Genomic DNA, 72,089 nt, shown 5'->3' with positions numbered 1-72,089 from the left:
GGTATGTTAATGGTCTATCTCTCGGTTCCATTTTGTGCCAATGAAGTGCTTTCCTTCAAATTAGGTCCCTTCAAGTCAAAACACATTACTGCAAACTGTGTAGTAACCCAAGGTGATACAGCAACCTTTTCAAAAATTGCAACTTCCACCGACTGCAACTATTCATGTAGCAGCAAATTACGGGGAGAAAATTATTTGGGGATTGATAGCTTAAGTGGCTATGTACTGTAGCTTGTGAAATGGTGCTCTAGGATGTAAAGTGAAGGGCTTCGAAGCATTCCGAGGTAACCTAAATAATTACATGGTTTCTACTCCCACAGTGATTAATTATATCTGTAGAAGGGGGATTTCTTATTTTTAGTCCTCCACAGACAAGGGCTGGGTGAAAAACACAGAACACAAGCACCAACTTTTCTTGACAGAATCGGGCTATACCGACCAATAAGGATATGCCAGGGATGGGCAGTATCCTATCATGTACCATTGATAAAAAAATATTAAAAAATACAGTCTAAAATAAATACAAATACTGAGATATATTTTATGCTCCCCAAAAATATAAAATTATTATTTTATACTAATACAATTTCTCAGAGAGATTATGTTTAACAAGTAATAATAAACATATATAAAAAACATAGGGTAAAAATGATTAGAGCCCCTATTTCAATACCTCACCTTGCAAAGATAACGACACTAAGCCTTTTTAAAAATGTTTTATGAGTTTGGAGAACACATTGGGGGGGATACAATTGAAGTCAAGTGGAAGCAAAATAGCCCCATAACATCAATGATCCACCACCATATTTTACAGTATATGAGGTTCCTCATTGCATATGCATCTTTCTTTTACTACGCAAAACCCACCATTTGTGTGCTTGGCCAAAGAGCTTGGCGCTCCGGTACCGTTCTCACAAGCGGTACTGGAGCGCCAAGTCTAGGTCCAAAAGGCTTCTTAACATCTTCTACCCCCAAGCCATAAGTCTCCTGAAAAGTTAAACAAATAGCTACCCAGACTATTTGCATTGTCCCCATCCCACCCCCAATTTTTAAGCTGCTGCTACTCTCTTTTTACTATCCATGCGTATTCCCTTTACCTCTACCTACATGTACTACCCCTTACCTTGACTAACCGGTGCCCCCGCTCATTGACTCTGTCCCAGATGCTAATATATGCATATTATTATTAGTGTTGGATAGAAAAAACTCTGAAGTTTCTAAAACTGTTTGAATGATGTCTGTGAGTATAACAGAACTCATATGGCAGGCGAAAACCTGAGAAAAATCCAACCAGGAAGTAGGAAATCTGAGGTTTGTAGTTTTTCAAAGCTTGGCCTACCTACACAGTGTCTATGGAGTCAAGTTGCACTTCCTATGGCTTCTACTAGATGTCAACCGTCTTTAGAAAGTTGTTTGAGGATTCTACTATAAAGGAGGGGCTCATGAGACCTGTTTGAGTCATTGGTCTGGCAGAATGCCTTGGTCTCATGATGCGGGGTCACGAGAGAGTTAGCTCTCGTTCCAGTGCTTTTCTTCAGACATAGGAATTCTCCAGTTGGAACCTTAGTAATGTGTTTTGGAAAAATGGCTGTGTATTTTTTTGACTTGGTGGCGATCTAACATAAATCATATGTTGTGCTTTTGCTGTAAAGCATTTTTTAAATTGGACACGATGGGTAGATTAACAATAATTTTATATTTCATTTGCTGTATTGAACTTGTTAATGTGTGAAAGTTACATTTTTCCCAAAAATATTTTTGAATTTCGCGTGCTGCCTTTTCAGCAGAATGTTGTCGAGGGGTTCCGCTAGCGGAACGCCTGCCCTAGAAAGGATAATAAAAAATGTGTATTTGATTTTTTTAAATTTAAATGTTTTATTTCTTTATTACTTCTTTTTGTTTTAGGAAATACTTTAACACTTTTTTTCTTAAAACTGCATTGTAGGTTAATGGCTTGTAAGCAAGCATTTCACTGTAAGGTCTACACACCTGTGGTATTGGTGCATGTGACAAATACAATTTGATTTGATAGAAGATGTGATTTTATTCATGACAGACAAGGCAACCACCATCACCCTCACCGTTAGCTGTTGGGCAGGTGAACAGTGAGCGGAACACTTGTCTGAAACGTCATTACCAATTAATACCTATTACCCTGACTTTTACACATCTTGGACATTTACTTTTGCTTTGTGGACGAAGTGGGAATAGGGCTTTTTCTGGCACTCAATGTGGGCATGAGCCTTGGCTTCTACAAGATGGATGCGACTAACTACACTACAACCATTTTACATGCGTGACTGCATGGCGGCGCACTCCTACGGGAGGATTCTGCTCTCCAACTGGCTGGATCCCCTAATGGATGGAGCTGCATGTGTGCTGCATGGGAGAACTGTGCTACCAGCTGCTGTTTGTTTGTGTATGTGTGACCTTTTGTGTCAGTGTGAAAATGGAATCGAAGGAGGTTTTGGGGATACGTCTTCCACACGACTGTGGGCCTGCTGTGTGCATGAAGAATAAAATAATGGGCATTGGGTTCTTCTGTGACTTTTAAAACTCTGTTCACCCTGAAGGACTATCTGACTTAATTTATAACACATAAAGTTAGGCCTAAATGCATTTTCCTTTTCAATTTTCTGGTTAACATCTCTTTGAATGCATTTGATTTATCAAGCTAGAATGATGTTTTTATGAGACACTTTTTTGACGTTTGGAACTGTTTTTTTCAGTAATTTCGATTGTTTATGTACATTTCATTAGAAACATATTTATTCTATACTTGTGTGTAATAATATTTTACATAATAACATTATTATGTGTGTGGGGGGGTGATTGTGAGCGCCACACATGGTTTCATTGGAATAATTGTAAATCCACTGTGAAAGGCTATAGTTTGCGTTGCGAATCATTCGGATTAAATGTGTCTATACATTGGGTTTTAGTGCCAACTATCAATTGTTACTGTGGATGCTACATCGGTCTATGGCGGACCTGATTTGAGCAGTGTGTAATTTTGTTGAATAATATGAAATATGCCTCCATCGGAGGCTATTGCTTGTGTTGGTATTTACATTTGGTGAAAAATATTTGTCTATTTTGGTTAATAGCCTATGTCACTCTGGTTGCTTGAGCTACTGTATCTGTTGTATTGTGAACTTGTGCTTCATCAAGGTTTATTTGTGAGTAAATCTGGCGTTGATAATAGCCAGTGCCTACCCAGCCACCCATCTCACCGCACATCACTGAAATGCATCAGTATAAAACAATATAAATTCCCAAAAAATGTAAGCATGCAATATAGCTCAGTATTTCTATCATTTATTTTATACAGTCTTTTTTGCTAATATTTACCAAGGGTATCTGACTGTACGTCTCGAAAGCCCTAATAATGATAGGTAGTTTGAGCTATGATAGTACTGCACACAATATGAGCCCATGAGGCCTGTTGTTCCCATGATACAAACAGGCATATGGACCTGATGAGTAATCAAGACAGGCATAAACATCCCATATAGGTAATTAATGGCAATACTGTATGTAATTTCCAAAAGCAGAGTAAATGTCTAAGCCTTTGTTGAGCCACAATGTCCAGCAAGACTCAAATGATGTAGTGGCGTACTCCAAAATCTGCACAAGGGTTTTATCCCATAAAGTCCATTAAGTCTGATTGTCCACAGAGGCTAAATATTGTATCTTTTTTTATCTGTGGTTACAGTTACTGTATATCAGTAAACCCAGCTAAACCCTAGCTAAATCTAATGTTATGCAGTACTGCACTTGCACTGAACTTGGGGAGGGAATTAAGGCGTGACCCTCATTCACCAAATAGGGTGATCAGAGGTTATGCCAATGAATATATTCTGTAGAGCATCCCATAAATCTCCGGGTAAACACAATTTGCGACCAGCCACATCAACTTTTGCATAGCACATAATCTCAGCAATGCTTTTTACTTAATCTCTTCATGGTCTGGGAGACATCAGTGACATACATCAATCAACTCCCTGCTGGTGCAGTAGATCTGTCAGGGCCTAAAGTGACTATTCATCCTTTACCACTGTGTTGTGGGATAACTAAGCGAGTTAGAGACACAGCATGCTGTGTATGCTGGATATCGAAACACAAAACCCAACGTAAGCTTTCAAACATTAAAGCATTAAAAAGGCATAAAGTGTAGGGATCACGTATGTGTGTGTGTTGGTGTTGGGTTATTTCGGTTCAGGAAATAAGCTGTATTTTGCCCCGTAAGCCTAAAATACCTACAGTATGTACAAAAGAACGGCTTACTAATATTTATTTGCGACCGCATCCCACGCCCCCGTTTTCCCTCCGAACAGCCTCAATTTGTCGGGGAAGGGTCTCTACAAGGTGTTGAAAACGTTCCACAGGGATGTTGGCCCATGTTGACTCCAATGCTTCACACATTTGTGTCAAGTTGGCTGGATGTCCATGTCCTTGTCCTTGGTGGACCATTCCTGATACACACAAGAAACTGTTGAGCATGAAAACCCCAGCAGCCTTGCAGTTCTTGACACAAACCGGTGTGCCTGGCACCTACTACAATGGAGACACTGGGAGACAAATTCACCTTTCAGCAGGAAAGTTATCTAAAACACAAGGCCAAATCTACATTGAAGTTTCTTACCAAGGTGGCCTAGTTACAGTTTTGACTTAAATTAGCTTGAGAATCTATCTAAATGACTGTCTAGCAATGATCAAGAATCAACTTGACAGATCTTGAATAATTTTTTAAAAGAATAATGGGCAAATGTTGTGCAACACAGGTGTACAAAGCTCTTAGAGACTTACTCAGAAAGACTCACAGCTGTAATCGCTTTGTAGAAGCAAAGGTGCTTCTACAAAGTATTGACTTAGGGGTGTAAATACTTAGGTAAATTAGATATTTCATTTCCATTATTGGGTATTGTGTGTACATGGGTGAGAGATTTTTTTTAAAATTCAGGCTGTAACACGTGGAATAAGTCAAGGGGTGTGAATTCTTTCTGAAGGCAATGTATGCATGATGCATGCATTAACAGGTACAGTATTGTCTGTTTTATACTTATATTAAGAACATGAATCTTTAGTGTTGGTGAGTGAAACATCTGTTAATTTTTGTTAAGAAGCATTCTATGGGGTTTTAATATGGACAGTGTGAACACTCTAGTCAGACATGGACAGGCTATGCTGTAACGGGATTATACAACTCGACAGTTTCCCCTCTCCCCCATCCAAGACTAACAGACCACATGATTTGACCAATTACGTATAGAGCTGGACTGTATAAGCCAGTGAGCCTAACATTTGACAATATTGAGTAAAGTCATCCATTTATCATTGGGGTTGGTCAATGTATTATTCCGGGGGCCCTTACTGCATAAGATTGAATGTTCTTGCAGTATGCATAATTAAAGATCTCCGGAGTATAGTGCACAATATCAGATTGATGCATTTTGACGGAGAAGTGCTAGTTATCCATCTGATTTGCTCCATAAGTCCTGAATATGATCAGCACGAAAGACTAACCACAAATATTTTTAAATAGATATTCAATCCCGTGGAAGAGACAGAGGAGGCTGAGTAGTTGGTTTGGGATAGGAGGAAACTAGGAATTATATATCACCTGAAGGAAATATAAGACACAAAACAAGTACAGTACGTACTGTATATAGTATGGGTGTAGCAAAATTAGAAAAATTCATAGTGACTTTACACTTTTAAAACATTCTGCAGTCTGCAAGGTCACACAGATATAGTGAAGAAAAATATAAATCCAACATGTAAAGTGTTGGTCCCATGATTCATGAGCTGAAATAAAAGATCGCAGAATGTTCTAAATGTAGAAAAACGTATTTCTCTCAAATGGTGTGCACAAATTTGTTTAGATCCCTGTTAGTGAGCATTTCTCCTTTGCCAAGATAATCCATCCACCTGACAGGTGTGGCATTTCAAGAAGCTGATTAAACAGCATGATCATTAGACAGGTGCACTTTGTGCTGAGGACAATAAAAGGCCACTCTAAAATGTGCATTTTTGTCACACAACACAATGCCACAGATGTCTTAAGTTTTGAGGGAGCGTGCAATTGGCATGCTGACTGCAGGAATGTCCACCAGAGCTGTTGCCAGAGTATTGAATGTTAATTTCTCTACCATAAACTGCCTCCAACGTCATTTTAGAGAATTTGGCTGTACTTTCAACCTGTCTAACAACCGCAGACCACGTGTAACCATACAAGACCAGGACCTCCACATCCGGCTTCTTCACCTGTGGGATTGTCTGAGACCAGCCAGCCGGACAGCTAATGAAACTGTTGGTTTGCACAACCAAATAATTTTTTAACAAACTGTCAGAAGACATCTCAGGGAAGCTTATCTGCATGCTCGTCTTCCTCCCCAGGGTCTTGACCTGCCTGCAGTTCGGCGTCGTAACCGACTTCAGTGGACAAATGTTCACCTTCGATGGCCACTGGCATGCAGGAGAAGTGTTCTCTTCGCGGATGAATCCCAGGTTCAGCTGTACCAAGCAGATGGCAGACAGTGTGTACGGCGCTGTGTGGACGAGTGGTTTGCTAATGTCAACGTTGTGAACATAGTGCCCCTTGGTGGGGGTGGGGTTATGGTATAGGTAGGCATAAGCTACGAACAACGAACACAATTGCATTTTATCGATGGCAGTTTGAATGCACGGAGATACGTTGACGAGAACATGAGGCCCATTGTCGTGCCATTCATCCACCGCCATCACCTCATGTTTCAGCTTGATAATGCATGGCCCCGTGTCATAAGGATCTGTACACAATTCCATTAATGTCCCAGTTATTCCATGGCCTTCATACTCACCAGACATGTCACCCATTGAGCATGTTTCGGATGCTCTGGATAGACATGTTTGACAGCGTGCTCCAGATCCCACCAATATCCAGCAACTTTGCACAGCCATTGAAGAGGGACAACATTCCACTAGCCACAATCAATAGCCTGATCAACTCTATGTGAAGGGGATGTGTCACGCTGCATGAGGCAAATGGTGGGGACACCAGATATATACTTTTTTAAATGATCCTACCTTTTTTAAGGTGTCTGTGACCAACAGACTCATATCTGTATTCCCAGTCATGTGAAATCCATAGATTAGAGCCTAATTTATTTATTTCTAGTGACTGTTTTTCTAATGAACTCTAACTCAGTAAAATCTTTGAAATTGTTGGATGTTGTACTGTATTTATATTTTTGTTCAGTGACAAGTCAGTTAAAATTACACATAACCGAGACAATCATATCAGCTTCGACTCAGACCTGTGACATTATTTAGAATTCTGTATTCAAACCTGCTCGGGTCTCGGACATTCGGGTACAGGTGGATCCGAAAAGACCTTTAGGGGGGCCCCCTGACCAAATCTTGCTTATAGCCCACAAAATGCTCTGATTGTGAGAATTACACTTCAGTGGAAGTGAATGATATAAAGGTAGGTATTAAAGGACATTTTGGCATATTTGTGGGGGTGCTACACTGATTGGCTCAAATGCATTAACTTTTAACTAGGCACACCTGTTATTTGAAATGCATTCCAGGTGATTACCTCATGAAGCTAGTTGAGAGAATGCCAAGAGTGTGCAAAGCTGTCATCAAGGCAAAGGGTGGCTACTTTAAAGAATCTCAAATATGTTTTGATTTGTTTAACACTTTTTTTTGGTCACAACATGATTTCATACCTGTTATGACATAGTTTTGATGTCTTCACTATTATTCTGCATTGTAGAAAATTATTAAAAAAATAGAAAAACCCTTAAATGAGTAGGTGTGTCCAAACTTTTGACTAATACTGTGTATATATATATGTTTTTTTAATTCTCTTATCACAAGGCACAAGTAGGTACGAATGCCTTGAAACTGACGCGTTACCATTCAAAGTGCACGCACACTTTGACACTTTGGAGATGTTATTTTTTTGTAAGCGGTTGCTAACACCATTTCCCTAATCTAACACCATATTGCTGTTTAAAACTGACACTTTGAGACGTGTCACATTTGAATGTTTAAAGTGCATCAAACGTGGCCTTCCTCTGGAATAACAATAACCCTCGGTCCCGAACAAGCATTAAGTTCCCTCACTCTCATTCCCTCCGTTCTTCAAAAGAAACTCACAGGAATCTTGACAACTGCCCCAAACACACGTCATCACATCTCTGGAGGAGAGAGCACATATTTCTTTGCTTGGCTATATGGTTCTCTTTCTCCTCCGCCTTTGAATAGTTTGCCAGGGCCTCTGAATGGAAAATGAACACTTCTAATTCCTCAGTGGTGATGCTGTAGGCTCTTCTTCTCATAGAGAATAAAGAAGTCTGAAAAGCAGCAGCATTGCACATGGACCTTGATTGAATGATCTTGTACTTGTTAAAGTCCATAACTAGAGAAAGCTCTCAAAGGAGGGCAATCTAGAGTAAATGCTCACACTTAAATTGATGCTCCAGAACTTTTGTATCATTTCAGGGGGAAGTTTTGAAAGGGGTGCTCACGAGCCAAGACGGGTCCCCCGTTTAATCAAAAGATAAACTGAATGGGATGTCACAATTCATATCTTCAATGGCCTGCGTCAAAATCGAATTAATTTAAGACCGAGTAACAAGATCTTTGATTGTCTTCCACTTGGCATTTCATGATTTCATTAGGGTTTGTTCAATGATAAAGGATGAAAATCCTTCAATAGCCTTCTAACATAACATTTATAGATCAATCTTTATATTTTAATAACGCGATTTAGTCATGACACTAAATATGATGCTTGATAATTTAGGAGCTTTTTTGAGGTGGCTATCATGTCACACAAGGGAAACATACTGTTTCGGAACAGTGCATCTTACCACCCTGCAACATAAGCTGTTCAGCTGTTTAGACCAAAACCTGTCTCTTCCACCATTTCACTGGGGTAAACCACCATATTAGCCCCATATTCTCTAATCCTGGACTCGCACTCCACTCTTTCACTGCCCTCAGTGGGTTTTCCATCCCATGCAATCCTACTCTGGCTCACATAAGCCTCCGCAAACACTGAAGCGACTCGAAGCGGCCATCGTCAGGAGAATACCAACGCTGCTTAGAAGTGGAATTTGCGTGATCCTTTTTCCCAACATTGTTCCGGGGGTCAATTTGTGTCTGAACACACACTGTGTGACGGTAAATAATCAAACCGTGCTGCTCTTGGCATCCCAGAGTAGCGCTGCCCGGCGCCTCGCTTCCAGAATAAACAGCTGCTTTCTGCTGATTGTGCCTTGTCAAAGGGACTCAAAGCTTCATATATTGTCTATGGTGTGTCCAAACTGACAATATCCCCAGTTGACTTACTGTGCTTTGTTTTTTTGCTTCTCTGGAGCAGAGAAGAGCATATTTTCAATCAATTCATAATGTGAGGATTGAGTGAACATCCCCAAATGAGTGATGGGTGAACGGTGTTTATTGATGGTATCTGAAATTGTCATTCAATAGTGAACTCAAAATGTTGTCACTCGAAAGGGGAGTTGAAATGCATATGTGCTCATGCGGTTATGACATAATGGTATTATTGCAAATGTAATAAGATTAAATAAAAATTGTTACGCCAACAATGAAGTTGCATACACCACATTCTAGCAAACAGTCCATTGGACCGTTTTGCAGATGGAAACATTTTCATCAGGCTTGTGTTCATAACGACTACGGTTACAATAGTATTTTTCACAAAGAAAAGATGACATTCGTCAGCATCGTTTGAGATATTTACCAAGGGGTCCCCGAAATGTTCTTCTATTTTTCTTCCTTTCCACCTGCCAAACCGCCTGACACTCAAAGGCAAAACATGAATAGAAATCTCTTCTTCAGATTGCTGTCTGAACGGATTTACTTGTCAGAAGACCTATGAAACAGATGACTCTTCGTTTTCATGAATCGCACTTGGAAAGTGAGCTGAGGAGAAGAGTAATGTTATGCTAATAGAGTCCCCTGAGACACGGATCATGAGGGCCCCACAATCAATGTAAAGAACAATACAGGAGTGACTCATCACTAAACCCCACTCTTCCACCATTTTTTAAAGATGGGCTAAATATAATTGGCTGTCTATTCTATTCGGTTTCTGTGAAGCGCCGTGACACGTTTTGACAAAACTGTATTTATAATCAATCAGATCTGTCAAGTAAACATGTCAAGCAATGTTCCTTTAAAAAAATTATCCCACACTGAGCAAATTGAAGGTCTGCTGAGCTCAAACCTAAACATTGTGAAAATTCTGTCCAACTTCCAGCGAGGATGTACCCGCTTTAAGTTACAGTTTCAGACAGTGGTCAAGTAGGCTACTGTGGATATTTGATCCTAACGTAGACCAACCACTCACTGCCAAACAATGGTGAAAATGCATCCCATAACATTTGAACATGGAAATAGAAGCCATGTGTGGTGTTCAATGTAGACTTTTGAAAAACAAAACATGCAGGGCTTGACATTAACCTGTTTATCCACTTGTACTTCAGACAAGGTGACTGACAATGTTGTTGTTTGATGCAAGAATCCACTTTAAAAAATAAATTGCATTATTATTCCCATGCCATTATTACAGAGAATCAGACAAATATGCTACCCTCTGCCTATTGGCTACTTAGCTTATTCAAGCCTGTCTCAAAATACACCACTGCCCCTTTAAGACAAAGAAAATAACTCTTTACCCGACTTGCTTTTCAAAGACGTCTAGAAATGTACAAATGTTGTGCTCTTGTCAGAAACAATCACTCCCCCATTGCTGACTACAAATTATCTATAACTGGGCTAACAACTCACTAACTAGCCAAGGATATTAACAAATGTGTACTCGTGGCTACAAGCAGCTCTCGCTTTGATCTCTAAACAAGCTCATCTACTCACACCTGCTCATGCTGTAAACACAGTCCAGTTCAAAAGTGAATGGCACAGATCCGTACATGGCAATGGTCTATTTGCATACTGTATTTGCCTACTGCAGCTCTGATTGGTTATGCCGCATTGGTTTGTGTAGAGTACGGGCTGAAAGCCAATTTATGCTCAACCTGAAAATGTAGTCAGAGGCTCCATATGGAGGGAGTGATGCAATTGAGGAGCCTCCAGAGGCATGCATAGGCCAAATTGAGCTCCATACCGCATCGCAGTGCGCCTCCCATATTTTGTAACAATGCAGAGTGATCCTTATAGCTCCGCATTGACATGATTGTTTGATGGTAGGTAAGGGCAAGAGGTCCTCTATGAACTCAAACTCACTTCCTTGACAACTTCCTTCACAACAGCTCTACTCAACAGCTCTGCGCTACTCCGCGAAGTGCAAGAAGCATGAATGCAGAGGCCGTATCTCTGTAAATGATGCATGGCCAATACAGAATCCTGATTGACCATGCCCTTTAAGTGGTGCATAGTTCCTTTTGTTTCCATATGTTGCATTGAAAGTGGCTTACATTGTGTTGATTCGATCACAATATCCACAGTAAAGGGAAACGTTGATAGTGTTAACTCAGGGGAGAAACTCTAGAAAGTGATGTTCTTTGCGTGTGCTGACATTAGTTCTGCGCTGCAGTCCCAGTGGACTGCTCAGGCGCACAGCTTAGAGGGAACATTGGTGTCAAGGCCCCACGGCACCCAACTCAACTGTACAACTTGATGTACATTCATATCATAGACCAAGAGCATCTCATTAAACAATGATGGGCATTAACATGGAGTTGGTCCCCCCTTTGCTGCTATAACAGCCTCCACTCTTCTGGGAAGGCTTCCCACTAGATGTTGGGACATTGCCGGCTGGGACATGCTTCCATTCAGCCACAAGAGCATTTGTGAGGTCGGGCATTGATGTTGGGAGATTAGGCATGGGTCGCAGTCGGCATTCAAATTCATCCTAAAGGTGTTTGATGGGGCTGAGGTCAGGGCTCTGTGAAGGTCGGTCAAATTCTTCCACACCGATCTTGAGAAACCGCTTCTGTATGGACCTCGCTACTCGATTCAGCAATCGGAAGTCACAATGTGTGAGCTTGTGTGGCCTACCACTTCGCAGCTGAACCGTTGTTGCTCCTAGACATTTCCACTTCCCAGTAACAGCACTTACAGTTGACTGGATCAGCTATAGCAAAGCAGAAATTTGATGAACTCACTTGTTGAAAAGGTGGCATCCTATGACGGTACCACGTTGAAAGTCACTGTGGTCTTCAGTATGGGCCATTCTACTGCCAATGTTTGTCTATGGAGATTGCACGGTGGTGTTCTCAACTGTATTAACCTGTCAGCATTGGATGTGGCTGAAATAGTCAAATCCACTAATTTGAAGGGGTGTTCACATACTTTTGGCCATATAGTGTATTTGATAATATACATATTATTAATTTCTCAGTGTATAAGACAATGGTTCATCGCCACACAACACTGCACATTTAACACATCAGCCTTGGTTTCTAGGGCATAGGCCTCTTTTATTTGAGTCAGACACCCATCCATGCACCTCACACCGTCCAGTAGGGGTCAGAGACAACTGAGTCCAGTAGGGAATCCACCCAGGGAATCCCTGGTCACTAGCTATCAAATCAAATCAAATTGTATTGGTCACATACACATGGTTAGCAGATGTTAATGTGAATGCAGCTAAATGCTTGTGCTTCTAGTTCCGATAGTGCAGTAATATCTAACAAGTAAACTAACAATTCCCAGACTGCCTAATACACACAATGAGAATGAGTGAATGAGAATATGTACATATACACTACCGTTCAAAAGTTTGGGGTCACTTAGAAATGACCTTGTTTTCCGTGAAAACATACATGAAATTACTTGCAAAATGTGTAGGAAATATAGTCAAGATATTGACAAGGTTATAAATAAGGATTTTTTAATTGGGTCCTTCAAACTTTGCTTTCGTCAAAGAATCCTCCACTTGCAGCAATTACAGCCTTGCAGACCTTTGGTATTCCAGTTGTTCATTTGTTGAGGTAATCTGAAGAGATGTCACCCCATGCTTCCCGAAGCACGTCCTGGTCACTTCTTATGTCCATATGGTCAAGCTGCTCCCACAACAACGCAATAGGGTTGAGATCTGGTGACTGTGCTGGCAACTCCATCATAGACAGAATAACAGCTGACTGCTTCTTCCATAAATAGTCATTGCATAGTTTGGAGCTGTGCTTTGGGTCATTTTAATTGGCTCAAATTAAGCGCTGTCCACATGGTATGGCATGGCGTTGCAAAATGGAGTGATAGCCTTCCTTCTTCAAGATCCTTTTTAATCTGTACAAATCTCCCACTTTGACACCACCAAAGCACCCCTGACCATCACATTGCCTCCACCATGCTTGACAGATGGCGTCAAGCACTCCTCCAGCATCGTTTCATTTTTTTCTGTGTCTCACGAATGTTCTTCTTTGTGATCCGAACACCTCAAACTTAGATTAGTCTGTCCATAAAAAAAATTCCAATCTTCCTCTGTCCAGTGTCTGTGTTCTTTTGCCCATCTTAATCTTTTATTTTTATTGGCCAGTCTAAGATATGGCTTTTTCTTTGCAACTCTGCCTAGAAGGCCAGCATCCCAGAGTCACCTCTTCATTGTTGAAGTTGAGACTGGTGGTGTTGTGGGGACTATTTAATGAAGCTGCCAGTTGAGGACTTGTGAGGCAAAAACAAGGACATTTCAAAGTGACCCCAAACTTTTGAACAGTAGTGTATTTGGTTTTGTCAAGTACTGGAAGCACATTTTAATCTGGAATTGAGGTCAGTTTGAAACACCACTTTTGCACAGTATTACCCTATATCACTTGACCTTTTGAAGGATATGGTTTTTGCTGAAGCCAATTGGGAGAACATCACACTTTGCATATGTTGACGAAGTAATGGTCCAGTTTGTTGATAGTTCCCTATGCACCTGTCATTAATCAAAATTATTTTCTAGTTATTACATGAATTTCAGAGGACCATAAAATGCATCTGTTGTTTTGCATACTCTCCTCACTTCTAGAGTACCATGGATTGTATATTGATGGCACTTTTATTGATAAATGAATTCAACATTTGTTAATGAATGTATTCTCGTCCCATGACTTGTCATTGTGAGGGTGCAGTATGAAATGATTTCCCTTGGGAGCTCTCCTGATCAACACACTCTACTAAATACCAAAGTCCTCCGTTGGGATACGGGATGGGTGTTAAAACAACTATATATTGATAATTTTTATGAAAATCAATGTTTATTTAGCTGCTTCATGAGTTCACAGAAGCCTATTGCGATCACTCAATAAACATAGGCCCTAGTTCTTTGAATCTAAAAATGTTATATGATTTTTCAGGCATTGTAGATAATAAGTCTTATTGAGCAATGGTCTTTGTTCATATATGATTATACCATGCAGTATGGTACAGAACACTTTGTTCATTCAGAAAAAACGTTAGTTATTTTTCATGGTCAGTGTGCTTAGTTGATTCTATTGTTTTCTATTGTGATGTTCTGAAACATACTAGAACATGGAACATACTGAAGAATAGTGTAGAAAAAGCACCATTGGCACTCAAAGGAGCATGTGAGAGGACTGATATAGTCAGACTCCTTTCGGCCCCTATACCTTCCCAGCATGAATCAAATCACTGCTACGGAAATCAATGATCCAGACATAAAAAAGGCAGCTAGTGCAAAGAATTGGAACGTCATAGGGTTCAACAACCTTTTTTCATTTCAAATACCTTTTGATTCTATGATGTCCCTGTTCATTCTGCTGTGGCATTCTGTGGTGCGCTGTGTGTGTTTGATGGTGCCACACGTCAGCTATGTAAAGACATGGGTATAGTGTTGTTGTGTCTGTTTTTACTCCGGACGGGCGTTTTTCATGCTTCTTAGGCTCCTGACAAGTGGAAGTAGTTTTGTGAACCTCAACTACTGAATTCGTAACATCAGCTGCAGTGGGGAGAAATAGCTGAAGATGCTGTAATTCATTGGTTTATTTCGGATCCCCATTAGGTAATTTGTCTGTTTGCTTGAGTATTTGAAGATGGAAGAGAGTTCCATGTGATCATGGCTCTGTATGATACTGTGCATTGCCAAGAATTCGTTTTGGACTTGGGGACTAAGAAGAGACGCCTGGTGGCATGTCTTGTGGAGTATGTATTGGTGTCTGAACCGAATGTTATTTGATTATGCAGACAATCTTGAATTTCCATTACGTTAATATTTCTCATAAAAATGATAAGAGAAGCAGTGGATCTCTCGACAACCCTCAACCAGTTCTGTATGTGCAGTTAAGGGCAAGGGGTGCTGATCTGTTTTGAGCCAGCTTCAACTTTGCTATGTCTTTCTTTGCTGCACTTGACCATATTACCGGACAGAAATCAAGATGAGACCGAGACCAGAGCCTGAACAACTAGTGCAGTTGATTTTTTGTGTGTCAAAAACACAGAACATCATTTGGGTGACTGACACTACCAGTTGTAGGTTAACTAAAAGGAGTCTATCTTAGGAGTTATATTTGTATTAGTGTCTAAATGTGTGTATTTTTAGTGCAGAGAGAAAAGGGAAGAGACAACTAGACATGCATGACAATTGATATGTACATGGTAATATTCTCATCCATATTTTCACATACTGTAATTATCTTGACTATTTAAATAGAGGGCAAATGGTTCCTCTTGTGACTTAGAAATCCATTATTGCTTGGCTAATTGGCTAGGCAGGCTTTTCCCCCTCATTCATTCCCTCACTCACAGATTGAAATCCAACAGTGATTCTAATTTAGACTAGAACATTGCACAGTAAAATTAATTTCCAATCCCAAAACGAGAGAAAAGTTTGTTTGAACAATAGCCCTCACGCTGTGTGTCTGACATGTGACTTGCAGACGAGCTTTACATTTTTTGCACATATGTGATGTTTGAAATTCTGCAGGTTATCCCCCCAATTTCTGTCCCAAATTCATAAAGTACAGACAGTCGTTTTATTAGCAACATTCATTGTACTAAATATGAGAGTAGTGTTCAATAGAGGAACTGGATGGGAGTAATGTTCATACCTCAACAATGTCACAGTTTCTGTTTTCTGATTTCCCCATTATCTTGTTTTACCCTTAATTAATAACTACCAACCTTGGCTACTGTTCAAACTTAGAACTGCAGAGCATCAAACTGTATTGTGTACTGAGGGTGACTATGCATCAGGCTTCCACTCCTGTCTGTTTTTTTTTAAATTGCTGACAAAGTTGCCCAACATTTGAAAACCGGCTTAGCCATCCATTCTCTGCAATACATAACATTGACCTTTTGAATGTAGGCCACCACTGAATTTTACTAACCATGCTCCACTTCAGCTTAGTGTTTTCAAATGTGCCTTTCAACTGGCCAGGCAATGTGCTTCACAATGCCTTATGATCTGAATTTCTACTATGAGAGTGGCTGATAGTTAAGGATTTAGAGAAAGATATACTAGCCAGACAAATTCACCATTTGATATGTACACATGTAATGCAATTGCTCTTAACATCTTACATTTCTTATCCTATCACCTGATGACTAATGGGTCAAAGTCAGAGATTAAAATGAAATTTTATCTATGCTTTAAATATGGGTAGTGGTGATGTTACCTCACAGATGGCTGAAGACCTTGATGGCTGAAGACCTTAAGTGCTGTTAACCCACACTAAAGACTAATAAACTCAGCAAAAAAAGATCCCCTTTTCAGGACTCTGTCTTTCAAAGATAATTTGTAAAAATCAAAATAACTTCACAGATCTTATATGTAAAGGGTTTAAACACTGTTTCCAATGCTTGTTCAATGAACCATCATTTTTTTAATAAACATGCACCTGTGGAATGGTTGTTAACACATTAACAGCTTACAGACGGTAGGCAATTGAGGTCACAGTTATGAAAACTTATGACACTAAAGAGGCCTTTCTACTGACTCAGAAAAACACCAAAAGAAAGATGTCAGGGTCCCTGCTCAACTGTGTGAATGTGCTTTAGGCATGCTGCAAAGAGGTATGAGGACTGCAGAAGTGGCCAGGGCAATAAATTGCAATGTCCGTACTGTGAGATGCCTAAGACAGCGCTATGTGGAGACAGGACGGACAGCTGATCATCCTCGCAGTGGCAGACCACGTGTAACAACACCTGCACAGGATTGATAAATCCGAACATCACACCTGCGGGACAGGTACAGGATGGCAACAGCAACTGCCCGAGTTACACCAGGAACGCACAATCCCTCCATCAGTGCTCAGACTGTCTGCAATAGGCTGAGAGAGGCAGGTCCTCACCAGACACAGACATCACCAGAAACAACGTCGCCTATGGGCACAAACCCACCATCATTGGACCAGACAGGACTGGCAAAAAGTGTTCTTCACAGACGGGTCGCGGTTTTGTCTCACCAGGGGTGATGGTCGGATTTGCGTTTATCGTCGAAGGAATGAGCGTTACACCGAGGCCTGTACTCTGGAGCGGGATTGATTAGGAGGTGGAGGGTCCATCATGGTCTGGCGCGGTGTGTCACGGACTGAGCTTGTTGTCACTGCAGGCAATCTCTATGCTGTGCATTACAGGGAAGATATCCTCCTCCCTCATGTGGTACCTGCAGGCTCATCCTGACATGACCCTCCAGAATGACAATGCCACCAGCCATACTGCTCGTTCTGTGTGTGATTTCCTCCAAGACAGGAATGTCAGTGTTCTGCCATGGCCAGCGAAGAGCCCGGATCTCAATCCCATTCAGCACGTCTGGGACCTGTTGGATTGGAGGGTGAGGGCTAGGGCCATTCCCCCCAGAAATATCTGGGAACTTGCAGGTGCCTTGGAGGAAGAGTGGGGTAACATCTCACAGCAATCACTGGAAAATCTGGTGCAGTCCATGAGGAAGAGATGCGCTGCATTACTTAATGCAACTTGTGGCCACACCAGATACTGACTGTTGCTTTTGATTTTGACCCCCCTTTTGTTCAGGGACACATTATTCCATTTCTGTTAGTCACATGTCTGTGGAACTTGTTCAGTTTATGTCTCAGTTCTTGAATCGTGTTATGTTCTAACAAATATTTACACATGTTTAAGTTTGTTGAAAATAAATGCAGTTGACAGTGAGAGGACGTTTTTTGCTGAGTTTATATTGACACATATTTCAAATACATACTGTATATGTAATATAGTGTACGTACTAATATTTGAAATAAAAATATCTAAATATATTCATTCCTCATATATGTGACCTGTTTCAGGAAACTAGGCTTATGCAGGGTCACTAATTCACAGGAGAGCCATTTGAATGTAACCTTTTTTTTATCAAATTGGATTTTTTTCTCACAAATGCCTTCTCAAACATGTGAACTTTCATGTGCCTTAATAACAAATGTGAATGCCATCTGTAAATACAAATCAAATTGTTAACTTACGAGCCTAGTTGGTTTAGGCACAGAAAAAGTGAGTAATCTTCCCGCTAGCCATGATTGGGTGAGATAATGACATGCCGAGAGACGAGTTTGGATTGGTATGCCATATAGCACGCTTCTGTCTATTTGAGCTGGTCAGTCTGTCTAGGTGCAGCTTTTTTTAATTGATTGTGTAGTAACTGCGTAAGTGTTGCTCTCCACTTTCTGGAGGACTGAGTTTTGAAATCAGTGGAATTCGAGTATGAAGCTAAGGAAATTAAGAAAAGACCTGTCTCCGGATTACATCTTCAAACCATGGCATCCGACAGGAGACGTGTCCATCCATGAATGATGTATACAGGTAAGATAGTCTAGCTAGCTACATTTTCAGATTTGACAGTTTATAACTTTGACAGAAAGTGGTTCATTTCAAGTTAAAGTGTACTATTAGCTAGCTAGCTAAAGTTAGCTGGCTGGCTCGCTAGCTAAAGTTACATGTATGTCTTATTATTCATATATCAGAGCCATTTGCTTGGCTAGCTATAGCCTAATTTAAGCTAGCTAACGTTGAACCAGGTTGGTTAGCTATCTGTAGATTCATGCAGGGTAGTAATGTCATGATTTGGGATTATGGTTAATTTTTTACCTAGCTAGCGAGCTAATGTTAGCTGGCTGGCTCGCTAGCTAACGTTACATGTATGATCTTATTATTCATATCTCAGAGCCATTTGCTTGGCTAGCTATAGCCTAATGTTAGCAAGATAACATTGAACCTGGTTGGTTAGCTACCTGCAGATTCATGCAGGATAGTAACGTCATGAGTTGGGATTATGGTTCATTATTTACCTAGCTAGCTAGCTGCATGTCAACTACAGGTTAAGCTCCAATGTCCATTGTCAGACTCACAAGTTGCAATTACCCTGTGTATAATGCAGAGACATAGAGTCAGTAAAACGATTCCACACAAGATGGAGAATAAGAGGTTAATATTCAGGAGCTAACTAGCTAAATGATACAAAATACTAACTGACATTGGCTGTTGAGGCTCCACACCAGAATTATCCATTGCAGGGAAAAATATTTTTATTTTTAGCTAGAAATAATCTAGCTAGCTAGCCATTGCTTGGTAAGAAACATTTTACATTAACTAGCTAGCTTTGGCAATTAGATTATATCTAGCACATACCTGTAATGTAGCTACACAACATACTAACTATCCATTGAATTCTTACCTTGGTCAGTCACACTGCATGTTGTGTGGACAAGCTAAGGGAGCTGGCTAGCTACAGTAAGTAGCTGTGTCAGCTAGCTGAGTGAAAACGCTTTCTTTCAGGCAGTTTGACCCGCTAGCTTAAAAAGTAGATTTTAAATAATTGTTATGAATATATCATGAAACAAAATACTATTATCAGTAAGATTGATTTTGGGTGCTAACAGGTGAAATTTCTAAATTTCCAGCTCTGGATCATTTCAAATTGGGATTGACAGCTCGGGAGCAATATGTTCTAGGTTAATGTGTCTCCTTTCGAAATTAACATAGCTAATCTTACATTGTTTCATAATTGACAAGTAGCCTCAATAGCTGAATAATTACATTTTTAACTTTTGCATGCAAACCCCATTTTGGAAACCTAAAGCCAAGGAACTAGATGTCAATAGACACAACATTACAATTCAGCATGATACATGTGGTGCATATTTAATTTACATAGATTGTAAAATATATATACATACATATTCTATGATGTGCTCAAGTTATATATTTCATGAATATGTTTTGAACATACATGTAAGTACTGTATATTTTATGATGTATGAGTTTTCTGTATGGGCGCTCAGACCTGAAACTCTATCCCAATACCCAAGTCTCAGCAAGTCAACTCTATAAGTTTCTATTTCTGAAAATGTCAACATTGTAAACATGGGAGATTTCTATGTCCAAAGTTATGGTGAAAATATGTTGTTTGTATTGTATTGTTTTGGATTGTTTTCTGTCTTTTTTTTAACCTAGGGCCTACTGTAACTGAAGGCTATGATTGGTGAACTTTTTTCAGGTTCGCCGCTTTGTTACTCTGCATGAGAGCTCATAATTCAATTCATTCACTCGTTCATACTGTTGATACTGTGGATGCACTTATCGCTGTCGTCAGCAGCTCTCTTCATTATAGCCCCAGGTAAGTTGGCATCTTACCGATTCAACATTTTTTAAATTACCTTCCCTTAGGAACCTGGGAGGGATAAAAACAAAGGAAAGCCCCCGCGAAACCTCCCTGCTCTTTGGTGATCAATCTTAGCTGTCTGAAGAGGCAATACAGTCATTCTTCAATGTGAATCCACTCCAGAGCTATACATCTTCTCAGGCCTGATAAATGCTGAGGGTTAGATTTGATGCTTTTGATTAACGCCCGGGCATTGACAGCTAGTATCGCGCAGGAAGTAAATGTGGCAAATTAACTGCCAGAAAAATGAAAACAGAGAGTAAAGAAGTGATCTACACATTCCAGGAGCTAACTTTATTGATGTGATGTACAGTGCCTTCAGAAAGTATTCACACCCCTTGACATATTCCACATTTTGTTGTGTTACAGCCTGACTTCAAAATCGCTGCCAGCCTGGCAGCGATTACAGCTGTGAGTCTTTCTGGGCAAGTCTCTAAAAGCTTTTCACACCTGGATTATACAATATTTGCACGTACATTTTTGTTTTATTCTTCAAGCTCTGTCGGGTTGGTTGATGATCATTGATGAACAGCCATTTTCATGTCTTGCCATAGATTTTCAAGCTGATTTAAGATAATTGTATGTGTGGGGTACAGAGATCAGGTAGGCATTTAAAAAATCATGTTAAATGCTATCATTGCACACATAGTGAGTCCAGGCAACTTATTATGTGACTTGTTAAGCACATCTTTACTCCTGAACTTATTTAGGCTTGCCATCACAAAGGTGTTGAATACTTATTGACTCCAAACACTTTTCATTTTTAAATAATATGTACAAAATTCTAAAAACATAATTACAATTTGACATTACGGGTTATTGTGTATAGGCAAGTGACACACAATCTCAATGTAATCCATTTCAATTTAGGCTGTAAAACAACAGAAGGTGGAATAGATCATGGGTTGTGAATGCTTCCGAAGGCACTGTGTTTGCAACTGTTGAAATAAAATGTTATGGTACCATTCCACTGTTGAGAAACCAAAGTCAAATAAAGGCACACACTAATTTGTGGTGCATCTAGATGATCAATTACTTCTCTTTCCCTAATCAATTTCATTTGTTTTAATTGCTTTGCACTTATTGCACCAACATATATTAATGTCATCAGAAAATATGATGTCAAGTTCATATATGTTATTGTGGGGAAAATTAAACGCTATTGTGATACTTCACAAAGGCAGCTGCATGTAACATGTACCAGTCAAGAGAAGTTGGTGTTTTGATCAATGTGCTTCAATAAATGATCCTGTGAGGGTGTCCTCATAATCACAGTGGTTACAATTGCAAACATCAACATTTGTGCTGATTATCTTCTGATAGGGTTGAAAACACATGACATGAATCAAAATACATTTTTGCAATGCTATTAATAGCGCCATTCAACATACGGTCATGAAAAAAAAAGTAATAATAAAAATGGAAGTGTTCCTTTCAAGACTCCAGGGCCCTATTCCAGAAGGGGTGCATGTGAGCCTTTTTATAGCGGCCCAAAATGAAGGCAGCATTTTAGAGAACAGAAGGGCCCGAAACTCAGTGTATCTGTCGATATGTCATAGCTGTCACAGGAGGTGAATCATAGCCAAGCGGTAGAGGCCCTGTCATGGGCTGAAACGATGTAACCTAGGCTGTTGATAGTTTTTTGGGGAGTGACACAAAATATAAACATTTTTACTGCCAGCATCCTCAGCAAAAGCTGCATGTTGTTGTTGTGTGTGTGTGTGTGTTATTAGCCAATAGTGAGGTATACTCACCTAAGGGACCTTACATATCATTGTATGTGTGGGGTACAGAGATCAGGTAGGCATTCAAAAATCATGTTAAACACTATCATTGCGCACATGTGACTTGTTAAGCAACAATGTGCTCCTCAACTTATTTAGGCTTGCCATAACAAAAGGGTTGAATACTTATTTGACTCGAGACATTTCAGCTTTTCATTTTGAATGAATTTGTACACATTTCTAAAAAACACAATGCCAATTTGACATTCTTGGTTACTGTGTGTAAGCCAGTGACTCATAATCTAGATGTAATCCATTTTTTAATTCAGGCTGCAGCACAACAGCATGTGAAAAAAGTCAAGGGTTGTGAATACTTCCTGTATTTGCCACTGTTGAAGGAAAATGGATGGCGCCACTCCACTGTTGAGAAAACAAAGTCACGTAAGTAAGGCATACACTCTTAATTGTGGTGCATCTAGATTATCAATTACTCTAAGCAATCCAGCTAACCCATCAATCAAATAACCAGTTAACCAAAATACTGTTTTTTCCAGAAATTGGTAACGATTATTGAGCTGGAATTGCTGTTTGTTATTCGACAGGTGCACTGCAATTGAATCAAATGAATGTGCAGTTGCTGTAACAGTTTTGTCCCAATCCACATATCATATTTATGAATTCACCACCACGTCTCTTCGTTATCTCTATAAAACATGACATCCACATGACATTGACATTCGATGATTAATATCAGTATTTACATGAAGAACATTGTCAACATTGTCTTGAGAAATGGAGAACTATCTTTTAATACAAATCCATTCGATTGAATGTTAGTATTCTGGTCCCAAAAGGATAACTCAAGGACAACAGTGATAAGAGTCCTATATCTTTTTTTACTTATTCTATGGGCATCACAAATCTTGGCTCAGACTGTCTAGATGCTAAAGCTGTCAATGCAAACAGTAATGTGTGACATAGAAACACAGCACATACTGTATAATGTTCTGAGATAATCCCACATACCATTAATTACGAGCCTTGGGCACATTATCTGATCTCATTAAGCATAGGCATTGGGCTCAATACTTTGTAGCATCACATCCCAATGACATCAGATCTTTACTCCTTGATTGGGTATGATAGTGTGTGCATAGCACAGGAGGTTGGTGGCACCTTCATTGGGGGGAGGACGTGCTCGTGGTAATGTCTGGAGCAGAATAGGTGGAACTGTATATAACACATGGTTTCTATTTGTTTAATGTCTTTCCATTTGCACCGTTCCAGCCATTATTATGAGCCGTCCTCCCCTCAGCAGCCTCCACTGGCATAGTCATTATTTAGTAGGTGATCATTAGGATGAGCTTTCCAGGTGAAGCTTATACAGTAGGCACCTAATTCTACAAACTGTAAGCACACTCAGTTCATGTTGACCAAGCAGCCGTATGTGCTCCCATTTCCAATCTGTAGTGCCCTGTGTGTATAATTATTAATATTTTTGGTCTGGTAACAGGCAGGTTGGCATAGATGCATCTGCTGTAGAGTAAATACAAAGGCCTACACAAACACACACACACACACACACACACACACTGATTTGAATAATACTGCTACTGTTTCTTTTAAAATGATCGCATGTACACATATCTATCCCTCTCACTCTCTATCTTACTCTTTCTCTCCTTTCTCTCTCCCTCTCTCTCTCTTACGTGCACATACACACACACAAACCACTTGTATCTCCTCCATCAGAGGAAACCGATAATCATGTCAGGTAATTCAAAAAAATGACTGCTATTTTGATGTCATGATTCTTCTCAGGGGAGCCAGCCAAAGTGCCTTCCATTGGGAAGACACCACTGGCACCGCGCCACGCTATCACGACAACGACTTCTTTAACTGGATTTCCAACTGAGCGCCAGCGATTGTGAGATGTGTCCTTCACAACGGGCAACTTACTGTTAACGTATTGCTAATGCGATTAGCCAGCCAGAAACGTTCAGATAATTTAATGCATCTCCACGGGTAATTTGGATGTCGCCTATATGACACATCAGCTTACCGTTGTGTTTGGTCACTAAGGAGGGTATAGGAGTTGGCTTATGGATACGTAATACAATGTAGACTAAAGGGAAGATCTGTTTGTACATGCCAGCCCCCTCCATAAGCTAGATTTAATTATATGTATACATTGCTTGCTCAATGGCTCTCAAGGTCTAATTGGACTTTATCCCTGGCAGAGCTAACATGCATGGGGTTGCAAAGACTTATTCAAACTTAATTTGCCAATCACCTGTCTTTGTTAGCCAATGGACAGATAAACCACAAATTTGACTGTTTGAATAGGCACCAGGCAAAAAGTTGATGAATTCAAACAGTTCAGATTCGAATCGCTTATTTCCACTAAGGACTTTCCCTAGTGTTTTACCAAAAGGGCTCAGACTTTTGTGTTGCCACCTACACAGCCTGGCCCCAGTGTCTCACTGCGCCATGGCCTCCGTGGACCTGCTCTAACTTGTGGCCAAGTCCAGGCCATTGGTACTTTTCAGCTTTCATTTATATAGCAATGGTTAACTGTGCACATGTGTTAACACCATCTAGGGTTAACACCTTCTCACAAAGCAACTGTCTTGTTGATGCAGATGTTGTTGATTCTGCTCTACACAAGTCCTCAGTGTCAAGACCTCAGTGTCAAGTCCTCAGTGTCAAGACCTCAGTGTCAAGACCTCAGTGTCAAGTCCTCAGTGTCAAGTCCTCAGTGGCAAGTCCTCAGAGTCAAGACCTCAGTGTCAAGTCCTCAGTGTCAAGACCTCAGTGTCAAGTCCTCAGTGTCAAGACCTCAGTGTCAAGTCCTCAGTGTCAAGACCTAAGTGTCAAGACTTCAGTGTCAAGTCCTCAGTGTCAAGTCCTCAGTGTCAAGACCTCAGTGTCAAGTCCTCAGTGTCAAGTCCTCAGTGTCAAGTCCTCAGTGTCAAGACCTCAGTGTCAAGTCCACAGTGGCAAGTCCTCAGTGTCAAGTCCTCAGTGTCAGCCCTAACTAACTGGAAACACAGTCCCCCCCCCCCCCAAAAAAAAAAAAAAACAACAACAATAGAGCTAACATGAATATGATCACTTGCAAACCACTGGTGCTGTAATGGAAAAACCCAGTTTACCAGACCCAGATTTAGCCTAGTCTTGGACTAAAATGTACTTTTCAGGGATAATCCCCACTAAACATGCTTCTTAGTCCAGGATTAGGCTTTAATCTTCTTTTTTTTCAGGAAATCAGACCCAAATGTGTTGGTTGTTATAATTGTTGATTTAATTTAGAAAATACATGCAATTTGCAATTTTGTGCACAGATTTCCTGTATGTACAGTAAATTTCCATGTCTTTAAACACTTACCCAAACCATATGGTTTAGGCATGCCTGAGATTTAAGTTAGGTGCAGGCAGTTAGCCCTACCAAAGAGAGTTTTAGCTACCCTCAACTACAACTAGGTTATACTGTATGTCTCATAGGCTGTGTTCTATGTCACTCTCTCTCTCTCTCTCTCTCTCTCTCTCTCTCTCTCTCTCACACACACACACCCTCGGGCCATCCTACGACTCCACCCACACACTGACCTTACATACATGCCACATGAACAGCACCTGTTGCCATGAGTATTTTTTCACTGGCAGCCCATTTCTGATATTTTGCCCAATTATGGGCAACAGATCTGATCTGATTGGTCAAATTATTGGCAATAAATATAATATCAAAATTGGTCTGTCTGTGTCAATGCAGCCGTATTATCTGACAGTGTACAGTACACCCTCAAAAAATTATGTTTCATCGCATTGTACTGCCCTCTATAGGCCTCCCTCACTCCTTCGACCCCCCCCCCCCCCCCCCCCTCACGAAGTACTACACAACAAATTGCATCTAAATATTGACAACATGCATGTTTTGCTCGTTATATACGTTAGGGGTGGGGATATTCATACATATTTCAGGATTCTTTCAGCCTCCAACGAATGGAAATTAATATTGACTTTACATATTGTGTATGCTGCGCCAGCCTTGATACACGTTCCACCAGTTGAAACATTGTCAGTACAAAAAACGCATAACTGATTGCACAGAGACATAAGGAGGACATCATATTATTTCGTCAGACAATGTCGAATTAAAGTCAACTATCTAAGATGCGCATACATATTCAGTCAAATTGTGCGGTCAACGCTGAGAATTTTTTGGGGGATCTTGGGTAGATCTATTCACAACGCAATACAAGCCGTACCACTCACAAGATACAAAGGGATTCGTGCCTTTCCACGGATTCACCGGCGCTTGTGCTACAGAGGGAGATCTCGGTTGAAATGGATGTATCTGATGTTTTGCAGTTCGGTTTATTACCCTTTTTCCCATATGAAAGTATTACTTTTCCTTGATTCCAATCCACAATGAGAGACCAAGATTAGCTGTGAGAAATACAAGAACCCGTTTTTTTGTCGCGCTGATTGTCACGTTGCAGGCGTGAATGAGACAGTTTGTGCAATTCATTGCCTGGTATGTGGAGCTAAAGACCGCCGTGGCTCTACTTTGAGGATTTTACAACGGGGAAAAGGAAGGAAAATCACAGATTCCACATTACCATAGGACAGGATGGTAAACAGCGGAAGGTAGTTGGAATGCTTTCGCATTGACAAGGTTCAACATGGTAAGGACAGCGGATTTTCTGTCTGAGATGCAGGGCTCTATTGCTCATTTCAGGGGAAGCTATTGCTTGAGTAGGGGACCTGTCCATGGTCCTGAAAATTATTTTCCCCCATACAGCTCTTTATCCACATACAGCAGTATTCAATTTGGTTTAATCTAGATTAAAAACGATGAAAAGGGTGAATTTGATTAAAGTGGCAATAATATGCATCCGCGTTTACTGATCGATATAATAAATTGACATAAATTGCATAACTTTTTTGGGGGCTCCTCAGTGTCCTTCAATGTGATGAATGAATGCGCAATTCATGAAATCATTGCAATGCCTCATATTCGTTCAGTGTAGGCCTATTTTGATTAAATTAATTATTGGTAAATGGCCTACATAGGCTACATACTAACTAAATATGCAATGCAATACACTCTTCATCGGTATGAATCAAATGTCCTTTCGTAAAAAAAAAAAAGCATAGCCTATTAGTTTACCATAAACTCTATGATCATATTAGGATGACTACACCCACAACATCGGACCTCTAGGCCGATAGCGTTTTCTATTTTGTGGATTTTGTCACAGATATAACTTGTGTGTGTGTTTGTGTGTGTGTATGTGTGATTGTGTGAGTGGTGCGCGCGCGTTTGTGAGTGGGGTGTAGAGCGAGTGAAAGGGAGAGAGAGATTATTTGAAGAAGAATTAGGAAATTCTTCAACTTCAACATATACCGGATGCGATTTAAACCTTTATTATAGTATGATTTATTCCACATCAAGATGTAAATTGTGCATGACATTCAGCAATGCTTGCAAATCCGTTTTTGCTTTTAATCAACTTGGGTCTCTTTTTTTCGCCGGAGGGATGAAGGGCTGTGACTATCCCTATGTAACAATCAGTATTTCTAACGCATGCATGATTGAGGATGAACACCTCCCATAATGACCACGACTAGCCTATTTATCATTATTTATTAACAAATATCTCCTGATATCTGATGATAATGATTGATACCCGGCGATTTGTATACTATTCGCAAGTCGTCGGATATGCGGGGTGAGTAGAAGATTGGTCTTTCCATAGGGTTGCTCGTATACTATGTTTAAAATAGATCTTTAAATCTAAACTAACAATGGAATTTTGTTCCATTCCATTCATGAAATGTATGTTTTAATCCTGGGTCCCGTCGATTAAACGTAAACATTGTATCAAGATTAACTCTTTGCTGGAATCTTCGGGGAATATAATTTGAAATGGCAATGGATTCTGTATAAATGTCGCCGATGGCTAGTCGGTTTAGTTTGCAAGCCATTTGAATGCATCGTTAGCTTTCAAAATCCCTCAACTCCATCCTAAAGCAGCTATAATCAACCTGCTTGTTCTATTTTCAAAGAAACACACGCATAAGGCTGTACTCTTTTCCATGACATTCACCAATGTGCACTGCATGTCATCAATATTTCGCATGGGGAGTTATTTCCTTTTCGGGATGTCTATACCATGTTGAGATATGATGCTGTAGCTAAATACATAATAATGGAACTGTACTGAATGTGGCATTTTAGCTGCAACAAATGTTTTTGACATAACTATATTGTGTTTGCAACTCTCTCCAGATTGCTGGTCTTTCTTTTGCACGTAAACCTCCAAATATGTATATGCATTTAGTTATCTAAAATGCTTTACAAAGTGTAGTATGTCTCTATCCACAAGTGTATAACTCTTTGTTACCACTGCATGCAGGGATGTTTCGCTTAACATAAGATGTTCATTAAACAGACAATGCCTGCCTTTCTCTTCTAGATGACACCCCATACTGGCACCATACTTCAGTGAGCTGGGGCACCTTCTCCCTTGAAAATGCATATCTGGATACTGAAAATAATCCTTCTGATCGCAGCATCTCTGACTCTGGTCGAGATGTACGACAATTACGGGGAGATCTGTAGGAATCTATGTACATGCGAGGAGAAGGAAGGGATACTGACGGTAAGCTGTGAGAACAGAGGGATTGTCAGACTGACAGAAATAAGCCCGGTGCATTTTTCAATGTACCACCTTCTGCTGACAGGGAACCTCTTAAAGAAACTGTCCCTCAACGACTTTATCAACTACACTGGGGCGACCATATTGCATTTAGGCAACAATGCTATCGACGAAGTGGAAACGGGTGCTTTCAATGGACTTCAAGGATTAAAGAGATTGCACTTGAACAACAACAAGATAGACGTCCTAAGGGATGATACGTTTGTCGGCCTGGAGAGTTTGGAATACCTTCAGATTGATTACAATTACATCACCAATATAGAGCCCAATGCCCTGAGTAAATTGCATCAGCTCACAGTTCTCATTTTGAATGACAATTTGCTCTCTGCTCTGCCTACCAACATTTTCCGGAATGTTCCCTTAACACATCTGGACCTCAGGGGCAACCGTTTGAAAATGTTTCCTTACATTGGGCTCCTGGAGCACATGGACAAAGTGGTGGAATTACAACTCGAGGAGAACCCGTGGAATTGCTCATGTGAGCTCATCGCCCTGAAAGCTTGGCTGGAGAGCATATCATACACAGCTTTAGTGGGGGAGGTGGTCTGTGAGACGCCGTTCAGGCTGCATGGCAGAGACCTGGACGAGGTCTCCAAACAGGAGCTGTGCCCTCGCCGAGCAATCTCTGAATATGAAATGCGCCCCCCTCCCCCACTCAGCACCAATGGATATTTCCAAACCACTCCAGCTTCGGTGACGGCCTCAGCCACCTCATCGAATGCTTTCAAGGCGTCGTCAAGGCCTACCAAGGGCACCCGTCAATCAAACCGAACCAGGTCAAAGCCCACCTCCCGGATTCCGGCTAACCCTTACAACTATGGCCCCATCATTGCTTATCAGACCAAATCTCCTGTGCCTTTGGACTGTCCCACCACCTGTACGTGTAATCTGCAGATTGCTGATCTTGGACTAAATGTCAACTGCCAGGAGAGAAAGATTGAGAACATATCTGACCTTAAGCCCAAGCCATACAATCCCAAAAAAATGTACCTCACGGGGAATTACATTCCTGTGGTACGCAGATCGGATTTCTTGGAGGCTACCGGATTGGATTTGCTTCACCTAGGAAACAATAGGATATCCCTCATCCAAGACAGAGCTTTTGGGGATTTAACCAACCTGCGTAGGCTGTATTTAAATGGTAATCTAATCGACAGGCTTACAGCAGAGATGTTTTTTGGCCTGCAGAGTTTGCAGTATCTCTACTTAGAATACAACAAAATCCAAGAGATTGTAGGGGGCACTTTCCGGTTTGTGCCAAACCTTCAGCTGCTTTTCCTCAACAATAACCTTCTGAAAACCTTACCAGGGGGAATCTTTACTGGGCTGTCCCTCTCTAGACTTAATCTCCGCAGTAACCATTTCCAAAACCTGCCTGTAAGCGGTGTGTTAGATCAGTTAAAATTGCTGTTGCAGATAGATCTGATTGAGAACCCGTGGGATTGCTCATGTGACGTCGTCGGCATGAAGATATGGCTTGAGCAGCTCAGTGCAGGCACCGTTGTTAATGAGGTTAAATGCGAGACCCCCAAACGGCACAGCGGGATTGACATGCGTTCCATTCAGTCTGAACAGCTGTGTCCAGATTACTCTGACGTAGTCGTCTCAACAGCGCCCCCCTCTGACGAGCCTCTGCCGGACAGAGCCACCACCACAGAGACTTACCAGAGATCTAACCCCACTAGCAGCGTCGTCCCTCTCTCTGTCCTCATCCTCAGCCTGCTGCTCGTGTTCATCATGTCCGTCTTTGTGGCGGCGGGGCTGTTTGTGGTCGTGGTGAAAAAGCGCAAAAAGTCCCAGAGCGACCGCACCAGCACCAACAACTCTGACGTGAGCTCGTTTAACTTGCAGTACAGCCTTTACAGTAATAACCGAACCGTCCCCAAAGTCAAAGCCCCCGCAGGACACGTGTATGAGTACATCCCTCACCCTATGGGCCACATGTGCAAAAATCCCATTTACAGGTCCAGGGAAGGCAACACAGTCGAGGATTACCGTGACCTCCATGAATTGAAGGTGACTTATAGAAGTGATGTGGATGAGGAGAGGAACAGCAACTTGAGGAGTCCCACTTATAGCGTGAGCACTATTGAGCCTCGCGAGGACCCCTCCCCTGCACAGAATGCTGAGCACTTCTTCAGGGGCATCATAGAGGCGGACAACCAATCCCCCTCCGGTAACAGTCTAGAATACAAGTACACTGGCCCTGTCTCGTACACGTACAACCCAAACTTTGATGTTAGACGCCAGTTCTTACACCCAGAGAGGATACGAGAAACAGTGCTTTATGGCACAGCGCCAAGTACTGTTTACGTGGAGCCCAACAGAAATGAATATTTGGAACTAAAAGCGAAACTTCAAGTCGAGCCAGACTACCTCGAAGTTCTTGAGAAACAGACCACTTTCAGTCAGTTTTGAGCAACAGATTTGTCCATATGTGAAGGATTTCCCTCCTTAAAAGTACTGGCTCAATATTGAGGGTGCCTTGGCACGACACATCAACAAAATAAGCATTAAACGGGGTGTGCCAAACTCTATTATTCTTATTTCTTAATTACATGACATCGCAGGAACTGAAAGTCTCTCTCTGAACCTAACTGGACGAACACACAAGTTGTTCTACTTAACTGGTGATTTAGAATCTATTTTTATATGGTGACGATTGAATACACATATATGTAAGTGTACAGGTAACCTTACCCGACCACATTTTCAGGAATATAACCATACATATATTGTGAATCACAGAAAAAATGTTTATAAATCACCTTCTGACGAAAGAACACTGTACGGCAGTGTCTCCATCAAACTGCGCAGGACAATTCTCTGCTTTTAGTCTGTAAGTATTTATTGGAGTGCTCTGCCATGTGTTTTCCAAACTTTTGATTCTTCATCAATACTACCTGTGTCATAATTCCAGGATCCTCTGTAAAACCTTTAGGTTTTGTAGTTCCATATCATTCACCGTAGCTCGGCATTGTACAAGTGGCTTTTTTTGTTGTTTTGTTTTCAAAGGTGGCACACCCCCAATGTTAAAGAAAGACTGCGTCATTTAATGAAGAAGAAAAGAAGGTGTCCTTGTATGCTTTCTGCACTTTTTTTGGAGTTGGAAGGCAAGTGGGCCTTTTAAACAGCTATCATTAGGATGATTACTATTAAAAATGAATACGTGCGTTCATTCTTAATATGTACTCCTGGTATGTTATCAAATTCATGAATAATAATTGAAGTAATAATTATGTTGTGTAATACTGATCTTTTAATGTAACACCTATTTTTATACAAGCATTCGCAATTCTCTTTCCCTCGTCAATTGCATTTGTTTAAATTGCTTTGCACTTATTGCACTATATTGACCAAAATATGTTAATGTCATCAATAAATATGATGTCAGGTTCATATGCGTTCTTGTGGGGTAAATGAAAGGCTATCGTTAGATACTTCACAGAGGCAGTTGCATGTAACATACCATTCAAGAGAAGTTGGTCTTTCAATGAGGTTTTGATCAATATGCTTAAATCAATGATCCTGTGTGGGTGCCCTCATAATCATAGTGGTTCCAACTGCAAGCATCAACATTTGTGCCGATCATCTTCTGATAGGGTTAAAAAACACATTACATCACAGGCACCAACAAATACATATGGAAGTGTTCCTTTCAAGACTCCAGGGCCCTATTCCAGAAGGGGTGCATGTGAGCCGTTTTATAGCGGCCCAAAATGAAGGCAGCATTTTAGAGAACAGAAGGGCCCGAAACTCAGTGTATCTGTCGATATGTCATGGCCGTCACAAGAGGTGAATCATAGCCAAGTGTCCACAGGCTAACGGTAGAGGCCCTGTCATGGGCTGAACCGATGTAACCTAGGCTGTTGACAGTTTTGGGGTAAATTATGTGCCAGTGTAACTCATTTGGGAGGTGACACAAAATCTAAACATTTTACTTCCGGCAACCTCAGCAAAAGCTGCATGTTGCTGTGTGTGTGTTATTAGCCAATACTGAGTATCTGACCTAGTTGCTTTACTCCTGAGCTGCAGTTGCTTGGGAAAAAATGTATTTCAGGTGTGAATCAAATTATGGCGTTAGTATAGGGACGCGTGTTCGGTGTTCGTGTGTATGTACGCAATTGTGTGTCTTTACACTAACATGTGCCTCTTTGTGATTTCATAATATACCCATCTCATTTGTTAAGTGAACCTGGTGGTGGGGGGGTTTCATGCTCCTATTTTCAAGCCAGAAGCCAGCCGAAATGTTGCCATGACCCTGAGCAGGGTATCCGAATCCTGGCTAATGGATGAATGAATTAGCCATGTCTCACTGCAGGAGGTTGACGATAGAGCCTCTAACCTGACAAATAATGCTTTTAATAAGCCAATGGGGTCCTCTGTGGGACTCCATGTGGAACGGCACAATGGTTTAATTCGCCTCCCTGGATTTGTTCACTTAGCTCATTTGGAGGGGCCAAAGGAGGGAACATCTCTGCTGTAAACCTGTTGTGCTGCAGTGCAGGGCCGAGAGGACATGTGAGGAGGACGCTCTGCCACAGCGTCATGATGATGTGAGCAATTGAGTTCAAGGAGATTTGGGTAATTGAGAAGGCAGAGATGAGATCTGACAGGCACCAATGAGTCTGATGATTGCTTTAATCATGATAGTTAATGGAATTCCTCCAGGCATGTAAAAGCGCTCAAATGTTCATCAACACATTAAGATTTCTTGTCCCTCACCTCTGTAATTACAGATCTACGTTTTTTTTGGGGGGGGGGGGGTGTTATTCTCACCGATTGTAATGAATGTTTTTTTATTGTATTATTTGAATCAATATGTCTGATACTTTTAACCTGATTTGTCACCTTTCAATGGTTTTCATGGGTATCCATAAAGAAACTAGGACTTAATATTCAAAGCAAGGGTAACTCCTAATTTCCATTTGACATTTTTACCTTCGACATAATGCAGTTCAGAGAACATTTAGTGTGATCAACAAAGCAGCCTATTTCTCAAGTATCTGTGGTAAAGATTCCTAAGGGATGTTGTCTGATGCTAATTCACCCGTCTCCCCAATCTATAGTTTTCCCAGACTACATGGAAAGTAGTATAATATGGTAATGAAATATGTTATAACAGTATACTGGAAAAGGACTGATAAAAGCATGTAAGTATACTCCACATTCCTGTGGTACTGAGAGGTTGAGCTGAGCTACTGCTCGTACAACTTCCTGTTAAACATGACCTGGTGATTGTTCCTCTCTGCAGGGATAAAACCAAATAAATCAAATGTGCCGTATCAAAAAAAATCTATTCTGTTAGATAGTGAAAAGTGTTTTCTGAAAGCCAGCAAGGGCCCTGGATTACTAAGAAACGGCAACAACAGTTTTCAAAATGGATGCTATTTTTGTCTGTCATCGGATAACCTTGTATGTGTGTGTGTGTGTGTTTGTGTGTGTGTTTGTGTGTGTATGTATGTTCGAGAGAGTGTGAGAGTTGTGTATGTGCATAGAAGCTCAGTGACAGTGTTTGTATGTTCGGGAGGGAGGGGGGGAGAGTCATGTATGTGCGTAGAATGTCAGTGATTGTGTATGTGTGTGTGTCAGTGCCTCTTTCCTGTCTCCCTGTTTCCAAGCATGCTCCCACTGGGTCGCCCGGTTGTGCTTATTAGGCTCACGTTTTGTTTGTTTGGTTATAGTGCTGCAGCCGTTGATCAGAAGCTGCAGCAACCCTGTCGTTTGATAAATGGCAACCATAGCATTACTGACTCCCCAGCCTCGTGATGTCTGGCTAAAAAAACAACAGGTTGATGTATTGCTTCCTTGAGTGTGTCAAGTCATTTAGCTGTAGCCCCTGCCCTAGCTCTGTGCGTCATTGTCTGAGTGGGAGGAAAGGAATGCATAAAGGGTACATCCAATGATGCAGCATACTGTAGCCGCAGTTATTTTGTCTCGAATGTTACGACTGTACTGGGTGATATTGTTAGTTGACTTGAGAGCTGTTGACAGCCATAGACATGCAAGAAGGTGCTGCTAAATTGATGTCAATGTGGCAACGGATTACGGTTTATTTTGTTTGGTGTGCTGACTGGATAGGCTGTCATTTATTTCCCTTGAAACCATGCAGGATCACACACACACACGGTCACGGTCTCACACACACACACACACACACACACACACACACACACACACACATACACACATGTACACACGCACGCACACACATATACGCACGCGTACACCTGCACGCACGCATGCACGCAAGCACACACACACACACACACACACACACACACACACACACACACACACACACACACACACACAACTGTGTATTGAAGATGGATTTTAGCAGAAGCTCAATATGTGACAATGTGATTTCATGCAAGACTCATGACCATAATATGGAGATTGTTTACCCTCACAGGGACAGGCTTTAAAAATGAAATTGCATATTTTGCTGCTATGTATGGGTAGAAATAGCCTATTGTCGTTGCCAAGATTAGAATTCTTAGGCCATACTGATGAGCTGGTATAAGGGAGCTGTGTGTGTGTCATAAGGACGTGTGTGTGTTTATGCACTTCTGTGTGTGTTTTTCTGTGTGTGTTTGCTCATCAGGGTTTTTGTGTGGGTATGTGCCGGTGCTGTGCGTACAGTAGATAGTCTTTAATTGGAGTCTGATTTCCTGTAAAATTCCACCCATGTGATGTTTTTTTCTCTGCTCTCTATGGCTTTCATACACATTGAGGAGCATAATTCAGAAGCAGGCCTGATAAAGGAATTAGACTAGGCGCTTGGAGATTGACCTGATAATGAAATGGTGGGAGGTAGTAAACTAATTTCCCATTTTTGTGAGACAGACATTTTTATGTGTATTTCGAAATTGACTCTGGAATAGAGAATTTAAATGTTTTTTTAAACAAACACATGAGTACGTTTAAAGGCACACAATAATATAATTATTGTGAATACTCATATTCATATAATAGTTCCAGAAAACATTTACATGCTCTGATTTCCCTAATAATCCTGTTTACATGGACACATCTGAAATCAGGCTACCTGATGGGACTTGGACAAATGCTATAAAATCGGCAATCAAGATAAGATACCACAGCGACCATGTCACTTTCGGGAAGCCTGAGTATGTGATTTTTTTCGCCCCCGAAATCACTCCAATTGCGCAAAAGAGGGAGGCTAGCGCTCCTGGTGCTAGCACATGCACAGATCAAATAAACCGCTGGAACTCCGATTATGGTGTTTGCATGTCCTCATAAATCTAAAGGTTTCTAAGAAATCCAGCGTTTGCTTACTTCGATTATGACCTGATTATGAATAAAGCCATACTCGGCCTTCTGCCATAATCCATTTAATCAGTTTGAATTATTAATGTGCATGTAAACATACTAAATGTTGATGTCTGGGTAAATCATTGTGAACGGACTATAACGAGGAAAGAAAAAAAACAGTGTCTCTCTCCTCCTCCGTGGAATGAACCGTGTGACAGTTAGCACCCATTTGGACAACAGAGAGGGCAGAGTTGGCACTCTGTGGGTGTGCTTGTTAAAAATGGAACTTGTGGAGGATCTCTCAACAGGCCCGATGCAGCATCTACGTCAGCGTAGCTCCTTGTGCTTTCCTCCCATCAGTCGTATGCTACAGCATATGCGTCAGCCAACGTCCTCCAGTCCTAAGGAATCAAATAGTTTTACTCCACATGCCGATAAAGGGCTCTGACTAGCAAGTTGTAAAGGGGTTCTTGAGTTGTTGCTTCGCTCCCCAGGCGAGTGTTCCACGTGATCACATGATAGAAAGTGGAATATGCTATCGTCATCGCTCTTTGTTGTCCATGTCCCGGGTGGGTTGTTGGAGATCACTCGTTTCTGGCCAGTGTCTATTCCCATTGGGTGGAGCATCATGGACATATGGTGTTTGACAGAGCATAGTATAAGACCTACACTCCTAGCGAAAAGGGCTCCTAAAGGGATCTTTGCAGAGGGATAGGGTTCTACCAAGAACCGTTTTGATCTGAAGAACTCTTTTTGGAAGATGGGGGTTCTTTGTAAGTAAAAGAGAACACCTTTTTCATCCTAACAGCTATTTTTGGAAGAAAGGGTTCTTTGATGATTTTTTTGGAAGGAAAGAAGGATTATTTGACAAGCAAGAAGAGTTCAACAAAGAACCCTTCTGAATCTGAGTAATCTTTTTTTCTTTCAATTGTTTTCTTTCTATTAAACAGTACCTGAGCATGACTGTTTATCTCAGTTTTTAAACTAACATTAGGAATGATAGTAATCTGAAAAGTAAAAATTTGTGTGAGAATGTTTTATACTGTACCTATATTGGATTATGTGTGCATGTGATATGTGCAACGATTCCCTTAATCATTGTACATATACAGTGCTCACATAGTTGAAATCTTTGCCATGATTTCTGTCTTTCAAATTAGTATTTTCTGTGATTTTATTGAGCGGAGAGTGGAAGAATAGATAGGGGGAAAGTGTCATGTTGTCTTGTCTCTGTCCTTTCCCTTCACCCTGTCTCCCTCTGCTGGTCGTTGTTATGTTACCTTTTCTCCCCCTCTTTTCCCCAGCTGTGCCTTGTCTCCTCCTAATTACCCATTCACCCCGTTCCCCACCTGTTCCCTTTTTCCCTCTGATTAGGTCCCTATATCTGTCTCTGTTTCTGCTCCTGTCCTTGTCGGATTCTTGTTTGTTTGTTTATGTGTCTCATGCCTGAACCAGACTATCATCGTGTGTGCTGCAACCTTGTCCTGTCCTGTCGGAATCTACCTGTCCATCTGAGCCCACGTATGTTCGTCATTAAAGTACTCTGTTTGTTAATTCGCTTTTGGGTCCTCATTCACGCACCATAACAGAAGAATCCGACCAAGAATGGACCCAGCGACTTCGGATCCTCTCCACTCAGCCGTCGAGATCCAGGGAGCGATGCTAGGCAGACACAAGCAGGAATTGTCTGCTGCTCGACATGCCGTTGAGACCCTGGCCACCCAAGTCTCCAACCTCACAGAACAGGTTCACCATCTCCGCCTCGATCCACCGGCCACTTCCAGGGCTTTCGAATCTCCGGAGCCCAGAATCAAGAACCCGCCGTGTTACTCTGGGGAGCCCACTGAATGCCGCTCGTTCCTCACCCAGTGTGATATTGTGTTTTCTCTCCAGCCCAACACTTACTCCAGGAGCACTGCTCGTGTCGCCTACGTCATATCTCTCCTTATTGGACGGGCTCGTGAGTGGGGCACGGCAATCTGGGAGGCAAGGGCTGAGTGTATTAACCAGTATCAAGACTTTAAGGAGGAGATGATACGGGTTTTTGATCGATCTGTTTTTGGGGAGGAGGCTTCCAGGGCCCTGTCTTCCCTATGTCAAGGCAATCGATCCATAACAGACTACTCTATTGAGTTTCGCACTCTTGCTGTCTCCAGTGGCTGGAACGAGCCGGCCTTGCTCGCTCGTCTTCTGGAGGGTTTCCGCGCAGAGGTAAAGGATGAGATTCTCTCCCGGGAGGTTCCTTCCAGCGTGGATTCCTTGATTGAACTCGCTATTCGCATTGAGCGACGGGTTGATCTTCGTCACCGAGCTCGTGGAAAGGAGCTCGCGCTCTCCGTCGCCTCCCTCTCCGCATCACTACCATCTTCCTCTGCCGGCTCGGGTGCTGAGCCCATGCAGCTGGGAGGTATCCGCATCTCGACTAAGGAGAGGGAACGGAGAATCACCAACCGCCTCTGTCTCTATTGCGGTTCCGCTGGTCATTTTGCCACTTCATGTCCAGTAAAAGGCCAGAGCTCGTCAGTAAGCGGAGGGCTACTGGTGAGCGCTACTACTCCTGTCTCTCCTTCAAGATCCTGCACTACCTTGTCGGTCCATCTACGCTGGACCGGTTCGTCAGCTTCCTGCAGTGCCTTAATAGACTCTGGGGCGGAGGGCTGTTTTATGGACGAGACCTGGGCTCGGGAACATGACATTCCTCTCAGACAGTTAAAGGAGCCCACGGCCTTGTTCGCCCTGGATGGTAGTCCTCTCCCCAGGATTCAGCGTGAGACGCTACCTTTAACCCTCACTGTTTCTGGTAATCATAGTGAAACCATTTCTTTTTTAATTTTTCGTTCACCTTTTACACCTGTTGTTTTGGGCCATCCCTGGCTAGTTTGTCATAATCCTTCCATTAATTGGTCTAGTAATTCTATCCTCTCCTGGAACGTCTCTTGTCATGTGAAATGTTTAATGTCTGCTATCCCTCCTGTTTCCTCTGTCTCTTCTTCACAGGAGGAGCCTGGTGATTTGACAGGGGTGCCGGAGGAATATCACGATCTGCGCACGGTGTTCAGTCGGTCCAGGGCCACCTCTCTTCCTCCACACCGGTCGTATGATTGTAGTATTGATCTCCTTCCGGGAACCACCCCCCCCCGGGGTAGACTATACTCTCTGTCGGCTCCCGAACGTAAGGCTCTCGAAGATTATTTGTCTGTAGCTCTTGACGCCGGTACCATAGTCCCCTCCTCCTCTCCCGCCGGAGCGGGGTTTTTTTTTGTCAAGAAGAAGGACGGGTCTCTGCGCCCCTGCATAGATTATCGAGGGCTGAATGACATAACAGTGAAGAATCGTTATCCGCTTCCTCTTATGTCTTCAGCCTTCGAGATCCTGCAGGGAGCCAGGTTTTTCACTAAGTTGGACCTTCGTAACGCTTACCATCTCGTGCGCATCAGGGAGGGGGACGAGTGGAAGACGGCGTTTAACACTCCGTTAGGGCACTTTGAATACCGGGTTCTTCCTTTCGGCCTCGCTAACGCTCCAGCTGTCTTTCAGGCATTAGTCAATGATGTCCTGAGAGACATGCTGAACATCTTTGTTTTCGTTTACCTTGACGATATCCTGATTTTTTCACCGTCACTCCAGATTCATGTTCAGCACGTTCGACGTGTCCTCCAGCGCCTTTTAGAGAATTGTCTTTTCGTGAAGGCTGAGAAGTGCACTTTTCATGCCTCCTCCGTCACATTTCTCGGTTCTGTTATTTCCGCTGAAGGCATTAAGATGGATCCCGCTAAGGTCCAAGCTGTCATTGATTGGCCCGTCCCTAAGTCACGCGTCGAGCTGCAGCGCTTTCTCGGCTTCGCGAACTTCTATCGTCGTTTCATCCGTAATTTCGGTCAGGTGGCAGCTCCTCTCACAGCCCTTACTTCTGTCAAGACGTGCTTTAAGTGGTCCGTTTCCGCCCAGGGAGCTTTTGATCTCCTCAAGAATCGTTTTACATCCGCTCCTATCCTTGTTACACCTGACGTCTCTAGACAGTTCGTTGTCGAGGTTGACGCGTCAGAGGTGGGAGTGGGAGCCATCCTTTCTCAGCGCTCCCTCTCTGACGACAAGGTCCACCCATGCGCGTATTTTTCTCATCGCCTGTCGCCGTCGGAACGTAACTATGATGTGGGTAACCGCGAACTGCTCGCCATCCGGTTAGCCCTAGGCGAATGGCGACAGTGGTTGGAGGGGGCGACCGTTCCTTTTGTCGTTTGGACTGACCATAGGAACCTTGAGTACATCCGTTCTGCCAAACGACTTAATGCGCGTCAGGCGCGTTGGGCGCTGTTTTTCGCTCGTTTCGAGTTCGTGATTTCTTATCGTCCGGGCTCTAAGAACACCAAGCCTGATGCTTTGTCTCGTCTCTTCAGTTCTTCAGTAGCCTCCACTGACCCCGAGGGGATTCTCCCTGAGGGGCGTGTTGTCGGGTTGACTGTCTGGGGAATTGAGAGGCAGGTAAAGCAAGCACTCACTCAAACTCCGTCGCCGCGCGCTTGTCCTAGGAACCTTCTTTTCGTTCCCGTTCCTACTCGTCTGGCCGTTCTTCAGTGGGCTCACTCTGCCAAGTTAGCCGGTCACCCTGGCGTTCGGGGTACGCTTGCTTCCATTCGCCAGCGTTTCTGGTGGCCCACCCGGGAGCATGACACGCGTCGTTTCGTGGCTGCTTGTTCGGTCTGCGCGCAGACTAAGTCCGGTAACTCTCCTCCTGCCGGCCGTCTCAGGCCGCTTCCTATTCCCTCTCGACCGTGGTCTCACATCGCCTTAGATTTTGTCACCGGACTGCCTTCGTCAGCGGGGAAGACTGTTATTCTTACGGTTGTCGATAGGTTCTCTAAGGCGGCTCATTTCATTCCCCTTGCTAAGCTTCCTTCTGCTAAAGAGACGGCACAAATCATCATCGAGAATGTTTTCAGAATTCATGGCCTTCCGTCAGACGTCGTTTCGGACAGAGGTCCGCAATTCACGTCTCAATTTTGGAGGGAGTTTTGCCGTTTGATTGGGGCTTCCGTCAGTCTCTCTTCCGGCTTTCACCCCCAGTCTAACGGTCAAGCAGAACGGGCCAATCAGACTATTGGTCGCATCTTACGCAGTCTTTCTTTTCGCAACCCTGCGTCTTGGTCAGAACAGCTCCCCTGGGCAGAATACGCCCACAACTCGCTTCCTTCGTCTGCGACCGGGCTATCTCCTTTTCAGAGTAGCCTCGGGTACCAGCCTCCGTTGTTCTCATCTCAGTTCGCCGAGTCCAGCGTCCCCTCCGCTCAGGCTTTTGTCCAACGTTGCGAGCGCACCTGGAAGAGGGTCAGGTCTGCACTTTGCCGTTATAGGGCGCAGACTGTGAGAGCTGCTAATAAGCGTAGAACGAAGAGCCCTAGATATTGTCGCGGTCAGAGAGTTTGGCTCTCCACTCAGAACCTTCCCCTTAAGACGGCTTCTCGCAAGTTGACCCCGCGGTTCATTGGTCCATTCCGTATCTCTCAAATCATTAACCCTGTCGCAGTGCGACTTCTTCTGCCGCGATATCTTCGTCGCGTCCACCCGGTCTTCCATGTCTCCTGTGTCAAGCCCGTTCTTCGCGCCCCCGCTCGTCTTCCCCCCCCCCCCCCCATCCTTGTCGAGGGCGCACCCATCTACAGGGTCCGTAGGATTTTGGACATGCGTCCTCGGGGCCGTGGTCATCAGTACCTAGTAGATTGGGAGGGGTACGGTCCTGAGGAGAGGAGTTGGGTTCCCTCTCGGGACGTGCTGGACCGTGCGCTGATCGATGATTTCCTCCGTTGCCGCCAGGCTTCCTCCTCGAGTGCGCCAGGAGGCGCTCGGTGAGTGGGGGGGTACTGTCATGTTGTCTTGTCTCTGTCCTTTCCCTTCACCCTGTCTCCCTCTGCTGGTCGTTGTTATGTTACCTTTTCTCCCCCTCTTTTCCCCAGCTGTGCCTTGTCTCCTCCTAATTACCCATTCACCCCGTTCCCCACCTGTTCCCTTTTTCCCTCTGATTAGGTCCCTATATCTGTCTCTGTTTCTGCTCCTGTCCTTGTCGGATTCTTGTTTGTTTGTTTATGTGTCTCATGCCTGAACCAGACTATCATCGTGTGTGCTGCAACCTTGTCCTGTCCTGTCGGAATCTACCTGTCCATCTGAGCCCACGTATGTTCGTCATTAAAGTACTCTGTTTGTTAATTCGCTTTTGGGTCCTCATTCACGCACCATAACAGAAAGAGTGAACCAGCAGTGTATCGTATGGTACAGAGCAAATTGGCCAGTTTTACCTAGTGTTGGTTTGTCACTGTAATATTTTTAGTTCAGGAGTTAAATTAACTTAACACTCAGTGGTGTAAAAGAACATCAGTATTGATGTTAATGACCAGAGTTAAGTGTGATTGTGTCATTTCTACTCTGTTTAGAGTAAAACACTCAAAACCATGCCTATCATTATCATATTTCCCAGCATGCTTTATTGCAGGTTGATTTTTAGATTTGTGTTTTTTGCATTTACATTGATTAGTTGATTAATGTTATGCTACACAAAGATAAACTTACCCAATCTGATAGTACTGTAGTTGGACTTATTGCACGTTACAGAGATAGTTGTTCCAGATAAATAACATACATTTTTCAAAACTAATACAATCTGTTAGGAGTTGGCATTATTGCACCCATTACTGAGATTGTTGTTCCAGTTTAGATGATTTAGCTACTTTAATTTCTCAATCTTCCCTACCGTGGCAGTCATTCTGAATGCAGGTTACAATGATTGGCTGGATTCCAATAGGAATTACACATCACTTTCCAAGCAAATATAATTTCACTTGCAGGCCTGATGTGGCCTGTAAACCAGGAGCTTTCTAACACCACTGTGTTAAGGGTATAACTCCGCCCCCCCAAAAAATACACATTGTGATGTATGTTATGTATTGTCATAAAGGGTTTAATTTTAAAGGTTAATAAGGCTGGTGTGACCATGCATAGAGGGTTCTAGGAAGAACCGTTGAAAAGATAAAAGGATTATCGGTAAAACCCTTGATGTGGGTTACCTCAATCACCTCAACCACTGCATTCCCCAGCACATTGACTCAGTATCAGTACTCCTTGTATTGAGCCTCATTATTGTTATTTTATTGTATTACTATTTATTTTTTGTGCACATTTTCAGACTTTTTAATTCTGCATTGGTGGGAAAGGGTTCGTAAGTAAGCATTTCACGGTAAAGTCTACACCTGTTGTATTCGGCACATGTGACAAATATAATTTGATTTGATTAGAGCGTTCTAGCAAGAACCTTTTGATGATAAGTGGGTTGTTGGTGAAATCATTTATAGAGGGTTCTAGGAATAACTCTTTATAGAGGGTTCTAGGTAGAACCATTTGCAGGGGCTCTATGAAGAACCCTACATAGAGGGTTATATGTTGCACCCTTTGCGAAGTGTTCTACCTAGCACCAAAAAGGGTTCCACTATGAGGACAAACCAAAGAACCCCCTACTTAGCACCTTTTTTTTTTAGAAAGAGTGTATACCTACAAACTATGAAGCCGGTTTTTACATCGATGTCGCTAAAATGACTTTTTGCACCTTCGATGTTTGCAAAAGGCACACAATGCCAAGCAAATTTGGAAGGAATCAGATTTTTTTTTTATTTTAAAATCCTGTCTTTTGAAGTTGTATGGGTGAAACACATTATGGTATCCCTGTTGACAACACCATCTATCAAAGTAACGTATTACAGTACATCTAATATGGTGTTAATTCTGTTACAAGAAATTAGGACCAAATAACAGCCTGAGAAATTCTCAGCTCTTTGCATGGTGTGGTTGCTATTAGGAACATATTATAAATGTGTTAGGTGTCTAGGGAGACAGTGGTGTTCAGTTTTAAAAAAAGATCTATCTCGTGAAATTGAGATCTACAATGTGATTGCAACGCTATAATAGCTCAGTCCCGATGTAAGGAGTTGTTTTAATGTTACAGAAAGGGCTCAATGTGATTTGTTGGGTGAATGAGAAATGATAATGCCAATAAGCTATGAAGTGACTACATTAAACATTTTAAAACAATTGATTACCCAATGTTAAGTATAACATATTCATAAATGCTGATATCAGCATAGCATATACCTGTGTGCATGTTCAAATGCTTCTATGCAATATTAAATGTGGCTTTATATAGCTTAACAGTTATTACACTGTAGAGTGAAATAGAAACATTTAAAGGGGCAATCTGCAGTTTCTACATCAATACAAAATACATAATAACAATGATATGTACCCATTCAATCATGAATAATATAACTTTTAAATGCCTCATGAGCTTAATTCAACTTTCATAGTGCATCAGAACACAAAATATACGCTTATTTTACTCCAATGCTTGTGAACAAGGTAAATGTAAACAACCACCATATACCACCAAAACATGGTTATAACTATGATTTTGATATCATGGATGGTCAGTCCTTTGCTCTGTCTATGAATGTGAGAGTGGTTAGATTTCTCCAGCCCAATCCCTCAGCTTTTTACCTAAACGGTGGTGGGGAATGTACTTTGTTATTGTTTCAACTGATGATTGCTGCTTTAAGTAATAGTAGTGTGGTTTATTTCATCATATACAGTCAAATGTATTAATGACAAATATTACCATGTACAAGTAGAGGCTTCTCTATTCTGAATATGGCCTGAGCACAACTTCTTCCAAGATCTTTAGCAGAGAAATATACAATGACTTGAAGCAACAATGACTTGAAGCAACAATGACTCTCTCTCTCTCTCTAAAATGTCTTCCAGTATGACAGCTGGCAATCACATTTCATACTTACTACCAAGTGTTAAACGGGAAGCCTTTCTGAGACTGTCTGCCAGCACGGGTGCTATGCAAACCTCTCACCCTAATCCATTCCTAGAGTCCCCAGACAGAATATGTGGCATAGTGAAAATCAATGTATTTTGGTACCATTTTTTTTTTTTTGTGATTATATAGTATATGTCGTGCTTACGTAAATTACTCTAGAGGCCCTATTTAATCCATCCTGGTAACCAGGTCTCTGCGGCGAAAATGCATTGTTTCTTGCGCTGCAAAAATGCTCAGATAGTTTTATGTATACCCAAGGTTTTGCACTGCAATTATGCTCATATTGGTTTTGATTGCATTGTAGCTGATGTAACAGATTGGGCTGCTCTGAAACAGTAACAAATATAAGATGTATCTCAGTTCTCTCTCTTTATGGAAATAAGGTGGTTGAATCCCAGAAACCTGGTTACTAGTTTTGATTGCATATGACCCTGTTGTGTCGTAAATGCTCAAGGTAATATAGAAAACAGTATGACTACATATGGATTGTTGTAATACACAATTATTTACTTGTGTAGCTGCAACCTGGTCTCAGAGCATTTTGTATTATTCTGTACGTAAATCCAAAACACTGGTATAGAACTCATTTAGTATGGTATGTGTTAATTTGTGGATTCTCATCACCCATTACATATGATATGTTGCAAATAACAATTCGTATGAGTCAAATCAAAAAAAAAATGTCACCATACACATGGTTAGCAGATGTTAATGCGAGTGTAGCGAAATGCTTATTATATGTTACGAATTAGCAAAACGTACAATATGTTACAAAGTTTCTAAAAGTATAATCTGTTACGAATTCTAGCAAGGTGGCTAACATAGCTAGCTGGCTAGCATTAGCTAGCATTAGCTAGGATAGGGTCATGGTTAGGGGTCATGGTTAGGGGTTAGGATTAAGTTTAGGACTTACAGTGCCTTGCGAAAGTATTCGGCCCCCTTGAACTTTGCGACCTTTTGCCACATTTCAGGCTTCAAACATAAAGATATAAAACTGTATTTTTTTGTGAAGAATCAGCAACAAGTGGGACACAATCATGAAGTGGAACGACATTTATTGGATATTTCAAACTTTTTTAACAAATCAAAAACTGAAAAATTGGGCGTGCAAAATTATTCAGCCCCTTTACTTTCAGTGCAGCAAACTCTCTCCAGAAGTTCAGTGAGGATCTCTGAATGATCCAATGTTGACCTAAATGACTAATGATGATAAATACAATCCACCTGTGTGTAATCAAGTCTCCGTATAAATGCACCTGCACTGTGATAGTCTCAGAGGTCCGTTAAAAGCGCAGAGAGCATCATGAAGAACAAGGAACACACCAGGCAGGTCCGAGATACTGTTGTAAAGAAGTTTAAAGCCGGATTTGGATACAAAAAGATTTCCCAAGCTTTAAACATCCCAAGGAGTACTGTGCAAGCGATAATATTGAAATGGAAGAAGTATCAGAACACTGCAAATCTACCAAGACCTGGCCGTCCCTCTAAACTTTCAGCTCATACAAGGAGAAGACTGATCAGAGATGCAGCCAAGAGGCCCATAATCACTCTGGATGAACTGCAGAGATCTACAGCTGAGGTGGGAGACTCTGTCCATAGGACAACAATCAGTCGTATATTGCACAAATCTGGCCTTTATGAAAGAGTGGCAAGAAGAAAGCCATTTCTTAAAGATATCCATAAAAAGTGTTGTTTAAAGTTTGCCACAAGCCACCTGGGAGACACACCAAATATGTGGAAGAAGGTGCTCTGGTCAGATGAAACCAAAATTGAACTTTTTGGCAACAATGCAAAACGTTATGTTTGGCGTAAAAGCACCACAGCTGAACACACCATCCCCACTGTCAAACATGGTGGTGGCAGCATCATGGTTTGGGCCTGCTTTTCTTCAGCAGGGACAGGGAAGATGGTTAAAATTGATGGGAAGATGGATGGAGCCAAATACAGGACCATTCTGGAAGAAAACCTGATGGAGTCTGCAAAAGACCTGAGACTGGGACGGAGATTTGTCTTCCAACAAGACAATGATCCAAAACATAAAGCAAAATCTACAATGGAATGGTTCAAAAATAAACATTTCCAGGTGTTAGAATGGCCAAGTCAAAGTCCAGACCTGAATCCAATCGAGAATCTGTGGAAAGAACTGAAAACTGCTGTTCACAAATGCTCTCCATCCAACCTCACTGAGCTCGAGCTGTTTTGCAAGGAGGAATGGGAAAAAATGTCAGTCTCTCGATGTGCAAAACTGATAGAGACATACCCCAAGCGACTTACAGCTGTAATCGCAGCAAAAGGTGGCGCTACACAGTATTAACTTAAGGGGGCTGAATAATTTTGCACGCCCAATTTTTCAGTTTTTGATTTGTTAAAAAAGTTTGAAATATCCAATAAATGTCGTTCCACTTCATGATTGTGTCCCACTTGTTGTTGATTCTTCACAAAAAAATACAGTTTTATATCTTTATGTTTGAAGCCTGAAATGTGGCAAAAGGTCGCAAAGTTCAAGGGGGCCGAATACTTTCGCAAGGCACTGTAGAAGGTTTAAGGTTAAGGTTAGGGGAAGTATTAGCTAAAAATGGTTAATGTTAGGGTTAGCTAACATGTTATGTAGTTGCAAAGTAACTAAAGATTTGTAATCTAAGTTGTTAAAAGTTGCTAATTAGCTAAAGTTGTCCGTGATGAGATTCAAACTCGCAAACTTTGGGTTTATACGCCTATCCATCCATCCACCTCGACCAACCACATTACTTTAACTTTGGCCTTAAGTAGCCATTTTACTTTTGTAACAATACCAAATGTAACATATCATACTAATTTGAGTGTCCTGGATTTACATTTACTATAGTATGTGTAGTCTATGAGACTAGGCTGGTACCTCTGCCAAATTCACAAATTGCTCCAATCCCATAGGATTACATTTAGACAATTTAAAGAGTGTTTAAACATTGTTTGGACGTAAGCACACATTGGAATTAGTGGTCATTTTAACATCATAAAACTTATTCAGTACATGAATGTATGTTACCTGTTTTTTATTAACTTCCATTGTCAATTTATGATCATTCATGTGAAGCAGTAGCGGACTAAGCTCCACACCAGGCTTTGTGGAATCTAGCTCTGACTCAATCGATTCACCCAAGGTGAATACTTCAAAAAATGAAACGCTTACCTTGTACCTATGTTTGTCTTTTATAGTTGTGTGCCTTTCTTTATTTGCCGAAATCTATACTTTTTCAATAAACGTTAATCAAATACAACAACAGACTGTTTCCTTGTTGAGATTAAATTGGCACTTGAAATTTGCGCTGAGTTGCCATTTTAGAGCAACAGCAATGACCAAACAGTTGGTGGTTGTATTTGATTAACGTTTATTGAAAAAATATGGATTTCAGCAAACAAAGAAAGCCATACAACTAGAGAGGACAAACATAGGTACAGTACATGGCAAGCATTTTATAATATATAGATATTTTTTTAAGTACTGAACTTGGGCGAATCGTTGTAGTCGGAGCTAGGTTCCACAAAGCCTGGTCTCTGCTCTCTATTGGAGTCATCAGAATCTTCCTTCAACATGGAATGGAGTTAAGTCTGCTAGTTAAACAGTAACATGAGGAACATGATCCAATTACTGTTTTGATAGAAGTATAATGCATGACTTTTTTGTTCTAAGTATTTGCTAACAACATGTTGTCAACATCTATTGTCAACCAGATCTCACGGTTTTACCAAGTTGACTTCAGATTCTGCAGACAAACGTCACATTTCGAAGCTGCTCAAAACATCACGCGGCAAAGTGTTTTTCACACTCCGGGTTGCTCCTCCTGCTCAGCATTGTTCCGTTTCTCCAAACGTCAAACATCAAAGTGTTTTGAAGTTAAGGATTATGGTTTGCCATAGGGTTAAAACATTACGTTCAGGCATGAATGGGATGGGAGTCATGAGATTACGCCCATCAGCCACCCCCGTCCACATCACCCTAGCGAAACCCAAGCCTACCTGATGGTAATAGCGCTCACTGTTGCCCCTAATAGCCAGTTTGAAGGCAATACCCAAAGTCAATCTTGAACAATCTCCCTGCTATTGTAGCTATGACATTCAAAACATCCCATTTTGTTAGAAGAACGCCTTGAAACATTGAGTGCAAGATTTAAATATGAATACTGACAGACTTAATGTATTACCTTTCTTAATGCTTGTGTTACGTGACACACACGTGATAGATCATTGGTAAGGTATTTAAATGGTGTTCATTTCAGAGCCATACCATTCTTACATGTTCTAACTTACTAACTTCTTGGTCTACTTCTTCAATGAAAGAAAGTCATAAAGCCGTGTAGAGCGTCATCCCTCAATCATCTAGCGATTGATGAGAAATTATTCAGCCTGTGATGAACGTGAGAAGGAGATAAGTGATGCTAGGAATGTGAGACGGGGGCATCTGTGAGCGGCTGGTGATGGAGGACCAAAGGTGACACAGCAGCTGCATTTAAATAGTCTTGATTCCTTTCCTTTCCCTATTACCCTGTCCTTTCATTGCCATTGGTTGATCTAAGGAGGCTTGGACGGGCTTGATGCAGGTAACAGCTGCATTGTCAAAGGTTATGAAAAGGAAAGGAGACAAGGAAAATAGAGGCTATTTAAGAGTGGTATCATCTGTGGAGACGGATGATTGTGAACTAAGAGCTGTGGACCTTAGACAGATTTAAGAAACTCTTCATTGTCATCTCCTGATTCTTCAAGGGCCCAACCAGCTCAGTCCGTGTGATTTCAGTTTCAGCCAGTCATTTATTCCACCTCCCTACCACTTCACAAGAAACTGGGTCTTAGGCCAGTCCCGGAGGAAGTCTTGGCAAAGGGAACCATTGATTTTAGGTCTACTTTTTTTGTCTAATTACACACCTCTCATCAGTGGGTGTTATCGATGGGCAGATCTACCGTTCTACAGTCCGCCTGAGTGATGTACTCCAGAAGAAAGCTTCAGCGTCTCACCGTTTGGTTCAATGGGGACATTGTCCTACATGTGACCTTTAGACAAAATTAGCTTTACTGCTATGTAGAGGCTGCATAATTCTCACACATGTGAGGTAAATTCAGAGTGTCGCTCTGGCACGAGAGTTGGAGGGGCCGTCTATTATTGAAACAGTCCGAGGTGTTAATGAATGTACATTCATCTAACCCAATACTGATAAACCGGCGCCAGATACGCTAGTTCGATATTGGATTAGAATTCCATATCAGGCGGTGGTGAACTAAAACAAGCCTCTCTCAGGAAAATCCTTGGCAGGATGCTGTGGTAAACAACACTGACTGATGACCATTCTTCCCTGTCAAGTATGCTTTGCTTTCTTTCTTTCTTTCTTTCTTTCTTTCTTTCTTTCTTTCTTTCTTTCTTTCTTTCTCTCTCTCTCTCTCTCTCTCTCTCTCTGAATGACTTGCTCTCCCCAATGACTGATAATAAGCTCCCAACTAATTTAAATGAGAAGTACCTCTTCATGAAACTCTGCAAAATAATGTCTCATATACAGTACATCTGGTATATGTTGGAAATGTTCTTCTACAAATTAATTGGTGGATAAATGTTTAATAAATGTAAAGTGGCATATTTGACCCTTCATATATCCCCCTTACATCTACAGTTGAAGTCAGAAGTTTACATCCACTCCACAAATGTCTTGTTAAAACGTATTATGGCTGGGGGGCAGTATTGAGTAGCTTGGATGAATAAATTGCCCAAAATAAACGGCCTGTTCCTCAGTCTCAGTTGCTAATATATGCATATTATCATTAGTATTGGATAGAAAACACTCAAAAGTTTCTAAAACTGTTTGAATGATGTCTATGAGTATAACAGAACTCATATGGCAGGCAAAGTCCTGAGGAGAAATCAAAACAGGAAGTGAGAAATATGAGCTTTGTATGTATTCACCACAGTTCCCAATTAAATCCCCTTGAGATATTAATGATGTTGCACTTCCTAGGGGTTCCACTAGATGTCAACCATCTCTAGAAATTTGAATGAGACTTCTACTGTGTTGTGGGACTGAATGAGAGCAGAATCTATCAGGTGACTGGCAGTCAGCCATTTTCTGATCATGCTCATTCCTCATGGTATCCACTTGCGTTCCATAGCTCATCAAGACACAAAGGAATACTCCGGTTGGAACTTTATTGAAGCTATATGTTAAAAACATCCTAATGATTGATTCTGTATTCTTCGACCTGTATATGTATACCAAACGCGCTAACAAAAGGAGGTATTTGGACATAAATAACGGACATTATCGAACAAAGAAAAACATTTATTGTGGACCTGGGATTCCTGGAGTGCTTTCAAATAAAACAAACATGTATTGTCTAACATGAAGTCCTATGAGTGTCATCTGATGAAGATCATCAAAGGTTAGTGAAACATTTTATCTCTATTTATGCTTTTTGTGACTCCTCTTTGGCTGAGAAAATGGCTGTTTTTATTGTGGTTTGGTGGTCACCTAACAATCGTTTGTGGTGCTTTCACCGTAAAGCCTATTTGAAAATGGGACACTGTGGTGGGATTAACCACAAGTCTACCTTTAAAACGGTGTAAGATACATGTATGTTTGAGGACTTTTAACTATGAGATTTTGGATGTTTTGACTATGGAGCCCTGCACTTTCATCCCGTTAACGGGATTGCAGCCATAAGAAGATTTAACAAACTATACATTTGGCAAGTCAGTTAGGACATCAAATAGTAATTTTTCCAACAATTGTTTACAGACAAATTATTTCACCTATAATTCACTGTATCACAATTGCAGTGGGTCAGAAGTTTACATACACTAAGTTGACTGTGCCTTTAAACAGCTTGGAAAATTCCAGAAAATTATGTCATGGCTCTAGAAGCTTCTGATAGGCTAATTGACATCATTTGAGGTGTACCTGTGGATGTATTTCAAGGCCTACTTTCAAACTCAGTGCTTCTTTGCTTGACATCATGGGAAAAATCAAAACAAATCAGCCAAGACCTCAGAATTGTTTTGTAGACCTCCACAAGTCTGGTTCATCCTCAGGAGCAATTTTCAAATGCCTGAAGGTACCATGTTCATCTGTACAAACAATAGTACACAAGTATAAACACCATGGGACCACGCAGCCGTCATATCGCTCATGAAGAAGACACGATCTGTCTCCTAGAGATGAACGTACTTCGGTGCAAAAAGTGCAAATCAATCCCAGAACAACAGCAACGGAACTTGTGAAGATGCTGTAGGAAACAAGTACAAAGTATCTATATCCACAGTAAAACAAGTCCTAAATCATCATAACCTGAAAGGCCGCTCAGCAAGGAAGAAGCCACTGCTCCAAATCCGCCATAAGAAAGACAGACTACGGTTTGAAACTGCACATGGGGATGAAGACCGTTCCTCTTGGAGAAATTTCCTCTGGTCTGATGAAACAAAAATCGAACTGTTTGGCCATAATGACCATAGTTATGTTTGGAGGAAAAAGGGGGAGGCTTGCAAGCTGAAGAACACCATCCCAACTGTGAAATACGGGGGTGGCAGCATCATGTTGTGGGGGTACTTTGCTGCAGGAGGGACTGGTGCACTTCATAAAATAAAAAAATTCACATCATGAGGCAGGAAAGTTATGTGGAAATATTGAAGCAACATCTCAAGACATCAGTCAGGAAGTTAAAGCTTGGTCACAAATGGGTCTTCTAAAAGGACAATGGCCCCAAGTATACTTCCAAATGTGGCAATATGGCATAAGGACATCAAAGTCAAGGTATTGGAGTGGCCATCACTTAGCCCTGTCCTCCATCCCATAGAACATTTGTGGGCAGAACTGAAAAAGCGTGTGCGAGCAAGGAGGCCTACAAACCTGACTCACCTGACTCAGTATACCAGCTCTGTCAGGAGGAATGGGCCAAAATTCCCCCAACTAATTATGGGAAGCTTGTGGAAGTCTATCTGAAACGTTTGACCCACGTTAAACAATTTAAAGGCAATGCTACCAAATACTTATTGAGTGTATGTAAACCTCTGACCCACTTGGAATGTGATGAAATAAATAAAATATGAAATAAATAATTCTCTCTACTATTATTCTGACATTTCACATTCTTAAAAAAAGTTGTGATCCTAACTGACCTAACACAGGGAATTTTTACGACAAAGAAATGTCAGGAATTGTGAAAAACTGAGTTTAAATGTAGTTGGCTATGAATATTTGTAATTTTTTGTGTAATGGGCAAACAACATAACTTACATATAATCTCTCTACGTGTATGAAGGATTATTCCATTAATATTGTACAGATGTATTTAAACAATGACTAAATGTTCCTTTAAGTGCTGTTAGAAAGGGTGACCTTCGTAATAGATTAATTATGCACTCCATTTGGGCTAATTCCTAAACTTGACATGCAGGATTTATGTGAAAGTCAGAGTTACATGTTGGTCCCTACTTTGCCTGCCCAAGAAACAAAGTAGCAACAAAACCCGTTGCTTATAACACACACACACACACACACACACACACATATATATATATATATATATATATATATATATATATATATATATATATATATATATGATTATACCACCTTGTAGATTTCATTGTGAACCACCAAGCTATTTATCAGCATTTCCGGAATGAACTTGACATTTCTGTCAGCTTTAAATCATAGAAAAAAGGTTTTCTCATTTCCACCCTACAAAATCCTTTCTGCATCATTTCAGAGGCCCTGAAGACAGCCTCCTAGGGCTGGATATGCCAAGGTCTCTGCTGTCGTTTCGTTTGAAGATAATCTACTGCAAGAAGAAAATATCAAGATTAAGCAACATAAAGACTGAAAAAAAGATAGATCAGGCTGTATTGTTTTAGAAGGATGAATAGAGCCAATTGTCCTCTGCTGAACAATACCAGATTTGGAATTATAGCAACAACAAAAAAATAACTCATCTAACTCTCTTTTAATGAGTTGATACCTTGGCTTTATACAAAATTGAAGGTTGAACTCTGTTCATATCATGATTGTTAAGCTAAAAAAACACAGTATTACAGTATTTATAAGTACCTTATGCCAACTCTGATTTAGCTAACATGACTCTTCACATTGATGTCTTCATTGATATGTCCTCCATGTCCTCCAGACATTATCCTTTCAATACAAGGTGATGTCAGAAAGGTTACAGGGTGATAACCTATAATGTGGCTAACCTAAAGTGAGAAGGAGATAAGTGATGCTAGGAATGTGAGACGGGGCACATCTGTGAGCGGCTGATGAGGTAGGACCAAAGGTGACACAGCAGCTGCATTTAAATAGTATTGATTCCTTTCCTTTCCCTATAACCCTGTCCTTTCATGACCATTGGTTGAACTGAGGAGGCTTGGCTTGATGCGGGTAACAGTTGCATTGTCAAAGGTTATGAAAAGAAAAAGGAGATGAGGAAAATAGAGGATATTTAAGAGTGGTATCAATAGTAGGGCCATAAAGTTCCATAATCAGAGCATTATGGCGTAATCATCTTAACATCATGGGTTGTATTCATTAATGTACACCTTAGCACATTTCTTTTGCAATGGAAAACAAAAGCAAACATTTCTCATTGGACAAATTAATCCAGTCCCTTCCTGTTTCAGTCTGTTTTCTTCTGTTTTGTGAGTGAATATTACGATGGTTTATGACTGAGGAAAGTAAATCAACCAACACTATTTATTGAATTTTCTACCACACCAGGGATTATACTGTAAGTGGGAGCCTGCAATGCCTAAATCATCTGGACTCACCGAGTGATTTTGAATCATGTGACTCCACTCACAAATATAATGAAAGACACAGTGGCAAAATGATTGAGCTCTCTGCAAAGATTGTGTTTGTGCTAGACGACTGATTTATCCGTTTAGTGGTTTCTGTTGAAACAGTATCAACAATACACTCAGTCCTATTATCACTCTCTGGAAGTGGGAATCTGTACCAAACCTTGTGTATGCTACATAGCTACAAAACAGATGTGGAATAGGAACTTGAAGAAACCCTCATCTGGAATATTTTTCTTGTTTATTTGAAGTATGTCCAAGCAGTCTCCTCATCTCAATACTTCCAGCAGTTTAACAAGCACTCTAATTTTCTCTGTAACGCCAATCACCAGCAAAACAAGTATCTTGAACATCTCCTTATTGTTCAGCTCAGGCTATTTTAACAAAAGACCAGAGATAATAATCAGATGCCAGGATAATTTCATGCTGATCCTTTGAATCAAGTTTGAAATTCTGGTAATTTGTAAGGGATACTTAACAATGGCCTTGGATTATATCCCACTCAAAGGCAGTAGAGTTGAAGAGCAAAACAACTGCCATTGATGGATCTTGTTTCTGGTAAAATGGTAATGAGTCAATCACTCAGACTTTTACTTAATGGAATTTGCAATCTGAATTATGTCTATTTTATCTTAGAGAGGAGGTCATCGTTAATAGCATAGGGGCAATTCCACAGGAACAGACTGATGCTGAGACTCATATTTTCAGAGTCTCATCATCACTCTGTTACTGTGGAAATTTCCATTGTGTAAAATAGGATGATTACTGATGAATATGAATCACTGCTGTGCTTAAACTTGCAAAGTAATTTCTGGTTATTATCTAATGACAATCCCAATCACAAACGTGTATAAGTGTATAGCACAGTGATTCACGGTGTTGGTGTAATGCCATAGACCCTTCAAACTCAACTCTGGACCTCGAAGCCAGTTCCATTGCGTTTTTTTAATTATTCCCCTCTAAACAGTTACTGATTTAGACCTGGGACACCAGGTGTGTCCAATTACAATCAGGTAGAACATAAAATCAGCAGGCTCAAGGCATCATAGGGTAAGAGTTGAATACCCCTGCCGTACACTGTAACAAATATGGACGAAGACATCAATGACATCACCCATTGTTTCCTATGAGAATGCTCAGTGGCACAATTGATGATCAGGAAGTGTTATTTTAGCATGTTGTCATCTTGGAGGAGTTTTTGGAAACATTGCATGCATAGTTTTAGCTACTAGGATGTGACGTTGCAGGCCTGCTCAGTGCTGCCCCCTACCATGGAGTATCTCAAGTTGAAGACAGACCAAGGTACTGCAGGCCACCATTAGCAACTATACTGAACAAAAATATAAACACAACGTGTAAAGTGTTGGTCCCATGTATCATGAGCTGAAATAAAAGATATAGCACATCCCAGAAATGTCCCATATGCACAAAAAGCGTGTTTCCCCCCAATTTGTTTACATCCCTGTTAGTGAGCATTTTTCATTTGCCAAGATTATCCATCCACCTGACAGGCGTGACATATCAAGAAGCTGATTAAAAAGCATTAACATTGCACAATAAAAGGCCACTCTAAAATGTGCAATTTTGTAACATAACACAATGCCACAGGTGTCTCAAGTTTTGAAGGAGTGTGCAATTATAATGCTGACTGCAGGAATGTCCACCAGAGCAGTTTGCTAGAGAATTTAATGTTAATTTCTCTACCATAAGCCATCTCCAATGTTGTTTTAGAGAATTTGTCAGTATTTCCAACCGCAGACCACGTGTAAATACGCCAGCCAGGGACCTCTACATCTGGCTTCTTCAGCTTCAGGATTGTCTGAGACCAACCACATGGACAGCTGATGAATCTGAGGAGTATTTCTGTCTGGGAAAAAAACAAATTCTGATTGGCTGGGCCTGGCTCCCCAGTGGGTGGGCCTATGCCCTCCCAGGCCCACCCATAGCTGTGCCCCTGCTCAGTCATGTGAAATCCATTGACTAGGGCCTAATGAATTTAATCAAATTGGAATTGATTTCTTTATATGAACTGTGGCTCAGTAAAAATAGTTGAAATTGTTATATTTTTGTTCAGTTGTCTATGTGTGATTTTAAAGTTATCGGTTCAAGGACATACATTTGGTGAAAAAGAAGTGATTATTGGTACCACGATTGTATTCTAAAAAAAATCTCTTTCCCCCATTCACTATAATGGGACATCCTGTTTTCTGGAAACCATGCCTGCAGTACTGTGGTCGGCCTTCAACTTGAAGTCATCAATACCAGGGGTCAGTCATTTTCCCTGTGTAATACTGTGCCTGCTTTAAAATTATTTAACGTTATTTGATAATTTGACACCAGTAATGAATGTGATTCAATTATGAAATCCAGTAATATCCAAGGTCAAATGCCTCCAAACATAAATCTGACAAACTATATTGCCTACTTCGTTCTTTAAGTGTAGTTCAATTGTTTATTGTTTATTGTCGTCATACCTTGTCCATAAACGACTTACAGGGCAAGGAAAGCAATGCAATTTTGGTAAACTCTCCCTTTAATTGTGACCTTTTATTCAGACGAAAAATTACTAAACACATTGGAATAAGGATGCTAACTGAAAGGGTGTTTTGCTTTCCACTTTCCAGTAGGCAGGCCGTGGAGTGGTGCAGTGAGGCTAGGGGGAAGATAGGGGAGGGGTAGCAGTTGTTAGGGAGGAAGTGACAGCTGTGGAGGAGGAGATTAAAGCAGCGGGAGGAGGAGAAGGGAAGCACGGCCAACAAACACATCAACCGGAAACTTCACTACCCAGCAGCCTCCTCCTCCTGGCCCATGGACCACAGAGGACCAAGGGATTTCCAGGAGCTCGGTCATTGTGACACCCCTTGATGATGCCTGCTGGGCTATGGCCCTGTCTGAATCCCTGAAAATGTGTCTCATCATCGCATACTGCTTTGGATTGGATAGATTTCAGCAAAGTTTGGTATCTTTTTTTCTCCTAACTGGTACTGGCAGTTAGGAAGAACTTGGGAACTAGACAAAGGAAACAAAGGAATTGCATTTGAACAGTATTTGGACTAGGCCTGTATCCAAAAACCCCAATGGCTACGTAGCACGTGTCCTTCCTCTCACCAGCACTACTCTTTCATACGCAGCAGCAATATGGTGGAAAATACACCAAGAATTGGCTTCTTTTACACTAAGAATGCTGATAGTCATATAAAATCTGAGCTTCCAGGGAATGTATAGTAACCATGATACATTGTCGATACATATTCATAGAATCTGCCCAATCACAATGCAATGAACAGGAGGGCGGGGAGTGTGTGACAACCATGTGTATTGGCACACCTGGGACATGTATGGTTTAGTTATATAGGATAACAAATAATTAACAGGTGACCTTCAACCCTTTGTGATAACCGCCCTTCCCCAGATTGAGAGTGGTTCACTGGTTATATTGGGTGTTACTGTCCGGGAAGCCTCCCAGAAGTGCTGAGTTGGGGGATTTTAAACTGAGGAGGTGGTATAATCTCAGTCCTCCAGTGGGTAGTGAATGCTCGGCTAGGTTAATGCGGTCATAGGTGTGCATATGGCACTGCATAGCGTGTACCTCAATGGAGCATGTCGAATCTACGGGGAAATCAAATATGCATGGGACCATACAACCTCTACAAAAAAGTGGGAACCAGCTTATTGTTATTTCTAATTGATTTCCCACCTCTAAGGATGAGAGGAAATAATAAATATGATTTCCTTAATTAATGGTGCATTTTTAAATTAGATCTATGGAGCGTGAATTAAGAAAAGGAATGAGAAAGAGTGAAAAAAATCAGTGTGGTATAAACGCATGAACGCATTGCATAGTGATAGCAGGGTCCCAAGAGTTTTGAGATGTTTAGTTAAGTGTGTGGATATGAACTTGCATCAAGTGACAGGAATACACATGGGTTTATCCATCAACTGAGCAATGAATGACATTCAAACTCATCTTTGAACCATTTTTCCATATGAAGTTTGGCAATGTAAGGATACATTTTTATCTATCTATCTATCTATCTATCTATCTATCTATCTATCTATCTATCTATCTATAAATTATGTTAGACTGAACTGTCTTAAATAGGCCACATAATGGTTTGTAACGCTCCAACTCCCCCAATGTTACCTCTTGTGTCATTCACCCAAAGGGAGTGACTTTGATCAACCTCGAGACAGCCAAATGCACTTGGAAGTTCAAACAGAAGCAGTGTCTCTCGGGAGATCATCAGTTTTACATGTCACTCATGTTCCACAAACAAACTCCCACAACAACCCTGTCACAGACTGACAGTGAGTACGGAGGTTGACGCGACAAAGAATGGCGCCTAGCACAGTGGCAGAATCGGGTTGTGTCTTTGTGTGTCATTTCACAAAATACTCCCCAGACCATGATACACCCATGAATCGCTTAAACACATATCACTGTCCGCGGACACTTCTTTACTTTTAGGATGGACGTTTTGAACTAACTTCTACTTGTATCCCAAACTGTTCAGTCTTATCAGACAGCACATGATGGATTGCTTAATTAGTGCGAAAGACAATGAGTGAGCGCTTTCATTGTGTTTGGCCTCTGTGGATTGGGACAGAAAACGGACCGCTCTTTTAAAACCGTCTCTCCGTGGGGAAATGTCACATATATCATTTCGACACATTTATCTCTAGCTAGCGGGATATGTGTCCATCAGTCCTGTTTGTGTGCAAACATAATCATGTTTCACTTGATAGCTGATTCCATCAACATTCCATGACATTTCACTAACAAAAGCCTTCATATGCAATTCAAGAGTACAAACATGTTATAAAGAGGGTGCCCATTGTCTATCTTAGACTGGATCACCTCACACCATAAACAAGCAATCTGTTGCCTCTGAGCATTGATGTGAATATGGGTGAACTGCCAGGTATTCTCAAATGGCTTTGTGCTTTGACAGAATCATTAAGGGACATTCACAGAGTGGCCCCTAACACCACGTTATGCAGAATGGTGTGGACTTATGTATGAAAGTGAAAGACCAGAGCCGCGTATTTTGAAAAATATGAAATCAAGTACAGTGTATGGTTCTGCGAAAGACTAATGGATTGGAAAAAGAGCTCCAAGGTTCCACAGCAGCAGAACTGCCTCTGCAGTCGGTATAACTTGTTACTGTGTTTTGCTGTGACCAGATGCTATCGGGTCTAACGTGATACAAAGCTGGACAGCAATCGATAATTTCCAGCCGAGTGTGTTGATTCTGGCCTGATTGCCAATATGTTGCAAGGGGGCTATTTCTCCTTTACTAACCTCAAAAGACATACCTCACGTTGGACCAATCGTGTTCCAGATATGCTCCCATGGAGACAAAAACATCAAAGGCTGAACCATTGGTAGCAATTGTGTTTTATAGACGTAGGGCTCTATTCAATCTGCACCGATGGAGTGCTACAGATTGTGTGATAGAAATTCAAAGGTGATTTCCGATTGAGTCGACATGTGCAGCATTTACCGTGAACGCAGTCTCCGCCAACAACGGAACATTGCCTTTAAATGTCAATCACACTGTGATGCTGAACATCCGCGGTACAGATTGACACAAGCCCATAGTTACACATAAAGTCTGAGGCTCTCTGTAGGATAAACCTATGAGAGGTGAGGAAATGTTTTTGGATCTTTTGCTTTTTTTTGTAATGAATTCATCTGGATGGATTGTCATGGACAACAGAAAATATGTTCTTTGTTAGGTTATGGGATTCATTCATTTGTCATCAAATACACTGAATTGCTGTGCTGCCTGTCACATATGATCAGGCAGTCTAAAAATAATTATTTGTCCAATTTGACATGCCTGTCGTCTATGTCATTCACTTACAACCTACTCATAACACCATGGGTCATAGTTTAAACTAGGTTGTGTTTCCCATGGATTATATAAAATAACCAAGACTTACAGTCGCTTGTAAATCTCCATTGACTGAGTATAAACCTTACTTTTAGTTCATATGCAGTGTGCCCCTCTCACTCTGAAGTGTATTCTATGCCCTAAAGATTTTTGATTGAAAAACCTCTCGTTGATTTTGCACATCCATCAACGTGTTCCAGTTCCCGCCAATATCCACCAACTTCGCACAACCATTGACGAGGTGTGGGACAACATTCCACAGGCCACAATCAACAGCCTGATCATCTCTATGCGAAGGATATGAGTCAAAATGCACGAGGAAAATGGTGGTCACACCAGATACTGACTGGCTTTCTGATCCACACCCCAACCGTTTTTTTTTTAGGTATCTGTAAACAACAGATGCATCTCTGTATTCCCAGTCATGTAAAATCCATAGATTAGGGCCTAATTAACTTATTTCAATTGACTGATTTCCACATATGAACTGTAACTCAGTAAAATCTTAGAAATTGTTGGATGTTGCATTTTCTATTTTTGTTCAGTATAATTGAATATCGTAATGTATACTGTTTGTCTTTAAACGTTTCCATTCTGTTCATTGTACAGAACATGTAGCCATGGAGACGTTGTGGAGAACAACTCATGGGGAATCAGTCTCACCGTAGAAAACGCAAACATCCATGGTGGCGAAGCTATCAAGCATCTTATCTCAAGGGATCCTATTTACTTAGGGAGCTCTATGACAGAAGTTGAAACTAGCACACCCACACACATACACACATTGTGGAGGTAGCCTAGCGCTTAGAGAGGCGAGCCAGCAACCGGAGGGTTGCCAGTTTGAATCCCAGATCCGACAGGACAAATCTTGCGGGAAATAGGCTGGCACACACACACACATCTAGACTGATGGAAACACAGTCATTATGATCAGTTGTGGTTCCTAGGCCTGTCTGCCACCCACGTATTCCGTTTCATTCTTTGCCTATGGCTGCTTCAGCCACATCCATCCCTCTATCCCTCTCTCTCTGACACTGCAGCGACTGTGCCCTCCCGCTATTCCTCTATCATCTTTAATGATTTCCCTCTGTATCCTGTCAACTGTATTCCCATGGTGCCTTCTGCTGTAGCCTCGGACTTGTCAGTAGAGCCCCGCATCAACGTTCTATCCCCTCTTTTGTTCCCCAATCTACTGTCAGCCGTGCACACCCTTCATTTCCCAAGTTTAGTCCTCCTCCTGCATCCCGCTCCCCTCTCCCCTGCCACCTTCCCTCCCAAGGCTATGTCAGATTTATGACACATTCTATTTCGGGGAATGTTTGTGTTTTCTCTTTCTCTCGTTTCGTGAATAAAGCGATGATGGTGTGATTTTAGAGGCTTGACAGGGAGTGATGAAACTCACACGAGTATTAAAGCCTCTGATTCCTATCACTTCTTCACTTCTTCAGGCCAACAAACTAGGTGCATTTGGAGGTTGCTGGTTACCTTTCCTTGCCTGACAATATCTGTCAGATTATATATTTATTCCTCTTTTCTTCACCCTCTCTACCATTTTCTTCCTGAAGAAAACAGCGCAGTCATTGCTATGCAACCAAGACACAGTAGGGTCCTCCTCTCCTTCCCTGATTCTCAACGTAGATAACAGAAACATTGTTACTCTTTGTTGGACCGATGAAGATGTGATAAGATATTTTAAACCCCCCAAAAATGCCCTCTGACATTCTAACAACAGAAGAGAATTTGATTATGTGCTGGCTCAATTAATCAGACTTTAGAATGCACACAAAGGAGGTTGATTACATGGGCTTAAATATCAGTATTCTGGGTGTGTTTTAACGAAACAACGTTCAGAGACAAGAGAGCAAGCTAAAACGGATGACTTGAAGTGGAGGGAAAGAGAGATGCTGGTGTTCTCAGATCTCGGCCCCCTGTTCTGCCAACGCCTTTGATTCAGTTCTTTGATCCTCTTCTTACACTGGCTGGTATCTCATAAATACAGGGCTGGAACAACAGCAGGTGGGAAATGCATAACTGCATAACTGCCTCTGCTTCACCTCAATCATAAGTCCTCCCCATCCCTCCCTCATTCCCTCCTCCTTTCTTCTTTCTTCCAGCGGCCAGCTCCTGATGCAATCCTGCTGCCATGTCGTTGTCATTCAGCGCGACAGAATTAGCATAGGCTCAGACTGTGTTACTGTATGTGTGAGTGGTGTGTGGCGGCTTCGCTCAAAGGCTTTCTCTGAGCTGTTTGACATTGCCATTCACCTTAGTCTCCCACACTCACGTATTGTGTTGCGAGAAATAGCTGAGTCAGTACTCTTCTTTAGAGGAGTTCGGGAGTCAGAAGAGGGGGTGGGGGTTGGGGGTAGGGAGTGGAGTGGAGTGGAAGCCGTTAGGGCTGTACTGTGATGCCGTCATCTTTACCCCCCCCCCCCCCCCCACCCCACTGGCTTTGTCTCTTTTCTGTGTGTGACACTGCCACTCTATCCCAGACAGCCTATCAGGCAGATTCAATAATGAATTACACTTCGCCCCAAACACCAGGTACCTGAGCTGTGGAGACAGACTGTTGTCTCATTACTCCACATCCTGTGATCTCTGCCAAGGATGCTGAGTAGGGCTTTGTTTGGGGAAAGAAGGAGAGGATGGAGGAGGAGGAAGAGAGATGGAGTGAAAAAAAAGAGAAAGAAAGACACAGCGGCAGCTGGCAGGCAGGCAGTGCAGGGCTATACAGTCTCGGGAAACATTTACAACCAAGTTGTCACCTTTTTTTATTTTTAACTCATAGATAATCCATCGCCAGAGCTTTGTGGCTTACCCTCTTATTAAAAAGAGTTCCAAAATGGTTCTTCAGCTGTCCCCAAAGGATAAGCCTTTTTGGTTTGAGGTAGAAACATTTTTGGTTCCATGTAGAATCCTCTGTTAAAAAGGGTTCTACCTAGAAACAAAAAGCGTTCTCCAAAGGGTTCTACTGTTAGAATAAACCTTTTACTTTCTAGATAGCACCTTTTTTTAAGAGTGTAGGTTTGAGGGATGCCATAAACAGGTACAGAAGCGTTGAGGTACATTTTAAAAGGGGAAACGGTCTGAACCCCTCGCACACAATGGACACACATGGTTGGTGTAAGTTCTTTGGTAATACATCATAGAAAATATTTTGAGAATATTTCTTCAGAAAGTGCATTTCAGTGCATATTCAACATTGATGCATTTGTGTTTTGCTCAATGACACGATCTGTCAAATCTTGGATTGAAACTAAAAGCACAAAACTGCTTTTACTCTCCTTCTGTCGACGCTGTTCACTTAGGCTGTGTGATCTTTTTTTCCAAACCCATTTTCAAAAGGTAAACCCATTCTCTTCTGGATTTCCAGGTTTTGACTGATTATTCCTTTTCTTGAATAGCACCAAGAGCAATTTTTTTAGGAGCACCACAGAATGCCTTCCCTTCGAAGCTTTGTTGGCAAGGTTTATCCCAATCTCACAGTTCGAGTACTTGTGCTTCAGTCTGCTGTCTGGCACAGCACGGTGGTTCCTCACACTACCTTGGCTACCTGGAATCTGCAACAAATGGCTTTCCTGTCACTGCCTTTCAATTGAGGTCCCCGAAGCCCACAGCTCTGGTGACAGGGTCTTGTTTCCAGATGTCACAGTGAATGCCGTGTCAGGGTGGTGTGGTATCACTCTCGGTGGCTCAATGTGGTAGAAGAGTCTCTCAGCTTCTACTAGCTGACAGTGACTAAGGTGTAACACGGTGCTTTGGCTTGGCGTCAAGCAACGGGAGAATGTGAAAGTGCCACCGACGTGGTTGGGCAGTGAAAACGTTTTTTTTTTTTTGCTGGGTTACTCAACTCAATGTATCCACATGCAAATAGGAATCAGCATTGAGGTCACTTGATCCAAAATAAGTGACTGACTATCGAAGTCATAGTTGCTCCTTTTAATTTCTTTCACACCTGCACCCAACTCTGTCACAATAACATAAAGAGAGCCGTGACTCATGACATCCTCTCTACATCTACACACTCATGGTATATTTGAAGACCATACCCGAGTGGCACTCCAATATTGTCGCAAGCCAATATCATGGGTAATTTCAATTTGTGAGATTTTTACTGTTTTATATACCCTCACATCTTCTACACCTAAAGTACTACCTGCTGGACAGTACAAGTCCATTTCCTCCAACCCTACCGTAAAAGCCCGGGCTGAAAAAAACACACGTGAAAACAGTCACAGTTTCTGCTCCAATACATGTAAACCTATATGGGATTAAAATAAGGAGATATTCTCTTGCTGCTCTGTTCCTTCACTAATGCTAATCTCCTCCCCAGTCTGTTTTCTCTGCAGTAGAAATACCTTCACATAAGCTTTGTTATGTGATCTCTCACCCACGGTGTGTTGCTCTTTCCTGTATTGTCTATAGCATATTCGTATACATATTTGTAAACTCCCCCTCCAGTCTACTTCAATCATTGAGACTATATGCATTCATTGTATTGTAATCTCAACATATGGCATCATCAGATTTCTTTGCAGCACTTTGATAAAACTCGTCCGGTAATATGTTTGATTGGATAACGTTGACCATGTTTAGCTGTTTCTATGTCTATAGGCTAGCCAACAATACATGTGAGAACACAGTCTACCTATTGTACACTCCCAAAAGGGGACTTCGGCTGTCCCCTTTTGTGTTCCAAGTAGAACCCTCTGTAGCATAAGAACCCCTTTCAGGTTCTAGATAGTTCCTTTTTTTAAGAGTGTATGAACAGGAACCATTGAGCAGGATATGAATGATTTAACAGTCGTTTGGATGAATCCCAACAGATGGTCACAAATGTCATTCTTGGCTCGTATAACACCCTAGGAGGGGCCTTCTCAGTCAACTCACATTAGATAATATGCTTTCTTGGTCCATGCGGGTTTTATTTATGCAGACATAAAATACATGATGCCTGGGGCATTTCAGCTGCTAGTGATGGTGCTTTTTACCACTGTATGGAAGCAAGAACATATTCATGATTCAATTAACAAACACTGAGACATTCTTCTGGGTGAGTACACATGATATTAGCTACAAACAACAAATCATGATTCATATAGCAAGAGCTAGTCTTACATCGTGGGTGGCCATTTACGTCAGACACAATGCATCATACTTACAGTACATACAGTGCCTAGTGGACGTCTACACACCCCTTGCACCGTCTTCACATTTTGAGGCCTTATATCTAAAATGGGACTAAGTTCGATTTTGGTTCAGAACTACTCAATCTACGCCACATTTTCAAAGTGAAAGACAAGTAGGAAACATTTTCCAAATTAATTAAAGGTGTAACAAAAATATGTTGATGTCTTGATTGCGTATGTCTTCACACCCCAAATGTATGACTTGGTGGAAGCACATTTGGCAACAATTACAGCTGTGAATCATTTTGAATAAGATTCTACCAAATTTGCACTGTCAAAATTGCTGAAGCTCAGTAACTTTTTGGGGGAATCCTTGATGGACAGCAATATTCAAACATTGTCTCTGATTTTCAAGCAAAGTTAAGTCAGAACTGAGAATGGACCACTCTGCATGTAACGATCTGGGTGTCGTGGGTGTGAAGTCAGGCACAGGAAACAGAGAGTTCAATATAGTGCTCTTTTAATGCACACACGGTGAACAACGGCCACCCCACGAAACACTGGGTGCTCAAAACAAATGCCCCAAACGCGGGGGACGAAAACAGTCCAGCAAAATCCACGAACAGAAACAAACACGTTCGTCTCCAACATACACAAATGTTACAATAATTAATCCCGCACAAAGAAACAGGCGGGCCGGCTGACTAATAAAGCCCAACTAATTACCACAAACTCATAAAAGGTGTAACCAATAAACACACAAGGAGGGGGAGGAAAGAATCAGTGGCAGCTAGTAGGCCGGCGACGACGACCTCCGAGCCCCACCCGAACGGGAAGGGGAGTCACCTTCGGTCAGAGTCGTGACACTGTATCACTCACCACCTCCACTTGGAAAGCCATTCTGGTGTGTCTATGCCATTAAAGTTTGTGTAATTATCGCCCTGAAAAATACAACTCCATCTCAAGGTTTGGTTTTCAAATCTAATCACATATGAGGAAAACAACGGGTGTACACTTCACTGTTAAACGTTTGCTTACATGTTCTTCCCAACATGGCAGAGATAAAAAAATAAGAATAATAAAAAGACAAATAGTAACGCTCGAGGAATAAAAACAGAAGAATTAAGTTATATACAGGAGTACCTGTAGCAGTTCAATGTGGAGCTACATACATGAGTACCAGTTGCAGATCAATGTGGAGCTACATACAGGAGTACCAGTTGCAGATCAATGTGGAGCTACATATAGGAGTACCAGTAGCAGATCAATGTGGAGCTATATAAAGGAGCACCAGTAGCAGATCAATGTGCAAGGGTACAAGGTAAGAAGACTGAGTCATATTTTCCTTAAACATTTTAGCTGGACTTTGCTCCTTTCATATTTATTTTGATCCTGACAAACTCCCCAGTCCCTGCCGGTGCAAGAATACCATAGCATGATGCTGCCACCACAATTTGACGCAAACCTATAGTTTTTAATTTAGCGGAAAACGTAATGTCTTTGCCATATTGTCTTGCAGTATTACTTATTAACGGCCTCATTGCAAACACAGGCTTCCTTCTTTTCACTTTGTCATAAAAGCCAATCATGTGGAGTGAATGCAATGTTGTTGATCATCTTATTGGTTTGCTTGTCACCGTTAGGGACTGGGGAGTTTGTTATGGTAAAAATAAATATGAAAGGAGCAAAGCCCAGGTAAAAAGTTAGAGGAAAACCAGTCAAAGTTTTCTGAAAACTTTGGGATAGAGTTTTATTTTTCAGTGGGACAATTACTCACATTTTAACGACAAAGACACATCAAAATGGCTTTCGAAGAGGTAGTGAGTGTTCCTAAATGGTTCAATCTCAGTAATGTTTTTGTTGTTGACAAAAACAATGGATATACAGTATGTTGCCCTTCATAATGTGTAAAGTTGAAATTTTCACAGCTGTCATGGCTGCCAAAGGTTGTATTTTTTATGTTCTGTAAAATGTTCCTTTCACTTTTTGTAGGGCAAAAATGTAATCCGTTTTTAAAATGTGAAGACTGTGCAAGGGGTGTGTAGACTTCCACTAGAAACTTTACAACATTAACAAAATAATTCAGCTTCAGGTCTGTAATATCAGATGTTGAGGTAAATATGCATTCCTCTGTATTTTTGAGCGAAGAGAAAATATTATCGAGCACTTCTTATTCCATTAAACTGACAAACCTGGTTTCTGTTATGGTGAGTGAATGAGGACCCAAAAGCGAACTAACTTAAACAGAGCTTCTTTAATAACCAAACTTAGGTAGGCTCAGATAGACCGGCAGATTCCGACAGGACAGGACAAGGTTACAGCAAACATGACGATAGTCTGGCTCAGGCATGAAACACAAACAAACAAGAATCCGACAAGGACAGGAGCAGAAACAGAGAGAGATATAGGGACCTAATCAGAGGGAAACAGGGAACAGGTGGGGAACGGGTAGTTAGAGGAGACAAGGGACAGCTGGGGGAAAGCGGGGGAGAAAAGGTAACATAACAACGACCAGCAGAGGGAGACAGGGTGAAGGGAAAGGACAGAGACAAGACACAACATGACAGTACCCCCCCACTCACCGAGCGCCTCCTGGCGCACTCGAGGAGGAAACCTGGCGGCAACGGAGGAAATCCTCGATCAGCGCACGGTCCAGCACGTCCCGAGAGGGAACCCAACTCCTCTCCTCAGGACCGTACCCCTCCCAATCGACAAGGTACTGGTGACCACGGCCCCGTGGACGCATGTCCAAAATCCTGCGGACCCTGTAGATGGGTGCGCCCTCGACAAGGATGGGGGGGGGGGGGGGAAGACGAGCGGGGGCGCGAAGAACGGGCTTAATACAGGAGACATGGAAGACCGGGTGGACGCGACGAAGGTATCGCGGAAGAAGAAGTCGAACTGCGACAGGATTAATGACCCGAGAAATACGGAACGGACCAATGAACCGCGGGGTCAACTTGCGAGAAGCCGTCTTAAGGGGAAGGTTCTGAGTGGAGAGCCAAACTCTCTGACCGCGACAATATCTAGGACTCTTAGTTCTACGCTTATTAGCAGCCCTCACAGTCTGCGTCCTATAACGGCAAAGTGCAGACCTGACCCTCTTCCAGGTGCGCTCGCAACGTTGGACAAAAGCCTGAGCGGAGGGGACGCTGGACTCGGCGAACTGAGATGAGAACAGCGGAGGCTGGTACCCGAGGCTACTCTGAAAAGGAGATAGCCCGGTCGCAGACGAAGGAAGCGAGTTGTGGGCGTATTCTGCCCAGGGGAGCTGTTCTGACCAAGACGCAGGGTTGCGAAAAGAAAGACTGCGTAAGATGCGACCAATAGTCTGATTGGCCCGTTCTGCTTGACCGTTAGACTGGGGGTGAAAGCCGGAAGAGAGACTGACGGAAGCCCCAATCAAACGGCAAAACTCCCTCCAAAATTGAGACGTGAATTGCGGACCTCTGTCCGAAACGACGTCTGACGGAAGGCCATGAATTCTGAAAACATTCTCGATGATGATTTGTGCCGTCTCTTTAGCAGAAGGAAGCTTAGCAAGGGGAATGAAATGGGCCGCCTTAGAGAACCTATCGACAACCGTAAGAATAACAGTCTTCCCCGCTGACGAAGGCAGTCCGGTGACAAAATCTAAGGCGATGTGAGACCACGGTCGAGAGGGAATAGGAAGCGGCCTGAGACGGCCGGCAGGAGGAGAGTTACCGGACTTAGTCTGCGCGCAGACCGAACAAGCAGCCACGAAACGACGCGTGTCATGCTCCCGGGTGGGCCACCAAAAACGCTGGCGAATGGAAGCAAGCGTACCCCGAACGCCAGGGTGGCCGGCTAACTTGGCAGAGTGAGCCCACTGAAGAACGGCCAGACGAGTAGGAACGGGAACGAAAAGAAGGTTCCTAGGACAAGCGCGCGGCGACGGAGTGTGAGTGAGCGCTTGTTTTACCTGCCTCTCAATTCCCCAGACAGTCAACCCGACAACACGCCCCTCAGGGAGAATCCCCTCGGGGTCAGTGGAGGCTACTGAAGAACTGAAGAGACGAGACAAAGCATCAGGCTTGGTGTTCTTAGAGCCCGGACGATAAGAAATCACGAACTCGAAACGAGCGAAAAACAGCGCCCAACGCGCCTGACGCGCATTAAGTCGTTTGGCAGAACGGATGTACTCAAGGTTCCTATGGTCAGTCCAAACGACAAAAGGAACGGTCGCCCCCTCCAACCACTGTCGCCATTCGCCTAGGGCTAACCGGATGGCGAGCAGTTCGCGGTTACCCACATCATAGTTACGTTCCGACGGCGACAGGCGATGAGAAAAATACGCGCATGGGTGGACCTTGTCGTCAGAGAGGGAGCGCTGAGAAAGAATGGCTCCCACGCCCACCTCTGACGCGTCAACCTCGACAACGAACTGTCTAGAGACGTCAGGTGTAACAAGGATAGGAGCGGATGTAAAACGATTCTTGAGGAGATCAAAAGCTCCCTGGGCGGAAACGGACCACTTAAAGCACGTCTTGACAGAAGTAAGGGCTGTGAGAGGAGCGGCCACCTGACCGAAATTACGGATGAAACGACGATAGAAGTTCGCGAAGCCGAGAAAGCGCTGCAGCTCGACGCGTGACTTAGGGACGGGCCAATCAATGACAGCTTGGACTTTAGCGGGATCCATCTTAATGCCTTCAGCGGAAATAACAGAACCGAGAAATGTGACGGAGGAGGCATGAAAAGTGCACTTCTCAGCCTTCACAAAAAGACAATTCTCTAAAAGGCGCTGGAGGACACGTCGAACGTGCTGAACATGAATCTGGAGTGACGGTGAAAAAATCAGGATATCGTCAAGGTAAACGAAAACAAAGATGTTCAGCATGTCTCTCAGGACATCATTGACTAATGCCTGAAAGACAGCTGGAGCGTTAGCGAGGCCGAAAGGAAGAACCCGGTATTCAAAGTGCCCTAACGGAGTGTTAAACGCCGTCTTCCACTCGTCCCCCTCCCTGATGCGCACGAGATGGTAAGCGTTACGAAGGTCCAACTTAGTGAAAAACCTGGCTCCCTGCAGGATCTCGAAGGCTGAAGACATAAGAGGAAGCGGATAACGATTCTTAACTGTTATGTCATTCAGCCCTCGATAATCTATGCAGGGGCGCAGAGACCCGTCCTTCTTCTTGACAAAAAAAAACCCCGCTCCGGCGGGAGAGGAGGAGGGGACTATGGTACCGGCGTCAAGAGCTACAGACAAATAATCCTCGAGAGCCTTACGTTCGGGAGCCGACAGAGAGTATAGTCTACCCCGGGGGGGAGTGGTTCCCGGAAGGAGATCAATACTACAATCATACGACCGGTGTGGAGGAAGAGAGGTGGCCCTGGACCGACTGAACACCGTGCGCAGATCGTGATATTCCTCCGGCACCCCTGTCAAATCACCAGGCTCCTCCTGTGAAGAAGAGACAGAGGAAACAGGAGGGATAGCAGACATTAAACATTTCACATGACAAGAGACGTTCCAGGAGAGGATAGAATTACTAGACCAATTAATGGAAGGATTATGACAAACTAGCCAGGGATGGCCCAAAACAACAGGTGTAAAAGGTGAACGAAAAATCAAAAAAGAAATGGTTTCGCTATGATTACCAGAAACAGTGAGGGTTAAAGGTAGCGTCTCACGCTGAATCCTGGGGAGAGGACTACCATCCAGGGCGAACAAGGCCGTGGACTCCCTTAACTGTCTGAGAGGAATGTCATGTTCCCGAGCCCAGGTCTCGTCCATAAAACAGCCCTCCGCCCCAGAGTCTATTAAGGCACTGCAGGAAGCTGACGAACCGGTCCAGCGTAGATGGACCGACAAGGTAGTGCAGGATCTTGAAGGAGAGACAGGAGTAGTAGCGCTCACCAGTAGCCCTCCGCTTACTGATGAGCTCTGGCTTTTACTGGACATGAAGTGACAAAATGACCAGCAGAACCGCAATAGAGACAGAGGCGGTTGGTGATTCTCCGTTCCCTCTCCTTAGTCGAGATGCGGATACCTCCCAGCTGCATAGGCTCAGCTCCCGAGCCGGCAGAGGAAGATGGTAGTGATGCGGA

At 42.1% G+C, this 72,089-nt stretch overlaps 1 protein-coding gene across 4 annotated transcripts; it reads left to right on the top strand.

The window, feature by feature from the left end:
* Window positions 1-18,502: 18,502 nt before the first annotated feature.
* Window positions 18,503-32,439, top strand: LOC110495819 (SLIT and NTRK-like protein 5). Of its 4 annotated transcripts, XM_090208107.1 has the most exons (4): window positions 18,503-18,735; window positions 20,429-20,548; window positions 22,647-22,758; window positions 28,800-32,439. In XM_090208107.1, exon 4 carries the CDS (start codon window positions 28,857-28,859, stop codon window positions 31,458-31,460), a length of 2,604 nt encoding a protein of 867 aa, XP_090064233.1. In that variant the 5' UTR covers window positions 18,503-18,735; window positions 20,429-20,548; window positions 22,647-22,758; window positions 28,800-28,856; the 3' UTR covers window positions 31,461-32,439. The 4 variants fall into 4 exon arrangements, with proteins under 4 accessions (XP_090064233.1, XP_090064234.1, XP_021426951.3 ...); XM_090208108.1 differs by lacking the exons at window positions 20,429-20,548; window positions 22,647-22,758; XM_021571276.3 differs by lacking the exons at window positions 18,503-18,735; window positions 20,429-20,548; window positions 22,647-22,758 and adding an exon at window positions 26,278-27,005.
* Window positions 32,440-72,089: the final 39,650 nt, after the last annotated feature.

This window comes from Oncorhynchus mykiss, chromosome 18 (genome assembly GCF_057628025.1).
Source record: "Oncorhynchus mykiss isolate SJ-2025 chromosome 18, ASM5762802v1, whole genome shotgun sequence".
In the NCBI taxonomy this organism is placed as follows: Eukaryota; Metazoa; Chordata; class Actinopteri; order Salmoniformes; family Salmonidae; genus Oncorhynchus; species Oncorhynchus mykiss.
The sequence above is the reverse complement of the archived record's forward strand: the minus strand, read 5'-3'. Positions and strand labels throughout refer to the sequence as shown.

Bases quoted from the DNA above. Each gene is read 5' to 3' on its own strand.
- LOC110495819 (XM_090208108.1), top strand. From the start codon at position 28,857: ATGCATATCTGGATACTGAAAATAATCCTTCTGATCGCAGCATCTCTG.